Raw genomic sequence first — 72,089 nt, forward strand, 5'->3', positions numbered from 1 at the left:
TTGATTTTTTATAACTCCATTTTTATACATTTAACTAAGAGCTGTGAGCATGAAGAATTACATTTTTCATATAATCAATTCAAGTGTAATCAATATTCAAAATATTTAAGTGTATAGCATCATGATGCCCTCTAGTGGCTAACCCACAAGAAAAGTGCCTCAAAAGTGCCAAAGAAAATGGAAATTCTCCCTTCCTGCAGGTGAAATTGTGTATCAAAGTTTGCTATTATCTTTGATTTCTTTATTCAAAGCAATGGGTTCACTTGACATTGCGAATGAACACATCGAATTAATAATAATTATTGTGTGAAGTGCATTATACTCACTGAGTAAGGCCAATGGGTAGATTTGGTCCACTACAATTGATTTATCATTTCAGAGTAAAGGAATACATCCCAGAGGGACAATGAGAAAATTTTTCCAAAATTGATGGATCTGTAGTTGTTAATCTTTTATAGTCATTGAACCAGCTGTCTTGGAAGTGAACTATGATTACTGAGCAGGTAGCAGCACTATTCAAAATAGAAAAGAATAAATAGTAGACCAAATAGAAAAGAAATCAGAAAATTTATGCCACTATTTGGTACATGACTTATAGGAATTTGTTTTCTACATTCTTAAATTTCTGATAGCAACCATTATCTAGCCATAAAAACATATATGCATATATAGTCACATGTAAAATATAATATATAAAAGATGTTTCATAAAAATGAATAAGTATTTGGGGCCTCCCCGGTTGTGCAGTGGGTTGAGCACCGTGCTGTGAAGCTGTCCGCAGCCTCTGCAGCGTGGGTTTGAATCCCAGCTGGCCAGGGAACAACCCATATGGCGTGGCAGACCTCTCCTGCCTCTCCCACTTCTCCCTTCAGCAGTGTACTTCGGTCCTTCTGCCTGTTCTGCTCCCTGCTCTGTCTCTGTTGAATTCTCTCACCCTCCCGTGCCTCTGGCCTATACCCTAGTGCTTGTATAAATAAATAAATATTTTTTAAAAATGAATAAGTATTTAGTAAAATTAGCTAAGATCTTAGCAATATTTGTCCTTGTAAATTTTAGTTTCAGGTAATTAAAAACCTAAAATTGCTTATAAATGGTACATTTTCCTTTATCCTATTGAAACTAACCTTACTATTTGAATACATTTGAAGACATCTCTTTAATTATTTCTTCTGGATAACGAGTCACAAGCTTCACTTTCTTATATTCTACACTGATAAGAGTATGGTTTTTGGTGACAATAGATCCCTTGAAAAGAAAACAGTCTTTATAGCAAAGCTGTTTACATGACCTTACAGACATTGGTCTATGATAACAGTGCTTTTTGGCAAGTAATTGAGGTGTTTTCTCTATAATAAACCCTACAAATATTTTTATTAGTCTCCCTCCATGCGCCTGCTAGTCTGTATAATAAAGTTAACTAATTGTAGGCAGTTGGCACTGAGGAGAAAGAGTGAAAAGCTTATTGCAAAACAGAACTTAACAGACCTGAAGTCCTGCCATTAAGTAGCAAGAACTTTTCAACTATTTTTGCCCTTTCTCACACCAAACATTTTACCATCCTTGTAAGGAAATTTTAATAATAGTAGTAGTAATAGTAATAATAATAATAATTTTTTTAAATCCCAAACATAATTTAAATCCCAAACACAATTCCTGAAAACAATGCAAACACATAACCATACACACATGCAAAGATTTGGATCTGGCATTAGGAAAATAAAATGGGCAGAGCTGTTTGAAGGTGAATTCTCCCATCAACTGTTTCCCTAATTTATCATTTATTTCAGATGTTGGTTTCCTATTCTCTCCAGATCAATAAGATTCTGAAAACTATTTCCAGCAAGATGTCTGTTATCATAAAATAACCCTCATGATTTGTCGGTTTCGTAGGTTAGCTTGTTCTTTTTCATCTCTGATGATTTTAAAACTAATGTATTCAATGTACTCTTCCTTTAATATTTTAAAGGTAATTTGAATCCGTTCGATCCTTTGAGTATTGAATCTAGAAATAAGTGGGTCTTGCATGTGCTAGATTCAGATGACCTTAGGTTTATAGGATTCTCAGAGAATCCTAGTTACTTTCAAGTGATCCAAGGGACCAGGTCAGTCTGAGCCTACTTCAAAGTACATGTTTCACTAAATTAATGTTGCTTCTGACCCTGCCTTACCACTATTCTCCAATTGGTTAGAAGCCAAGGCTGAGCAGGAGTTCCTGGGATCCTCCAAGAGAGGAATTAATTAATCTGGCTGGAGTTTAATCGACACTGGAGATTGTAAATTTCTTCAAACTTTGCAAACATGGAATTGGGAGAGTGGGGAGCTTCAGGAATAGGGTGAAACAGGGAAGGGACTATTCTTCCTGAAAAAAAGGAAATTAAAATATATGCGAAATATTCTTGGTTGTTTCTACCAACTGAAAAAAAAAAAGTTAAAGGAAAGTACACACTCAATATAGCACAATTTTGTTTGCCCTAAACTGGTCAATGCCAGGCACTAATTTGAAAAGTGTAACATATACACAAACTAATATTTTAATTATATTGACTTTCTCTCCAAAATCCCAGGAGCCAATTTTGTAAACAAACCTCTGAAAGCAGGAAAAACAACATATTATTTACTTTTAAGTCTCTGTAGTTTTAGTTACAGTGGCGTTATAATGAATCACGTTATAAGGTATGTGAAGTGATTCTAAGTCTTGCTTGTTAAGGAGAACCAAACAAAGAACAGAAGCAGTCATCAATAATAGAAGTAAGTAATGAAATTTCCTGATCTTAATGTCTCCTGCAGTTTCAAACAGGCACTTACTTTTAGAAAAGACTGAGAAATAAAGGGTGGAGGAGAAAAAAAAAATCAGCACATATATGCTAAGTATGTCTTGTGTCCTGATACTTTTGAATAAGCACCATTAAAATTTCTTTAATTATTGCACTTTTGAGCTTGGCAGAGTTTTATATCTTTTTAAATACTGTTTCTATAAACCTATTTATGTCCCTGGATGAAATAAAAATTTATCATTCTTTGATTTCCTCTTTCTCCCTGCTCAGTTGACTTATTTGTATTATACTTTAATAATCTTTACATCATTTATGTTCTTTCAAAAATTATTCTTGGCATTTACGTTAAATTTAATAAGTACATTAAAAGCTTGTTCCTTTTATGAATCTCCTGATCAGCTGGTATATATTTTTAATTAAATATATCAAAAAGGACATGTGATTTCTGGTCTTTACCTTTATATGCCCAAGAATAGTTATTTCTGTTGTTTTTATACATCAGGAACGATAGGGATGAGTAATAGAATTTGAAGACAGATTTTATTACTGTAGGGAACAAAGATAATGATAAGGGAAACATTTTCCTTCTTAGGAAACTAGTTTTGTTTATTTCCCTACATAAGGCTTGTGGGATTTTTCTTTCCCTTTGAAATTCAAAATGTTTACCCATTTCATTAAGTAAAGTCATTTCATTAATTTTGTCTCATACTTTATAAACTTTTCAAGTCTAAGGATATAAATTCTAAACTCCCCATGGTTCAGGTCAAAGTTCTTCTGTAGGTTTTTATCATAGTTTTTTGTCCATTTGGTTTATTTCCTTCTGGAATTTTGCATATGTATTTGTTATAAATTATTATAACATAAAAATTTCCTGGACTGGTTTTCATATTTTATCTTTTATTTTATTAAAATCTGCATAATTGAGTTACATGGTAACATTTTTGAGGTTGTCTTCTTGTTTTTTGACAATTTTTCTCCTGCTGTTAGCAGTTTGTTGTTATTGGACACCAAGAAACTCAAAGGCAAGACCGTATTTCAGATCTGTGTTTTTTTCAGTTCCTAGTACAATGTTTGGCCCATAGAAGATGACGAATAAAAATTTATTGAATAATGTTGCAATAAAAATTGCTCAAGTATGAAAAGTGAAACATTATTAGGAAATGTTTTCAGTGTCAACAAAAAGTTTATCTTGGTATAAAACAACTAACTATACTAACTATAGTAACTGTACTAAACTATACTAGCTGTGAAGTCTTTCTAGAAATTATGATGTTGTGTACAAAAATTTTAACCTAGAGTCCCTAATATTATTTAGTAACTTTAAAATCAGTCACTTAGTCTCAGCCCCCAGGCACACAATTGTAGTGGGGGCAGAAAGAAATGTACAAAGTATCGTAATAATGACTAATACTTGCTGAGGTTTATTAGGTGGAAGGACTGAGCCAGGGCTCTGCCTATGTAATCTCATTTAATCTTCTGTACCAGTGTGTTAGGCCTTGTGTTTGCTGATGAAGAAACTGAAGTTTAGAAGGTCATTTGCAAAAGATCATACAGCTAGTAAGCAGCTGAATTGAGCTTTTTGAGCGCAGTTCTGGTTAATTCCAAAATCTGTGATTTAACCATTAAAGTGCACTAGATGAGTTTTCCTTTCCCAGTCCCCCTAATGCTGAGGTTCAGTGACACTTTAGTATTTCTAGACTCCATATACATAATGCTCCCCTTCACCCCCCAGAAATCTGATTTGGCTCCATAAAATTTTTAAGGTTATAGAACTTGAAAATGGGAGATTTATCCTAAGTCTATGACCAGTAAAGTCAAAGTCACGACCTTTATCCTCATCATACTTGCTTTTGTCCACATAATTAGAAGTCTGTTGTTTCAGTGGCTACAAAGGAAAAATGGGACATTGGCTTTATCCACAAGAGAGTTACAGTTTGGTGGTGGTGGTCAGGACAACACATTGACAAAGGTATGATTACCTCATATTGCTTATTTTTAAACTGTTTGTCTGTGTAATAGTTTGGTGTGGTGTTTCAAGTTGTTCTTTAAAGATCCGTAGGAGCATGAGTGTCTGATACTAGAGTGGGTGTTTCCAAGTATCTTTATTCCAACACCCTCAAAAACAAACCTTGCTTATTGCAAGGAATTTAGAACCCTACGTTGCCCTTCCCAGGTCTTCCAAATCTGGGGACTTCCAAATGGCATGTACGAGGTAAGAAACAGTCATAGTGCCATAGAGGGGAAGAGGATTGCGGTGACTCTTATGACTTCTGCCTTTATTGGTGAGTAGGGACAAATCTGCTTTAAGAATTGGCAACGATAGCAGATATTATGGAGAGGATGAGCAGGAGGATTATGGTATATTAATTAAGAAACTGGACTTTGGATTCAGAAATTCCTAGTTCTAGGATCCTTCTCCACTGACGATTAGTTCTATGATCTTGGACATATTTTACTTACATTTTACATTGAGTAAGTACTCAATAAATGATAATTATTACTTTTAATATGAACTCATAGGGTAAATTAGGCTCTTTTTGTTGTTGTTTTATTACCTAGCACTCATGTTTTTCCTTCTTTTAGCAACAGCATAGTGATTTTTCTTACCTGTCCCTTGGTATACATACCAATCAAAAATTTCTGTCCTCTTGTAGGCAAGGACTGGAGCTAAGCCAATCACCTCTTTTTTGGAGACTTTGAATCTTAAATTAATTGGCACTGCAGAGATTATCATTGATTTCTGCTGCCTCCTCTAGGCTGCCTCAATTGCTGACATCTTTCGAAGTTGGAACAATCGCTATCTCATTTCCTTCCATTAAAATCCTCTTCACAAGTTGTGAACTTATGCCTTTGAATCACATACAGTATTGTCAATCAATATTAACTAAAAAAAAAAAAAATGCCCTTCTACGAAAAGTTGGCCAGACTTGCTGTTGTTTAAACCAAAGAAATCTGCCTGCTGTATGTAGTCAATTATTTTCATTCTGATGGTTGATCTCTATCCTCGATTTACTCCAAGAAACTACTTGATCAATTGCTGTGGTTCAAAATGTTCCTCTTGAAAGCAATTTAACAACCATCCTAGGCATCTCCTATATTGTCTGAAAATTTATTGTGAAGAGTATTAATTTTCTCCAAAATGATTCAGTCCTAACCTTAGTTCTAGCTGAAAATAATGAGTCTGACTTCTCCATGATAATGTGCACCAATGCTGCTGCTGTCTGTTCTCTAGACAGAACATGCCCTGGTTTTTCATCTGATCTCCTAGGGTTTCATTTCCAAACTTTTTATTATGTTGTTGCCCTCCTCTGAACTCCTTCCAGTTAGCTGGAAAGCAGACTCTATCCAATAATATCATATCATCATGGAGCTCATGGAGGTCACATCCTGTCCAGCAGGTAACTATGTAACCCCACAGGCATGAATTTTTCTTTATACCTCAGGTAGCTGTAAATGTGCTAAGTCTCTTGCCCAGGCATACACTGAGCGTGCAACAAGTGGGAAGGGGTTAGCAGACAGGTACCCACGTGTTCTGGGAAAGAGTCATTGCTTATTCAAGTAGCACTAATCAGTTCAATTTCTCTTTGTGGCTACTTTGAACTGCAGTCTTCTTCCTAATTCTAAATACCCAAACTGGGTGATAACTAACAATTATTGAGTGCTTATGATGAGTACTAGGCACTGTGCCCAGTACTTAACACTTATGAACTCATTTAATTCTTACAATAACCCTTTACATTAGGCCATCTTCACTTTGTGGATGAGGAAACTGAGTTATCCTGGACCCAGGTTACATGGCTAGGAAGTGATGCAGCAAGAATTTGAACCCCTGGATTTTACTGTGAAGTCCGTGTCTTTAACTGTAGTCTTTAATTGTTAAAAAGATCAAGAGGAACAGGCTAGAAAATGTTGAACAAAAAATTTAGAGGGACATGTGCTTCTTTAAAAGGCAGAGTTTTGTTATTCATGTAGCATGGAAAAATGATTTGGTGGAAAAAGAAATGTCAGAAACAATTCATGCATATTTCCCTTTCTGGAGATTAAAAATGAATATTGTGTATTGGAGGCTCTAAAAAATTACTGATTTAAGAATCTGTTTAATCACATTTTCCTAAATTAATTTAACAGAAAACACCTCCACTTCACTGTGAATGCAAAATATGCATACTTTACTTGTAAAGGCACTACATTAAGCTGTACATAAAATAACTTGAACCATCATCACAATCTTGCAAGAAATACATTATTATTTTAATTTTACAACAGAGGAAGCCAACTCTCAGAGAGATTTACCTCTCCAGACATTGTTTATGTATAAATTATGGACAAGAGGTTTTATTCCAATTTGGTACACTTCTGATGTACTTCCTTTGCTTGTATGTTTAAAGTACTTCTTTCACCTTCCTAGCATTTCAGAAATGTAACTTTATTTATTTATTTTTTTTTTTTTTAGAGGCAGGTTTTTTTTTATTTATTTATTTGTTTGCTTGTTTTTTGTTTTATACATGCACTGGGTACAGTCAGAAGCGCGGGAGGGTGAGAGAATTCACCAGAGCCAGAGCAGGGAGCAGAGCAGGCAGAAGGACCGAAGTACACTGCTGAGAGGAGCAGCGGGCGAAGAACGTTCAATTATGAAAGTTGTCATTGCCTCATCTTTTTGGATGTCTTGGTCATGTGAAGGCAGTACGATAAAGAGAACACACCTTAATCTGGTATCTGTAAATCTTAGACTGGATGGATTATCACCTTTGCTGTTTATAGTTGGGCTTTATCACCTCTGCTATTTATAGCTGTGAAAGTTGCATAATCTCCCTAAACTTATTCTTCCCCCCCCCAGCTTTATTGAGATATAATATACATGTAACATTGCATATGTTTAAGGTATACAGCATGATTTGATATATGTATGTATTGTGAATTAATTATCACAATAAGTTTAAACATCCATCACCTCACATAGCTAAAATATATTTTCTTGTGGTGAGGGTTTTTTTTTTAATTAGTATTTTATTTTATATAATTCTTACATCATTTTTCATTTTTGCACAATGTATGCATTATCATTTTGGTTATATTCCCCATACAATTGCACCCCACCTTATTTTGACCTAGTCCTTCCTCTCCCATTCCCTCACTCCTCCCCACCCCCGCCCCGTAGTGTATCTCTGGTTTATAGTTGCTTGTTGATTTTGATTTTTACTTTGTATTAATTAGTCTTTTTCCTGGTCCCTTATTTAGGTTTTCTAGATTCCTGCTATGAGTGAGACCATCTGGTATTTTTCTTTTTCTTTCTGACATTTCGCTGAGCATGATCCCTTCTAGCTCCATCATGTTGCTGCAAACTGCATGTGTTTATCTTTTTTGAATGCCGAGTAATATTCCATGGTGTATATGTACCACATCTTCTTGATCCAATCATCTATTTTTGGGCATTTGGGTTGTTTCCAAAGCTTGGCTATTGTAAACAGTGCTGCTATAAACATAGGGATGTAGGTGCCCTTTGGAATTAATGTTTCTGTGTCCTTTGGGTAAATACCTAGGAGTGGAATTGCTGGATCATATGAAAGCTCTATCTTTAGTAGGTCCAGAAATCTCCGCACAGCTCTCCATCGTGGTTGGACCAGTTTGCACTCCCACCAGCAGTGCAGGAGAGTTCCTTTTTCTCCACACCCTTGCCAACATTTGTTGTTGCTAGTTTTTTTAATATGTGCCATTCTCACTGGTGTAAGATGGTATCTCATGGTAGTTTTGATTTGCATTTCCCTGATTACAAGTGATGTTGAACATTTTTTCATATGTCTGTTGGCCCTTGTGGTGAGGATTTTTAAGCTCTATTTTCTTACCAACTTTTCAAATATATGACATTTTATTATTAACTATTGTTACTATGATATACATTACATACCCAGAATTTACCTTGAAAAGTTTGTACCTTTAGACTACCTTTGTGCATTTTCCCCATCCCCAACTCACAGTTAAGTATCAATCTGATCTCTGTTTCTGAGTTTGATCTCTTGATTCTACATGTTAAGTGAGGTCATAAATTATATATTATTTGTCTTTTTCTGTCTGATTTATTTCACGTAGCATATACCATCAGAGTCTATCCATGCCACTGCAAATGGCACGATTTCCTTTTTATAATCTGGGTTTATTTTCTTTCCTAGGAAGTTGATGTTCATAATGTGAATGGCTTATTAACTATTTTCTGTTCCCCATGATATATATTTAACTTCATACATATTTTATTCTAATAAAATGAACAAAACAAGTGACTTTCTCTGAACAAAAGTGAGTTCCTCAGTCAGATCATGATTTTCAAGTTTTACAAAATATCAGAGGTATATATTTGGAGCTTGCTTTTTTATTTTACCTGACAATCCTAACCTTTTAGTCAGGCTACTTATACCATAAAATTTAATGTATTTGTCAATATAATTGAATTAAAATTCAATATATTGCTATTTCTTTTCCATTTGTCCTATCTGCTTCTTGTTCTATCTTTTCCTTCTTTCTCTGATTTCTTTTGGTTGTAGTTTTTACTTAAATTCCATTTTACCTCCTTTGTTGGCTTGTTAGCTATATCATTTTGTATAATTCTTTTAGTGGTTATTCTAGGGTTTAAGACATAAAATTTAAACATATTATTGTCTTTCTTCAGTTTTACAGTATAGACTCAGGGCAGAATGTTTCCATTTCCCCACCTTTGTGTTATGCTAACACTTTATAAACACGACAATACATTGTTATTAATTTTAATTTAGATGGATAATTATATTCAAAAGAAATTTCAAACTAAGAAATGTGTTTTTTTAAATAATAAATTTTATTTTTATATTCCCCATACAATTGTAACTCCCCCATTCTGACCCCAATCCCTCCCCTCCCGCCCCCCACCCCCAAAAAAGTGTCTCTGCTTCATAGTTTTTTGTTGATTTTGATTTTCACTTTCTTACAGTTATTCATTTTCCTGGTCCCTTATTTAAGTTTTCTAGATTCCTGCTATGAGTGAGACCATCCTGTATTTTTCGTTTTCTTTCTGGCTTATTTCGCTGAGCATGAGACCTTCCAGTGCCATCCATGTTGCTGCAAATTGCATGTGTTTATCTTTTTTGAATGCTGAGTAATATTCCATGGTATATATGTACCACATCTTCTTGATCCAGTCATCTATTTTTGGGCATTTCGGCTGTTTCCAAAGCTTAGCTATTGTAAATAGTGCTGCTATAAACATAGGGGTGCAGGTGTTCTTTGGAATTGATGTTTCTGTGTCCTTTGGGTAAATACCTAGGAGTGGAATTGCTGGATCATATGGAAGCTCTATGTTTACTAGGTCCAGAAATCTCCACACAGCTCTCTATAGTGGTTGGACCAGTTTGCATTCCCACCAACAGTGCAGAAGAGTTCCTTTTTCTCCACACCCTTGCCAACATTTGTTGTTGCTAGTTTTTTTAATATGTGCCATTCTCACTGGTATCAGATGATATCTCATGGTAGTTTTGATTTGCATTTCCCTGATTACAAGTGATGTTGAACATTTTTTCATATGCCTGTTGGCCATTTGCATTTCCTCTTCAGAGAAGTTTCTTTTTTGCTCTTCTGCCCATTTTTTGACTGGATTATTTTCTTTGTTGTTGTTGAGTCTTATCAGCTCTTTGCAGATTTTTGTGATCAGTCCTTTATCATTAGTGTTGTGTGCAAAAATGTTCTCCCAGTCGGTGGGGTTTCCTCTTTGTTTTTGTTATTGTCTCTTTTGCTGTGCAGAAGCTCTTTAATTTGATGTAGTCCCAGCTGTTGATCTTTGCCTTCACTATCACTGCTTTGGGTGATGTGTCTGTAAAGATGTCTTTGAGGTGCATGTCATGCAGTGTTTTGCCTATATTTTCTTCTATGTATTTTATGGTTTCAGGTCTTATGTCTAGTTCTTTAATCCATTTTGAGTTGATTTTTGTGTATGGTGTGAGGTAGTGGTCAAGCTTCATTCTTTTGCATGTAGCGACCCAGTTTTCCCAGCACCATTTATTGAACAAACTTTCTTTGCTCCAATGCATAGTCTTTGCTCCTTTGTCAAAGATTAGTTGACCATAAATCTGTGGGTTTATTTCTGGATTTTCTATTCGATTCCATTGGTCTATATGTCTGTTCTTGTTCCAATACCATGCAGTTTTGATGATTATGGCTTTGTAGCATAGTTTGAAGTCTGGGAGTTTGATGCCTCCATTCCCTTCTTTTTTTTTTTCAGGAGAGCTTTGGCTATTTGTTTTTTTTGGTGATTCCATATGAATTTCATCAATAATTGTTCTATTTCTTTCAAGAATGACATTGAAATTTTGATTGGAATAGCATTGAATTTGTATATTGCTTTTGGTAGGATGGCCATTTTAATAATGTTTATTCTTCCAATCCATGAGCAGGGGATGTCTTTCCATTTCTTTGTGTCTTCTTCTATTTCTTTTAACAGTGTTTTATAGTTTTCTTTGTATAGGTCCTTTACCGCTTTTGTTAGATTTATTCCCAAATATTTGATTTTTTTTGTTTCGATAATAAAAGGGATGGTTTTTTGATTACTTCTTCTTCAGATTTATTGTTTTTGTATAGGAAGGCTACTGACTTTTGTGTGTTGATTTTGTATCCTGCCACTTTACTGAACTGATTGATGAGTTGAATTAGTTTTTCTGTGGAGTTTTTGGGGTTCTCTATGTATATTATCATATCATCTGCAAATAGTGATAGTTTGACTTCTTCTTTTACTATTTTGATTCCTTGTATGTCTTTCTCTTGTCTTATTGCTCTGGCTAGGACTTCCAGTATTATATTGAAAAGCAGTGGTGAGAGTGGACATCCTTGTTTCAGATCTTAATGGAATTGCTTTCAGCTTTTCACCATTGAGAATGATACTGGCTGTTGGCTTGTCATATATGGCCTTTATGATGTTGAGGTACGTTCCTTGTATCCCAAGAATTTCAAGGGCTTTTATCATGAATGGGTGTTGCACTTTGTCGAAAGCTTTATCAGCATCTATTGATATTATCATATGGTTTTTATATTTCTTTTTGTTGATGTGTTGGATAACGTTGATTGATTTTTGGATGTTAAACCATCCTTGTGTCCCTGGAATGAATCCTACTTGGTCGTGGTGAATTATCTTATGGATGCATTGTTGGATTCTGATAGCTAAAATTTTATTGAGGGTTTTTGCATCAGTGTTCATTAGGGGGATTGGCCTATAGTTTTCCTTTTTTGTGTTGTCCTTATTCGGTTTTGGTATTAGTGTAATATTGGCTTCATAGAACGTGTTTGGTATTGTCCCTTCCTTCTCAATTTTTTGGAAGAGTTTGTGAAGGATAGGCACTAATTCATCTCTGAATGTTTGGTGGAATTCATTTGTAAATCCATCAGATCCTGGGCTTTTGTTTTTGGTGAGGTTTTTGATTACCATTTCAATTTCGCTGCTTGTAATTAGTCTGTTTAGGTGTTCTATTTCTTCTTTATCTAGCTTTGGGTGATTGTAGAGTTGTAGGAATTTGTCCATTTCTTCTAGATTCTTGAGCTTGTTTGCATATAACTGTTCATAGTAGTTTCTCATTACTAATTTGATTTCTACTGTGTTGTGATTTCTCCTCTTTTTACCCCCTTTGTTGGCTTGTTAGCTATATCACTTTGTATAATTCTTTTAGTGGTTATTCTAGGGTTTAAGACATAAAATTTAAACATATTATTGTCTTTCTTCAGTTTTACAGTATAGACTCAGGGCAGAATGTTTCCATTTCCCCACCTTTGTGTTATGCTAACACTTTATAAACACGACAATACATTGTTATTAATTTTAATTTAGATGGATAATTATATTCAAAAGAAATTTCAAACTAAGAAATGTGTTTTTCATATGTTCATGTCTAGAGACCTTCATTTATTTGTATAGCTCCAAATTACCATCTGATATAATTTCCTTTTGCCAGAAGAAATTTCTTTAACGTAACTGTAGAGCAGTTTTGCTAGTAACATTCTCTCATACCTTTTTTAAAAATCTGAATTTTTGTTTTACTTTTTGAAGAATAATTTTGCTGTATATAGAATTGTAACTTGGTATTTTTTATTTTTCATTGTTTCTGTGAACTAATATATATTTTGATTGTATTCTGGCTTGCAAAAATTTAAAAGCAGTCTGTGTATTAATTATTTTTGTTCCTCTGCTTATAATATGTTCCCCCTACCACACCCCAGGATTCATTTTAGTTTTTCCCTTTATCGCTGGTTTGCACTGTTTATATCATTGTGTGCCTTAGTGTGTTTTTACTCATGCTTAGTAAGCTTGGAGTTGATAGAAATCCTTGGATTTGTTGCAATATAGTTTTTGTTAAATTTGGAAATTTTTCAGTCAGTTGAAAAATTTTTATTTTTTTTTCTCTTTACCTCCTGGAACTCCATTAACACCTACATTAGATTTGTTGATATTGCCCTTTAGTCATTGACTTCTTAATTTTTTTTTTTACATTTTAAAAATACAGGTTTATTAAGAAAAGGAGAAAGAAAAAGAGAGACACCTGCATAGTCATAAGTGTGCAGAAGAGCTGCTGATTTCTTCATTATTTTCAGTGTTTATTTTTTTCCTTTTTGTCCCTCATTTTGCATAGTTTGCATTATTATATCTTCAAGTTTGTTTACTTTTTTCTGCTACTTTGTCAAATTATTCTTTAATTCCATCTGGTGGGCTTTTAATTTAGCTAAAATATTGTATTTTTCATCTCATGCAATACCATTTGTGTCTTTCTAAAACATCTTCCATGATCATATTTCTCCTGAATGACCCCTGAATACATGGGTCATGTTACAATAGCTGTTTAATATTTCATTGACTAATTCAGTCTACTCTGTCATTTCTGGACCAGTTTATGTTGTTTAACTTTTTTTTCTGATAGGAGACGTATTTTCCTGCTTTCTGCATGTCTGGCAATTTTTATTGAATGCCTGTTTTTATTATTGTTGACTTCTGGATTTTGTTGTATTACTTTAAAAAGTAAAAGAGTATTAGAATTTTTCTTTATTAATGAGGCAGAGTAACAAGAAATATTTATGTCCATAAAAATATCTTTTGTTTTGTTTTATTAAGAAGATAATTATTTATTCAAGCCTGTATATATAATGCTATTTACAAATACAAGCCTGTATTTGTATATTTGAAAAGATACACATACATAGGGCAACATTTAAAGACATGCATATTTAGATATATTACATATTTTACTCAGTATATTAATTATTTCTTATATCTCTTTGTTTTTTTTTTCACTAAGTTTTCATTTATCTTTCTTTTCTTGTGCAAGGGAGAGGGGAAAATTTTTTTAAATCAATAACTAATCCAATCATGACTGACTCTTATAGGAATGGCATACATTTTATTGGAAAAGGTCATTTTTTTTAAGCCAATCCTGTTAATGGGTCTTTTAGAATATAAAAGCTAAAGTCCTAACTATAAGTTTGGTAAGGAAAGAGTGACATAAACGGTTTCTTTTCCTCATTCATACATGTATTCAATAAATATCTAGAGAATGCTTTTGTGTATCAGGTACTGTTTCTATATGTTTAAGACTTGAGATAGCCCAGTAAAGCAGACAGCAAACTCCCCACCTTCATGACGCTTTGATTTTAGTAAGGGAGGGGCATACAACAAACAAATAAATCTTTAAATAAGTAACATGATTGCCAATGGTGATAATTGTGGAGTAAATAAAGGAGCATAATACACCATTATGTGGATAATTTGGCAAGGACCTCTTTGAAAAGGTGACATTTGAGCAAGTCTTGAATAAAAGAAAGTACTATATATTACAAGAAGAGGGTACTGTATTACACAAACATCAGGATAAAGTCCAAAAGTAGAATGAGCTTAATGTGTTTAAGGAATAACAGGGTGGATGGAACATAGTGAGCAAGATTGGAGAATGGAAGACCATGAGGTCTTTGATGAAAACAAAGGCCAGAGCATGTAATACCTGGTTGGCAAGGGAGTTTATATTTTAATCTAAGTGTAAAGGGATACTATTGAAACTGTTCAAAGGTTTTGAGTAGGAGAGTGACATAATCAGATTGACATTTTAAGAAAATTACTCTGGCTCTTGTATGATAAATAGAACCTATGCTAAAAAGACTGAAAGCTGGCAGAGAGAAGGCTTTATAATAGATTAACCCCACAAAATTAAAATTCCTTGGTTATAAAGTTAACAGGAATTTGAAAGAGGAGAGGAAGAGCAGATGGGTCAAGGAAGGAAAATTTGACTAATCAGAAAACTGAAACTCTTAGAGAAAAATATCTAATGAGAAATAATGACAGTGTTCTTGTGCCGAGAAACATTTTGAAAAAAGGCTGTCTACTGATCAACCTTAAGTTGTGTGTGGCTCAGTAATATACTCTCCTTCTACAATTCCAAGCCTTCATGAAAATTTTCTGCACATACTGTCCTGCATTGATGCTATATTGAGGGTAGAAAGGAAACAGGATGGTGTTCAGTACAAGACCATACAGTAGAGGTAGAGGAGATAAAGCAGAATCTAGCAAGGGGATTTACAAGATGAATTAATCCAAGGGACTTGGAAGTACGAAGCTATCACTGATGAAACAAAAAAAAAAAAAAAAAAAGAAAAAAAAAAGAGAGAGAGAGATTCTGCCAAGATTCTCTGAAGGGATTGGGATAAACATTGATTTCCCAGGCCATAGGTGATAGTGATTTGAGCCAACTAATTTGAAGCCTGAAGGGCAGGGTGACCTAGCTGATTGCAGTTACACATGCAACTAAAATACAAAAAAACAGTACACTTTTATGGTGTGGCTAGGTCAGTAGCATAAATCTTTAGGCTCATCTTTCCCAATCAAATGCTTTTCCCAGAAGTTACTTCCATTAATAATTATTTATATATTCATTTGACAAATATGTGTTAAGAACTTACTGTATTTTAGGCATTGTCTTAGCAGCTGAGGATACTGCACTAAATAGCATAGCAAACATAGCATAGCTATGAGCCTTGGATTAACTCAGTGCCACTGAAGACTTCAGAATGGCTAGGCCTTTGGCTCAATTTGGTCCAAGAAAATACATGGTCACTTCTTGTTTGTTTTTTAGGGAAAGAAGCAACTTTTTTTTTCATATGTCATGTGGTTCATTTTATTTATGTTTTTATTTTTATATTCTCCATACAATTGCACCCCACTTATTTTGGCCCCAATCCCTTCTTCCCCCCCTCCATAGTGTGTCTCTGGTTTATAGTTGTCTGTTGATTTTGATTTTTTCTTTCTTACAGTTATTCTTTTTCCTGGTCCCTTATTTAGGTTTTCTAGATTCCTGCTATGAGTGAGACCATCCAGAATTTTCTTTTTCTTTCTGGATTATTTCGCTGAGCATGATCCCTTCCAGCTCCATCCATGTTGCTGCAAATTGCACGAGTTTATCTTTTTGAATGCTGAGTAATATTCCATGGTGTATATGTACCACATCTTCTTGATCCAGTCATCTCTTTTGGGCATTTGGGTTGTTTCCAAAGCTTAACTATTGTTATATAGTGCTGCTATAAACATAGGGGTACAGGTGCCCTTTGGAATTAATGTTTCTGTGTCCTTTGGGTAAATACCTAGGAGTAGAATAGCTGGATCATATGGAAGCTCTATCTTTAGTAGGTTGAGGAATCTCCACACAGCTTTCCATAGTGGTTGGACCAGTTTGCAGCAGTGCAGGATAGTTCCTTTTCTCCATATCCTCACCAACATTTGTTGTTGCTAGTTTTTTTAATATGTGCCATTCTCACTGGTGTGAGATGGTATCTCATTGTAGTTTTGATTTGCATTTCCCTGATCACAAGTGATGTTGAACATTTTTTCATATGACTGTTGGCCATTTCATTTTCTCTTTGGAGAAGTTTCTTTTTAGCTCTTCTGCCCATTTTTTGACTGGAATATTTTCTTTGTTTTTGTTGAGTCTCAACAGCTCTTTGTAGAATTTTGTGATCAGTCCTTTATCATTAATGTTATGTGCAAAAATGTTCTCCTAGTCAGTGGGTTTTCTCCTTGTTTTGGTTATTGTCTCTTTTGCTGTGCAGCTCTTTAATTTGATGTAGTCCCAGCTGTTGATCTTTGCCTTCACTATCACTGCTTTGGGAGATGTGTCTGTAAAGATGTCTTGGAGGTGCATGTCATGTAGTGTTTCGCCTATATTTCCTTCTATATATTTTATGGTTTCAGGTCTATATCTAGTTCTTTTATCCATTTTGAGTTGGTTTTTGTGCATGGTGTGAGGTAGTGGTCAAGTTTCATTCTTTTGCATGTGAGGCTACATTTTTTTTTGGTGGGAACTTCTATGCTCCTTCATGAGGGGAGCTAGAAGTTGGTAAAAAAAAAATCTTAGCTATTATCATTATTACTGTATATTCTTTATCTTTTTTTTTTTTTTTCTGCAGTGGCTGCCGCTAGCTTCATAGTGCTGAGACTAACCCCTTGCACTGCCAGGGAGGCCCCTATATATAAAATGCCTTCTTTCTTAAGGTAAAGTGTACCTTTTCCTTTTATTTATTTATTTATTTTTTTTAAGCTTAGAATGTTCCCTTTATTTTGGACTTAATTACAAAAATAATTTAATTCAATTGCTCCCAGATCTCCAATTCCTGGTGATAAAACCCAAAGGTTTGGGGGTGCGTTATCTTTATTTATTTTTTATTTTCAAAGTTTATTCATTTTATTTTTTTTTTTTTATAAATTTTTTTGTTATATTCCCCATACAATTGCAGCCCCCCCATTCTGACCCCAATCCCTCCCCTCCCGCCCCCGCCCCCCTAAAAGTGTCTCTGGTTCAGAGTTTTTTGTTGATTTTGATTTTCACTTTCTTATAGTTATTCATTTTCCTAGTCCCTTATTTAAGTTTTCTAGATTCCTGCTATGAGTGAGACCATCCGGTATTTTTCTTTTTCTTTTTGGCTTATTTCGCTGAGCATGATCCCTTCCAGCGCCATCCATGTTGCTGCAAATTGCATGTGTTTATCTTTTTTGAATGCTGAGTAATATTCCATGGTATATATGTACCACATCTTCTTGATCCAGTCATCTATTTTTGGGCATTTGGGTTGTTTCCAAAGCTTAGCTATTGTAAACAGTGCTGCTATAAACATAGGGGTGCAGGTGTTCTTTGGAATTGATGTTTCTGTGTCCTTTGGGTAAATACCTGGGAGTGGAATTGCTAGATCATATGGAAGCTCCATGTTTAGTAGGTCCAGAAATCTCCACACAGCTTTCCACAGTGGTTGGACCAGTTTGCACTCCCACCAACAGTGCAGAAGAGTTCCTTTTTCTCCACACCCTCGCCAACATTTGTTGTTGCTAGTTTTTTTAATTTGTGCCATTCTCACTGGTGTAAGATGGTATCTCATGGTAGTTTTGATTTGCATTTCCCTGATGACAAGTGATGTTGAACATTTTTTCATATGCCTGTTGGCCATTTGCATTTCCTCTTCAGAGAAGTTTCTTTTAAGCTCTTCTGCCCATTTTTTGACCGGATTATTTTCTTTGTTGTTGTTGAGTCTCATCAGCTCTTTGCAGATTTTTGTGATCAGTCCTTTATCATTAGTGTTGGGTGCAAAAATGTTCTCCCAGTTGGTGGGGTTTCTCTTTGTTTTTGTTATTGTCTCTTTTGCTGTGCAAAAGCTCTTTAATTTGATGTAGTCCCAGCTGTTTATCTTTGCCTTCACTATCACTGCTTTGGGTGATGTGTCTGTAAAGATGTCTTTGAGGTGCAAATCACGTAGTGTTTCGCCTATATTTCCTTCTATATATTTTATGGTTTCAGGTCTTATGTCTAGTTCTTTAATCCATTTTGAGTTGATTTTTGTGTATGGTGTGAGGTGGTGGTCAAGCTTCATTCTTTTGCATGTAGCGACCCAGTTTTCCCAGCACCATTTATTGAACAAACTTTCTTTGCTCCAGTGCATATTCTTTGCACCTTTGTCAAAGATTAGTTGACCATAAATCTGTGGGTTTATTTCTGGATTTTCTATTCGATTCCATTGGTCTGTATGTCTGTTCTTGTTCCAATACCATGCAGTTTTGATGATTATGGCTTTGTAGTATAGTTTGAAGTCTGGGAGTGTGATGCCTCCATTCCCTTCTTTTTTTTTCAGGAGAGCTTTGGCTATTCGGGGTTTTTTGTGATTCCATATGAATTTCATCAATAATTGTTCTATTTCTTTGAAGAATGACATTGAAATTTTGATTGGAATAGCATTGAATCTGTATATTGCTTTTGGAAGGATGGCCATTTTAATAATGTTTATTCTTCCAATCCATGAGCAGGGGATGTCTCTCCATTTCTTTGTGTCTTCTTCTATTTCTTTTAACAGTGTTTTATAGTTTTCTTTGTATAGGTCCTTTACCTCTTTTGTTAGATTTATTCCCAAATATTTGATTTTTTTTGTTTCAATAACAAAAGGGATGGTCTTTTTGATTTCTTCTTCTTCTTCCTCAGACTTATTGTTTGTGTATAGGAAGGCTACTTACTTTTGCGTGTTGATTTTGTATCCTGCCACTTTACTGAACTGATTGATGAGTTGAATTAGCTTTTCTGTGGAGTTTTTGGGGTTCTCTATGTATAATATCATATCGTCTGCAAATAGTGATAGTTTGACTTCTTTTCCTATTTGGATTCCTTGGATGTCTTTCTCTTGTCTTATTGCCCTGGCTAGGACTTCCAGTATTATATTGAAAAGCAATGGTGAGAGTGGACATCCTTGTCTTGTTCCAGATCTTAATGGAATTGCTTTCAGCTTTTCACCATTGAGAATGATACTGGCTGTTGGCTTGTCATAGATGGCCTTTATGATGTTGAGGTATGTTCCTTGTATCCCAAGAATTTCAAGGGCTTTTATCATGAATGGGTGTTGCACTTTGTCGAAAGCTTTCTCAGCATCTATTGATATTATCATATGGTTTTTATATTTCTTTTTGTTGATGTGTTGGATAACGTTGATTGATTTTTGGATGTTAAACCATCCTTGTGCCCCTGGAATGAATCCAACTTGGTCGTGGTGAATTATCTTATGGATGCATTGTTGGATTCTGATAGCTAAAATTTTATTGAGGATTTTTGCATCAGTGTTCATTAGGGAGATTGGCCTGTAGTTTTCCTTTTTTGTGTTGTCCTTGTTCGGTTTTGGTATTAGTGTAATGTTGGCTTCATAAAACGTGTTTGGTATTGTCCCTTCCTTCTCAATTTTTTGGAAGAGTTTGTGAAGGATAGGCACTAATTCGTCTCTGAATGTTTGGTAGAATTCATTTGTAAATCCATCAGGTCCTGGGCTTTTGTTTTTGGGGAGGTTTTTGATTACCATTTCAATTTCGCTAATTGTAATTGGTCTGTTTAGGTGTTCTATTTCTTCTTTATCTAGCTTTGGGTGATTGTAGAGTTGTAGGAATTTGTCCATCTCCTCTAGATTGTTAAACTTGTTTCCATATAACTGTTCATAGTAGTTACTGATTATTCTTTTGATTTCTGCTGCTGTGTCCGTTGTGATTTCTCCTCTTTCATTGATGATCCTGTTTATTTGTGCTTTCTCCCTTTTTTCCTTTGTGAGCCTGGCTAGGGGTTTGTCTATTTTATTGATTTTTTCAAAGAACCAGCTCTTGGCTTCATTGATCTTTTGGATTGTTTTTTTAGTTTCAATTTCATTTATTTCTGCTTTGGTTTTTATTATTTCTTTTCTTCTACTGGTTTTGGGGTTTTTTTGTTGTTCTTTTTCTAGATCTTTGAGCTTCGAGATTAGGTTGTTTCTTTGAGTTCTTTCTTGTTTCTTGATGTGAGCTTCTATTGCTATATATTTTCCTCTTATTACTGCTTTTGCTGCATCCCATACATTTAGGATATTGGTGTCCTCCTTGTCGTTCAATTCAAAAAATTTTTTAATTTCTTCTTTGATCTCCTCATTAGTCCAATGGTCTTCCAGTAGTGTGGTTTTTAATCTCCATGAGGTAGGAAAGTTCCTTGCCTTCTTTTTATGGTTTATTTCTAGTTTGATGCCTTCATGGTCAGAAAAGATGGTTGATATGATTTCAATCTTGGTGTATCTGTTGATGTTTGTCTTGTGCCCCAGTATGTGATCGATCCTGGAGAATGATCCGTGTGCGCTTGAGAAAAATGTGTACTCCGTTTTTTTGGGGTTTAGTGTTCTATAGATGTCTGTTAAGCCCAATTGCTCTAGGTCCTTATTTAGAGCTTTGGTTTCTTTACTTATTTTTTGTCTTGTTGATCTATCCATTGTTGATAGTGGTGTGTTGAAGTCTCCCACTACGTATGTGTTTTCTCTGATGTCTGTTTTCAGAGAGGACAACAGTTGTCTGATATATTTTGGTGCTCCTTCGTTTGGTGAGTATATGTTAATGAGTGTTATTTCTTCTTGAAGTATTGTCCCCTTGATCATAATGTAGTGACCATTGGGGTCTCTTTTTATCTTTTTGAGTTTGAAATCTGTTTTATCTGATATAAGTATAGCTGTTCCTGCTTTCTTTTTTGGTCCATTTGCTTGTAGGATTGTTTTCCATCCTTTAACTTTGAGCCTATTTTTATCTTTTGTAGCTAAATGTGTTTCCTGGAGACAGCAAAAGGTTGGGTTTTGTTTCTTAATCCAGGCTGCAACTCTGTGTCTTTTTATTGAAGAGTTTAGTCCATTTACATTTAGAGTTAATATTGATATGTTAACATCTGTATTTGCCATTGTGTTTGTCTTTCCTTTGATTTTATTTATTTATTCTTTTAATAACTTTTTTTTTTTTTTGGCCTTCTTTCATTGTTATTCGTCCCTCTGAGGTTCTGGCTTTAGGACTCCTTGTAGTATTTTTTGGAGTGGGGGTTTAGTTGCAATGAAATTCCGGAGTTTCTGTTTGTCTGGGAAGGTCCATATTCTTTCTTCAAAGAGGAAGGAGAGCTTTGCGGGATAGAGTATTCTTGGTTGGCATCTGTTTTCTTGGAGTCTGTTGACTATGTCCCTCCACTCTCTCCTTGCCCGTAGTGTTTCTTCGGAGAAGTCTGATGTCAGCCTGATTGGTTTTCCTTTGAATGTTATCTGTTTCTTCCCTCTTGCCAGCTTCATTATTTTTTCCTTGTCCTGGATTCTTGGGAGCTTTACTATTATGTGTCTTGCTGTATTTTTTCTTTCGTCGTGGATGTTTGGTGTTCTTCTTGCTTCTTGTATATCAATTTTCAGCTCCTTCTTCACATTTGGGAAGTTCTCTTCAATTATCTCTTTGAATATTTTCTCTGTTCCTACATCTCTCTCCTCTCCTTCTGGTATTCCTATAACTCTTATATTTCCTTTCCTCATGGAGTCAGATAGTTCCCGAAGTCTTTCTTCGTTCTTTTTCCTTCGTACTTCTCTTTCCTTTTCTGTTTTGGTTCTTTTTATTTCTGTGTCTTCAAGATTACTTATTCGTTCTTCCATTTCATCTATTCTGCTTTCATTGCTTTTCCCAGAATTCTTTAGTTCTTCCATTAATTCTTTGATCTCCTGCATTTCTTTTACTTCCCTCTTTAGGGACTCAATTTCTTTCTTCTGACCATTGTTTTCCCTCTCTAGGGACTCAATTGCATTCTTCTGATCGTTGATTATTTTTCCCTTATCATTGTTTTCCTTTATGACTTCTGTCAGTTTTTTAATCACGGCAATTTTAAATTCTCTTTCTGGAAGGCTCAGAAATTCTTCCAAGTTATTGTCGTTGCAATCTGGGGGCTGGCTTTCTTTTTGTGGTGTGCTTTTTCTCTGGAGAGTTGCTAGGTTGCGTGTGGTTCTTCTCCTCCCTACTGTCTGTTTTCTAATTTGCCGTATGCGTTGGGACACTGTGTTGTTGGGACTGGCCGGCATCTTGGGTGGGCTTCTCTGTTCCCCTCTGGTTCCTCCAGGAGTCATCTGTCAGTTTCAAGCAGTCTTTACTGGAGAAAGGTCCCTTTCTAAAATGCCGATGTGGGGACACACTCCCCTGTGCGCCTGGTCTGCCCCGGCGGTGGGTTCCTGCTCCCCTCTGGGCTTGGACTGCAGGCCAGAGGGGGTCTGGCGTGGGCGAACTTCCCCCGCTCACCTCTGGCTCCTGAGGAAGCCTTCTGCAGGTAGTCTTTACTGAAGAAATGTCCCTGTTCTAAAATGGTGATGTGGGACACACTCCCTGCGCGTCTGGTCTCAGGCACACTCTTCTGCGCGCCTGGTCTGCCCCGGCTGTGGGTGCTCGCTCTCCCTGTGGGCTCAGACTACTTGTTCAGAAGGGGCCCGGTGTGGGCTAACTCCCCAGCTGGCCACTAGCTCCTTTAGGAGCCTGTGCTGGCTTCAAGTCGCTAGGTGGCGCCAGAGATCTCTCCTAGAGCCCTTGGGGAGCTTATTTTCCACCCCGTGGGACAGGGAGCAGAGCGGGGATGGTAGGGTACACCTCAACGGCTTTGGGGTGCTGTGTCTGCCTTGTGCCCCACCGTCGTGGGGAAGCCACGCCCCTAATTTCGTGCCCCGGGTCTCAGTTCCAAAGCCCTCAGTTCCAGGACGCGGGCTGTAGCCCAGATCAGTGGCGCGGGAATGGCGCCTTTTGAATCCCGCTCCCCTGCCTGGGCGCCTAGTTCCTGCTCACTCAGGGAGGGCCTCCGCCCGGGTCTCAGTTCCAAAGCCCTCAGTTCCAGGACGCGGGCTGTAGCCCAGATCAGTGGCGCGGGAATGGTGCCTTTTGAATCCCGCTCCCCTGCCTGGGCGCCTTGTTCCTGCTCACTCAGGGAGGGCCTCAGCCGTCTCCCAGCAAGCCTAGGTCGCAGGCGCGGGGACCTGGGCAGCTGTGATCTGGTCTGGATCCTTGCCACTTTCCGTGCAAGCTTACCGGGCGGCCAGGGCTGTGTGCTGGTGCTGGTCTCCTCCTGGGGGGCGGGGCTCTCTTTAATGGCGCCTGGAGCTCACCTCCATGGCGAATCCTGCAGGGTTCTCCACAGCTCCCGTTCACGGGGTGTGGTGGCTGAAATAGTTCCTTTCCACTCACAGACCCGCTTGCTGCGTCCTTTGTTCTTGTTGGCTGTTTTGGTTTGTTGTTTTCCTCCTCTCTGTGGGCGGGGGAGGGGAGCAGGGTTCTGCGCTTCCCTCCCTTCTCGTCCTCTTTTATGGCAACTTTCTTCTTTGGGCAGTTTGCTGGAGTCGTCCGTTTATCTTCCGTGTCCCAGTTCTCACTGGGACCTGCCGCTTTTCCTCCCTATTAACTTTTTTTAATGGGAGATCTTACTCGCAGCGTCTCCTCGCCGCCATGTTGCTCCGCCCTCCTCCTACCTTTTCCTTTTAGAAATAACAATTCACTATAATGAGTTTAATTTCACTTCTGGTACTAAGCATTTAAACATCCATTTAGGGGGCCTCCCCGGTGGCGCAGCGGTTGAGTGCTGGGTTGCGAAGCTGCCCGCGGCCTCGGCGGCGCCGGCTTGATCCCCGGCTGCTCCCCGGCCACCGGAGGAGGGTCTGTATATTCTTTATCTTTTTCTTAACTTTATGATTTCCCTTATGTCTCCGGTAAACTAAATTTTTAAAGTATTCCCCTTATATTGTCAGAATCTTGTGTGATTCATTCTGATACACAGCTTACAATGACAAAATTTTTGGTATATGATCACATTATTTCCTGAAAAGGTCAAAATCAGTTTTAGAGCACAGTGTTTTTTAAACATTTAAACAGAAAAATGAAATCAATGTAATACTCACTTTGGAAAATTGTTTGACAATACTTGTTATAGTTGAATAGACATATAATCTATAACCCAGGAATTCTACTCTCAGCACCTCCCTACATGTGGATGGATGGATAGATGGATGGATGATAGATAGGTATAAAAACACTGCAAGAATATGCACAGCAGTGTTACCCCTACTAGCTAAAAGTTAGGAATAACCCAAATATCTATCAGGAGTAAAATGGATAAATGAATTGTAGTATATTCAAACAATTCAAATACATCCAGCAGTGAAAAGGAATGGAGTACATAATTCACTATTTTGAAATGCTCTGGATTTTTTTTTAAAGATTTATTTATTTATGCATACAAGAACTGGGGTACAGGCCAGAGGTGTGGGGGCTGAGAGGATTCACCAGAGACACAGTGGGAACAGAATAGGCAGATTGACTGAAATACGCTGCTGACAGGAGCAGTGTCAAGTCAGGAGAGGTCTGCTGCACCATGTGGGTCACCTCCCTGGCTGGGGACTGACTCATACTGCAGTAGCAGTGGATCGCTTCGTAGTGCTGCATCTTAACCCCTTGTGCCACGAGGGAGGCCTTGCTCTGGATTCTTAATGAATATTTGGTGATAATGAAATTATGATTAAAATTTTACTTTGATTAAAGTTTTACTTTTATCATTTCCTTTGGGTGATCATTTTCCAGCAAATTTAGGTTGGCAGATCTTTGAGGAAAAAAACTAACCAAATAAAATCATGTCTAAGTAAGCATGCCATTTAAATATTATTTCCAAAAAGGATGAAAAAGGATGTGTATAACTGAACTCTCAAGCAGAATGAATTTATTAATTATATTTCATTAGGCATTTTTTAATTTTTTCAAAATTAGAAGACCAAGCTTATATCCACCAATGTAACTCCTTTTTGTCAGAGTTTATAACTCCTTTTTGTCAGAAAAATCCAATTAACTCTATTTTAAAAATATTATTTTAAAAATATAATCAGAATCTGTTCACTTAATGTTACTATCACCTCACTCAAAATAACTATCATCTCTTGCCTAGATTATTGCAAAGGCCACCTAACTAATCTCCTTGCTGCTATACTTATCTCCCTTTAGTCTACACTTGTAGCACCAGAACAATTTAAAAAAACAAAAGCATAAATCAGAGATGGCACGTCTATGCCTCAAATTCTCAATGGCTCCCACTTTATCTCAGAGAAAACCCTTGTGCAGAACTGTAAGACCTCTGCCACCCCCTATTATCTCTTTGACCTTCCCTCTTGCTCAGACACTCCATTCTAGGCACATTGGCTTCATTGGCATTCTGTGGACCTACAGGGCACATTTATAACTTAGTTATTTTCCACTGTCTTTTCCTTCTGTCTGGAATGACTTCCCTGGATATACATAAACCTCATCTGTCACTTCCTTCCAGTGTTTTGGTCACAAATCCCCTTCTCTATAAGACTTACCTGAACAGACTCTGACTGACTCTGCAGATACGTTGAATGATGAAGGAAAGAAACTGGAAGAAGAGAAGAAAAAACATAGTTTCTCTCTTCAGTGAATTCAAATCTACTGAGCATTGCAGACTGTAGATATGCAATTACAATGCTGTGTAATACAATGCTATGATAGAATTTAAAAATATAATTCTAAATTTGGGGATAAAAGCAAGAGTAGGGACATGTAGATTTGAGAGTAAATTGGACATAGGTGGGAATTTATGGGAATGTAGAGAATGGGAAGAGAAGAAAACACAAACACAAGAGAATAGGAAAAAAAAAGTGATCATTGAAAGTTCAGACAAGAATCTTACCCTGAGATCATTGTATATAGAAATTAATGAGGAAGATGGATAAAGTGAATAAAGAACATTAAAACTGATGATTAGGTCATTAGTGGCCTTGATAAGTGCAATTTCAAGTGGGCATTAAAGAAATTAAGTAGTTGGCAATTATTTGGGGCCTGAATGAGGGTTGTAGAAATGAAATCAGTGGGTGTAACCTAGATATATAGATATATAGATATATAGATATATTATTCTTTCAATATAAATATATATATTATTCTTTCAAGAAGTTTGTCAAGAAAGAAAGCAGGAATTTGGGATTAAAAAAGGGAAATTTAATCTTTTTACAAGGCAAAAAGACAAAGAGAGGGAAAAAATAAAGTTTGAGAAAACTGAACTTCTATGTGATTGAAGAGGAAGCTGCCAGCCTTAAAGGATGTACCCTGGAGTAGGGTGACAGGGTACTTGGATAGCTGGAGAAAAAGTGGAAAATGAGAAGGTTGGTAGGTGTGCCCCAGGAAAGTTAAACTAGTTTGGTTGAGTAGGAAAGTATGACCGTGCCCATCTGCCATCTTGAATTATACAAAAGAAAAGATAAGACTAAAGAATGGCTATATTTAGGGAACCAAGAAGTATTTTCATAGTATGCCTTATGATTGATATAATATTAATAACTGACTAACATTTCTTTTTGACATGGCAGTATTTGGGGTTGAGGGGTAGTCAGGCTTAAGTTCCATTATCCAGAATGGTTACAATCACTGTTTATTATTTTAGAGGCTTTAATCATATTGCCTATTTGACTTTATCTGCCAAATATGAGATTTCTTATTCTTTTAATGTATCTTAATTTAGAGACCACTACATTGCCATAATTTAAATTCCACTTCTTGGGGTGTCCCTGGTGGCGCAAGGGGTTAAGACGCAACCTATGAAGCTATCTGCAGCCACTGTAACACGAGATAGATCCCCGGCCAGGGAGCTACCCACATGGTGCAGCAGACCTCTCCTGTCTTACCTGCTGCTCCCCTCAGGAGTGTATTTCAGTCAATCTGCCTGTTCTGCTCCCCACTCTGTCTCTGGTGAATCCTCTTACCCCCCACACCTCTGGCCTGTATCCCAGTTCTTGTATGCATAAATAAATAAATAAATCTTTAAAAAATAGCCTTTAAAAATTTTAAGAAATAAATTCCACTACTTTGGATTTTCTCTCATACTGTTTTATCTATTATTAGGTATGGAGGTGATATCCCTTCTTTAGTACAAGGCTTGATTATATTTCCTATTCCATTTAAATATGCCATTTAAGCATATCTTGCACTTATGAGTCTTTTTGGCCACAGCAGCACTGATCCCTCTGAGAATAATTGACAAGGCTTCTGAACCTCCTTCCAGGTAGAAATTGATACACCAGAATCATTACCACAGTGGTGAAGTAATTCTTAAATTCAACTGATTTCAGATACTTTCTTCGCCCCAAGCTTCCTGACCTTTAAAACTTGTTTTAACTTGATGTGAACTAGAGGTAAAATTTGGTTTAATTTGCAGAGCTAGCCAAATTTGTGTTCAAAGTATGTGCAATAATATTATTGGAAGAGGAGAAGCAAATTACACTTAAACTTCCTTTGAGTTTTCCAGCTTTGACCTTCGAAATCATGGAGAAAACCATAATACTGAATATTACTTGTCATTATATATTATTACGTGTTATTATAGGCCATTTATTGTTTTATATGATGTGCAATGATTAATCAGGTTTCCCCCTATAAAATTAGAAAGCAGTCCTGCATTTTTGGTAATTCCATCCTTATGTTTTCATACCTTGGATTTAGTGAGTACATTGAAAATTTGGAATCAAGTTAGGAATTACAAGGTGGACTGTAAAATGTTTTATTTAACCCCTAACAACTAAAGCTATGCACAGAACCAGGAAAAGAAAGCCCTTATAGCTGAAGATTCATGTAGCAAAAATATCTTTGTCTTGCATGTTACATATTCCAGGAATGGATTTTAGCACTGCCCCACTGTTGATGACTCTGCTAGCGCCACTCTCCTGTTCTCCCACAGTTATGACTGAAGAACTTCCCATTTCCATTGCCACTGCATACCACATCACCAGGGTCAAACTGACCTGAGATGGTGGCTGAAGGGGTTGTAGATTAATACAAGAGGATTCTCTGCCTAGAGAAGTTGGATGAGGCAGCTCCAAGTGTCAGCACACATGGGCATGATTCCTGCTGGGTACCCCACTGTCTCATTGGGTAAAGTGATACTGTCACTGGGCGATGATGACAGTGACAGGTATTATGGCCCAGGGAATGGAAGAGAGGAGTTGAGTTTTGTGGGGATGCTGCCTAGGTTCCTATGTGGCTCCAGGGTGCTAGTGATGGAGGACTAATCAGGAAGCCAGGTATTGTTGCGGTGCTTATATAAAGGATCCCTTCATGAAAATCCCCATATTCCCACTTGTTAGGGGTTAAATTGTACTCCCCACAAAAACATATGTTGAAGTCATAGACCTCGATACCTCAGAATTTGACCTATTTGGATAAAGGGTCTTTACAGAGGATGTCAAGTTAAAGTGAAGTCATTGGTGTAAGCCCTGATCCAGTATAGCTGTCACCTTGAAAAAAGGGGAAATTTTGACAGAGGGACACTTACAGAGGGAAGGCAGTGTGAAGGCATGGGAAGTAGGCCATCTAAGGGCCAACGAGAAGGCCTGGACAATTTTCTCTCCCAGTCCATACAAGGAAGCCATCCTCCTGACACTTTGATTTCTCAATTTTGACCTCAGAAACTGTGAGACAGTACATTTATGTTGTTTATACCAATTTGTAGCAATGTGTTATGGCAGCTAATACACAGCCCTCCTGACAATTCCCCCTCTGTCACCACCCTCCACCCCCCAGGTTTGCCCATCAAGTTTCTCTTCACAAGCCATTTCTGATTTCATGCTTATTAGAAGACTTGCTCTTCCTTTCCAGGCTTCATCTCAGAGAGTTTCTGTTCCCTAAAGTTGACATTTCTGTCAGTATCCAGAAGTGGATTTTCTTTTTCCTCTGCTATTTGTGCTCATATCTCTTTTTTGAGCAGTGGATGTGAGCCAATCTAGGAGACTAAATGAAAGGACTCAGGGCAAAGATGTAATGGAAAATAACAGGAAAAAAGTCCCTTAATTAATGTTTCAGTAACTTAATTGTGCTGCATATCTGCAGTTACAGATTCATCAGTACAGTTGTCCCAGAATGGGTTTCTGTGTTCTTTGCCCACCCTACCCCCACCATACCATTGTCTCTTTAACCTTGGCAAAGTAAAGTAAACAAAAAGTAGAAGGATTAAAATTTAATGAAATGCTCAAGCTAGAAAGATTAGGATATTTAGATACAAACAGTTCATTTTGGCTACGCAGTTACTAGCAGGTGAAAACTTTCACTATCTCACACCACACTGACTGGTGGTCCACACTACAGGTGGTTTCACATTTATGCATCTAGGAGTGAAGTGTGTATATGATCTGGTAGGAAATGCCAAAAATGAGTCTCTCTTAACCTCCTGAAAGAACAGGCACAAATGGAAATCAAGTGACTCAGGAATCAGTTGTAAAGCATTTAATACAGTGGCCCGTGGCAGGTACTCAAGAAATGTCAATTGGTATTATTATTGCCGTATTTCATTAACTCTGAGACGCACTTTGCAATTTTTTTTTGGGTACTTGAAAACAATAACAGGCCAATATTATTTCACTCAATACCAAAATCATTTCACATGAAAATACTTTCAAGTCTGCATTTCTAAGTCATACTCATTTTGAACATTAACCACTCGTGGAGATTTTTATTATTTCAATTTTCTTAGTCATAAAAGAATTTCCAGACTCCCTGAACCACATCTGCCTGTATACCGATCATCTGCCCCAGATACCCAGCTTCCTGCCTACTCTTCTCACCAAACTCACTGCGCTCCAACTCAAATCTAATCCTTTTCTTTTGTTCTACTTTTCATATCCTCTTACCCATTCAAAGGATATCACTTGAGAAATTCTCCATTTTCCCTTTTATATCATTCAATATTTCCCTTCCACTGAATCATTTCATCAGTATACAGGCATGTTTTTCTTTCTTGAAATTTTAAACATTCTCTTGGCATCATTTATCCTTCCAACCTGGCTAATTTTCTCCTACTTTTACAGCAAACTGGGTTGGAAGATTTATAAGATTTATATTTTTAACAGCTTTGAAATTAAAGTAGACATAAAATGCATATTCACACTTATATGAGTCTCTCAAGGATTAGTGAAGAGCAGAATAAACTGCAGCAGCTTTTCTCCTGATCTTGCTGTGAGTTTTGGGGAAGCTCCACTTGAACCACTCTGATTCATATGACAGGCTCTGGGGCCTAAGTGGCTTCAAGTTCTGGGTCCTCTCATTATTAGTTGTGTGATCATGGACACGATTTTTTTTTAACGATCTAAGTCTCCATTTACTTAAGTATAAAATACTTTATATAAATTATGAAATTTATATTCAAGTATAAAATTGTAAAAGGCAAAGTCTTTTTATGGTCTTCGCAATCTATTGAAAATTAAAATGCAATTAAGTGTAGTAAAACAATAGTTTGCATCTTTTAATTACTGTTCTTTTTTTGACAGAATGTTTTAATTATTGTTTTCTTTCCTCTTCTCTTCTGTTTCTATTGATTTGTTGCCAGTTTAATTGTGCCACTAGGACCTCCCAGTTCTCAATGAGTTGGCCTCAGGGGATTCTGTCTGCTTCATTGTTTTAAAGTAAACCAGATCTCCAAATACCTACAAAACAAAATCAGAATTTGAAAGGATATTTTTTCAAATGAGGAAAAACTAGGAGGAATAAATAATAGATTCAAGGTACAAAAGGAAGTTTAACAGAGAGAGAGAAACAGTTACAAACTTTAGATCTGAAGGAATGATTATTATTAATTATGTGCTATAGGCACTTAAAGCATTAATTCAGAGCTGCAATAAAATAACTGATTTTGAGAACTTTTGTTTAGTTTCACAAATCAAATTATTTTTTCCAATTGTATTAGAAGAGCTGAATTTGGATGAGTATAGTGTACAGATTGTGTACTTCACTGTGAAGTACATTAGTCGTGTCTGTCCACCTATAAATTAGGCGTTCTCTATAAATTCTTAATTTACTGAAATTTACTGTTGCCTTTAGGGTACAAATTTCATGGAAATAATTTTACAGATGGCAGTAAAAGATGAAGAAAACATCAATTAATGTTGTTTTGATGATCAGTTGGCCCAGAAAGAAAACAGTTGTTCACATAGTAAGGTGTATTCTAAATAGCATCATGAATGATGACAATGTTGTCTCAAACTATACTGTTGGGTGTTTGCTCCACCACCATATGGACCTTGAAAAAGTTGTTTAACCTTCTGAATCTCAGTTTTGCTGTCTGAAAATGGGAGTAATTTAGAAACAGCTTTATAGGCTTGATGTAAAAACTTAAAGGAGATAATGCCATAAAGCATACAGTTAGTGCTCAGCCCATGTTAGCTATTGCTGTAATAGTATTGTGAAGCCAAAATCCAGTGCAGTAGACACCTCAATATGTAGACACTTAACTGCCTCTCCTCCAAGGAAAGCAAAAACTGGCCAGGATATTGCAAAGTGATCTGGCTGGGAGCATTGGCTGCAATTTGATGTCTTTGTTAGAGCATGTGCTCTTGTTCCAATCCATGGAGCCATTGCCATGGCTGATTGTTGGGTCATGACCATGGGGTGGTCCCAGTGATCTTCAGTTGTTTTTTGAGGAATATAATTTGTTGAAGATCTTGAAACAATGGTACAATATACTATTTTTCAAATGTTTTTCCATAGTGACCTGTAGTAAGACATCATGATTTGATACAAACATCTAAAACAAAAGTTTTGTAAAATAATACTTTCTCTTATGAGGTCCCTTCTGATATTTCTTCTTTCCTCCTTTTACCTCCCTTCCCCTCCCCCCTTCCCTTTCTTTTGACTTTCTGTCTTACATATTTTTTTAAAGTATTTGATGTCACCAAATTGATTTCATTCCCCTTCTAAAATGCTCCCAACCTACAGTTGAAAAAGTCACCATAAATAGCACTCTTCACCAGTTTCCTCAGATCACCTTTGCTTTTTTCATTTTTCAGCATCTTTATAATTTCATTTTTAAGTAAATTACAAAATAGGAAAATCTTAAAGGCAGAAATGACTTTCTAAGCTGAGTGAAAATTTTTGTTCTGTGTAGGTTTATATGAAGATATTGAAATGCAACCTCAGAAGCACAGAATTTGAAAGCTGTGATGGTTCTTTTAGAGTTGAGGGTCAGGCCAAAACACCGTGCTTCTTCCCCAGAGGGTTTTGAAATAACTAGGACGCCTACTTGTGCTTCCACTTCCTGAGCATAGTCACTGACATGAAACACCTTTAGATGACTGATCTGGGGCTTTTCATTGACTCCTTGCAGTCCCTTTGAGTCTGGATAGCCTCTATTACTGCTCCTTGTGGTGTTCTATAAAGGTTACTTGATGAAGAGGAGGAGGAGGGGCTGGAATCTGCTCATTATCAGCAGCACCTCATGGCCAGAGTTGTTGAAACATGCAAGGCAAGCAAGTCTGAATTCTCCCCAAAGCTGAGAAGTATGATACTAACAAGTCAGTTGAGAAGCTGGCATCAGGGCATAAATCTTAGTGCACCTTACTTGTTTAGACAATCAGATCTCTAAGAAACACCTGCCTCTTCTAACTAGTCATTCTAAGCAGAGAAAAGATGAATTATATTGTTTCATTTTTGTGCATCATATCTCTTCATTTAAACCATAAGCTCCTGTGCAAATAAAACAGAATTAGTTGGTTTTTTTTTTTTCAGAGTAATAGTGATGTTGAGGTTGTTCTGATGAATAGAATGTGGAGAACTTATAAGAAGTCCAACAATTTATAAACCTCTAAATATCTTGGAATTTTCATTTTCAAAATTACAGCTAGGTTGAGAGAAAGTTATGATGAATTGGGAAAATTGTTAATAGTGAAGTAACTGCAATAAAAGAATGGATTAGGGTGTAAGTTGATGACTTTGTCTCACTTCTTTTTAATATTTGAATGTTATTCAAAAAGAACCAGTTTACAAATGTAGTTTGGAGGGAAGTAAAGTTGCCTGTGAGCTAAAACTTTATATGCTGTGGTGCAATAAAGATCACATTTTATGATAGAGTTAACATAAATACATGAGCCACAGGGGTTCTTGTGAAAGCTCCAGGGGTCGAAGATGTGGCTGCTGAAACAGGTCTTCATGTTTTATTTTCCTCATTTGGTTGAGTCCACTTATCTCTAATGATTCTTTAAATAAAAGGGAAGTCCCCTTTCATTTAGTTTCCTCTGAGCTAAAGAGAAAAATGTAAAGCTTTGAAAAAGACTTCTAGTCCTCAGGCTTCATTAAAAGCAAAACAAAAGCAGACACCAACTGTAATTTCATAAGGATGGCAGTAGCCATACCACCCAGTCACACAGACACTACAACATCACTAGAAATGGTTACCCAACTCAGGCCCACCACAGGTGAAGAGTGGAATCTGATGTACAACACAGATGCCTTGTGCTTTGAAGAGTGATTCAGAAGAACTTAGATAAAAGCCATAGTGACCATCTGAAGACAGCAATCGAGAAGCCTGGGGCTTTCCAGACATTTTAGGGGATCTGTAAGAATGTTTGTATGAATAATGGGATACCTCTAATGGGGATGTTATATTATACCGTATCATTATATGAATTATATTTTAGTATATTATATACATTCTATTGATAGGAATATGCGGAAACCCAGATCCTTACTGAATTCTTATATTCTTTAAGTTTGAGGAATTCTTCCCCAGCTCTTTTGCCACAGCTCCCTCATTCTCCTGCATCATTTCACCCCAGCTCTGCTCACCACCTGTGAATTTGAACTCATGCTTCAGTTTTTAGCTTAAATGCAACTCCAAAGAAAAATCTTTTTCCTGCCCTGTCCATAAATTTGGCTGGATTCCTCTTGTACAACATGTCATCCCTTTTCTTTCCAGCACTTACCACAACCACAAATGAATAACTACATGTAATTATTTGTTTAAAGTCTGCCTGTTTCACTGGGCAGAAAGCTCCATGAAGGCAAAGATAGACCTGCCCTATTCGCTGTGTTCTAAACAGTGCTAGTTTCTGAGCAGGAGTAAGGCATTTAGAAGACCTACAACCCCACAACTGTTTCACAGAGGCAAAAAAATATACATTTGTGAGCAAATTAAAAGAACTACTTTTGGAATGTTAGATTTTCTGATTGTAAAATTCTGGACACATAACTGTACTGATGGACACCTAGCAGAAACTAGTCTAACAAGTAATGTGACCAACCTTTCACTGGTATTTTGTCCAAATTCATGTAATTGATCAGTGAGAGAGCTGGGATTCCAACTCAAATCTGATTTCCGAGAGTGACATCTTCCATCACCCCAGCCAAGAGCAGGAGGGGAAGGAGAGAAATAGGACAGGAGGCAGCTGAGACAGAGTTACTGCCTTAAGGGATTGGTTGTGTGTCTAATGTTAAACCATAAATGTATATACCATGAAGTTTGGCTTCTTTGCAATTATTCTTTTATTCGCTCATTCATATAATTGATATTTGTTGAGTGCCTATTATGTGATGAGTGTTGGGAATACAGAGGTAGATAAACTCTGACTCATGACCTTGAACAGCTCAGTGTCAAGTGGGGAATGTATGCAAGACATTTCTCACATGGACATCCACCATGGTCACTGCTGTGATAGAAGTAAAAACAAAGTCCTGAAGCAACATAGTCCTAGTAATCCGGGTCTCCACAGATAATACACTTATTGTAGAGTAATAACTACTTTAGAGCAATTATAGGTTCCTTTTGGGGGAAAAATGATGTGTAACATTATTGATTATTATTGTAGCATTAAGGGCAAATACCTATACTGCATGTTACATTGAAATCTCTATACTAGTGGAAAAGCACTCATTATAAAATCCTTTTGCACCAAAGAGAAGCATTTAAACATTGCAGTAAGCTAAGGACTTTTCTCTTCTCTCCCAATATTATATTTACATGTGAAAATTTTGCCATAGCTTTGATTTAAAACATAATGCCATACACACAAATAAATTTTCTCCTCTACTTGCTCAGGAGTTACTTTATTTTATTTTCAGGAGTTATTTTAAATGCATTCTCTGATCTACCTTCCCAATCCTGCTTCCTCTACTGCAATTCCCATCTCAATTGATACCACCCCCATCTTTCTCATTGCTTAGAGATCTTTAACTCTTCTTTCTGAGGCCTTTCTTTCATATGATAGAAAATTCTATTCATTATGCCCAAATATAACCGCATCTGATCACTTTTTAGTACATTGGTAGGCACCATCATCCCTAGCTTGGCTCCTAACATAGCCCCCTAATTGGTGTCCCTGCTTCTACCTTTGCTCCCTCACTCACACAGCAGCCAAATTGATCCTTTTTAACTCTCTAGTGGTTTCCCATTTCACAGAGAGTAAAAGACAGAGATCTACACTGGCCTATGAAGCCCTAAAGGATCCGCTTTTTCACCTCCCTGACCTCAGCCTCAATTCCCCTTGCACTTCTTTTCTCCACCCTAGCCATACCTTGACTTCTGGCAAGCTCCTGCCGGACCAGTGATTCTCAATTATGACTTTTCCCCTCAGGTGATTTTTTGGGAAAATGTCTGGAGACACTTTCAGTTGTCATAACTGGGTTTAGGGTGTGTGCTACTGGCATCTAGGGGTAGAGGACAAGAAAGCTGCTAAAAATTCCACAATGCCAGAGACACTCCCATCACAAAGAATTATCTAGCTCATAATGTCAGTGGTACTCAGGTTGGGAAACTGGATTATCCACATATCTAACTCCCTCACCAACTTCAGGTCTGGCCGCAAATATCACTTTCTCAAATAGGCTGCCCTCTACCACTCTGTTTAAATATACAACCAGCACAGTCCCAGTCTCCCATATCCTACTGTACATTCACGCATTAATATACCATGTGATATAGTTATTTTTATTGTTTAACTTTTATCTGCCCAGCTAGATTCATAAGTTTCATAAGAGCTAGCCTATCTGTCTGCCTTATTAAGTTTGCACCATCTACTGAGGGGTAGTTGAAATTCTGAGCTTGGGGTTAAGAGACCTTTTCTTCTGTATTTTATAATCCTGTTTCCTTTGTAATAATTATAATAAAAAGAAATTCTGTGTTATTTTTCTCTAAGCATAAATAAAAGATATACATTCCATTTGCTTTCTTTGTAATCAGTGTGAAAGATAATATTTGTTTAAATTTCAAAATCTGTAGCCTTTCTTTGACTAAATGATGCTAACATGTGGCAAATAGAAAATATTTATTATTTTTTAGATGGCAAAATAAAGAGCAGGTCAGTTCCTTTATCTACCCGGCTACTTCCTAGACCATTATTACAGATTTTAATGTTTTGTCCACCTCAGCTTGAAATGTCTTTAGGCAGAATGAATTGGTTATTTCCTCTCAAAGTTCAACAGCCATGATTCCCAGTAGATCTTTATAATGGTTTGCATTTGAATTTTCCCTATTTTCACTTCATGGTGAGTTTGCTTTTATTGAAAGATGATTTTTACTAAGTAGGTAGATGATTTTTACTAAGTAGGTAGATGATTTTTTTTTTTTTACTAAGTAGTTAGATGATTTTTACTAAGTAGGTAGATGATTTTTACTAAGTAGGTAGATGATTTTTACTAAGTAGTACATTTTTACTGTACATTTACCGTCAAATGTAATTTTTTTGGCACTTGGTAATCTCTCTGGTCTGCTCTTTCTGTAAGAGCAGAATTTGTCTCTCTGGATGAGAAAAAACTAGTTTGAAAAGGCTCAAAAATACTGCTTATTCTTACGATTTTGCCAGTGTTTGCCTTCAGATCTCATAATTCCTTTTCCCCCAACCTGTTTCCATTTACACCTAAGCACAAGGAGTTTGGAAGTCCAGTACAAGGAAACTGCACATTTTCAAGTAAATTATAGGTTTTGAGATGATAGAAACTTGTCTGAAAATACACTCTGGTTTTCCTCCTTCCAAACATGTATTGTTGATTTGCTGTTTAAAGGAAGTTCACTATGTGTGTTCTCTTAAACCTAGTGAAACAAAAATATGGGAATCATTGTTTTCTTTGTTTTGATGAACAGTAAGGTTGGTTGTAACACAAATGAGGAAAACTGGCAAATGGCTTTTTACTTTTAAGCACAGCTTTAAAAATAAATCTTCAGGCAAATGCTTTGGAGACATCTCAACAAATGCTCTGTGATCTTCAGTTGGACTGTCAAGTTACCTTTTTTCTTCCTTTCTCTCCCTCCTTCTCTTTTAATCATCAATAACTTTACTGCTTTTCTGTAAAACAAACAGCCAAATTTGAGGGGATTCAGTAATTACAGATGATTTCCATTATGATTCTCTTTACTGCATTAAACAAAGTAACAGACACCATGGCAAAATCTATTCTTACTTTAATAAAATTTAAGTGTGTGTAAATGTATTGTTAATGACTTTATATGGACCTCCAAAAGTTCCAAAAGATAAATGTGAACAATTTGTATCTTATTATTTTCTTAATGTCTTGATTTTTACCCTTTTTCATTTATAAAATAACTTTCCTTGACCAGGATTGGGAAAAATGCAGGTTTTTCTCAAACATTGAAATGATTAAAAAATTGCATTTTCCTAAAATCACAGATCTGGGAAAGGAGCCTCAGGCTTCCCATGGCTGACTCTATTTGCAGAATAAATGTAACTAGAGTATTACATGGATAATGAAGAATTGGATTATTAGGGTATATGTATTATACAGACTTATATTAGTGTCTCACTTGAGCTGCTGAGAGCCACTATTTTTTTTAAATTGTCTCTTGGAAGACAAAATTTTCATTTGGTACATCACTAAAGTATTTTTCACATCTTTTATGTAATAGATTAACATGAATATATTAATATATTTATAATCTAGTCCCCCTTACACAGGGAATTAGACTAATTCTTGAGAGTTCCTGCATGTTTAGTTTTTCATTATCATTAAATTTTATCATTCATGCATTTTCATGAAATTTATCATGATATATTCTATATTTAAATTACCATTCAACAACAGCAGAAAGACTTAAAACATATCACATCATTGTTCCAGAAGGATTCAAGCATACCAGTATAAACTGCCAGTCACTAAGCACACAGTGGCAATTTTATAATTAAGAGTAGACATTGGCTAAAATACTTTGGAGAAAGATTTTGCTAGGCCCAAGAAGACAATGATCAAGTGGATGGCACTCAGCTATTTGTCATAACCAGTGACCTTAATGGAAAAAAGTGACTGTAGATTTTTTTTTCCCCAAATGGTATGCTATCTTGGTGATTCAGAAGGGGGAAGTACAAGTTTTAAAAATGGCTTATGCTCAGGAACAAAAATCAAGTCTTTTTTCTGTTCTATAGTGATATATGCCAGAAAATAAGAGTTGGTTCTCAGTCTGATCTGTCCACAGATGCATGGTTTCTTTCTTCAACCAGCTGTAGCTAATTGCATCAGGGCCGCCTCTTGTGCTGAACATGAAAAGGAAACCTGTAATTTATTGCAACAGACCGTACCATTTCAGCTGTACAACTGCCTTTTCTGTCATGTCAATGAGTAGATTTCTCATGGTACATTGGCAGCTCAGAGACTGGAAAACAGCATTAACTGGAGAACAAGAGAGCGAGAGAGTAAGAGAGAGATTCAGACTCATTTCATGTACTTTACAAAAAGCTCAATAAAAGAATAAACTGGAAACAGAATTTCCCTTTGCAATATGCCAGGGGGATTTTTTTTTTTTTGCTATTGTTTACACATAGCTCTTTGACTGACTGCACTCACTTACTAAAATACAAGTATGGATTATGTGTGTGACATGCAGCACTGGACTAGTTTCTGTTGAGCAATCATCTTCACATGCTCATAGAAATGACTGAGGAGACCTCCCACTAAAAATAGAGTAGGACCCACCTATGTGCCGCACCCACCATGCTCCCCACAGACTTTTTACTATCTCACGGGGCTCAAGAGTTCAGTCAGCTACAAACTGGGCACAAAATAACCGGACCTGATTCTTGTGAACCAGATCATCCCATCAAGGTGTTTGTTAGAAGTTTAGCTCCTAATGAACTAGACTCCTCCTCCTCCCTGCCTTAAGGTACACTTGTAAATGCTTGTCAAGAGGTACACTTCTTTTGTTCAGTGGAATCCAAATGAAAAGACATGCTATTTTGCAGCAATGGAAAGAAACAAGTTGAGAAAGTGCCATGTGTGTTTTCCAGTTGACTCATGGCCCCTCAATAGTCCTTTTGTGTGAGGTTGATAGGTTTTCTCTTGATGTTCTAACAAATGTGAAGAAGGAGCCCTTGGACACTGATTCCCAGAAGGCAAAATAGAAATGCCACAGGGGTCTCCAAACTGAATTGTTCTCCTTATATTGGGCATACATGGCACCTGAAGCCACACAAGTTAGGAAGTTAGGTGATTGTCTTTTTTAAATCCCTGAATGTATGCCTCCCACTCTCCACAACATAGCAGTAATTTGGGGAAGATTTTAATCAAAGCATAGAATTCCGAAAGCCACTCATCTGCCCACCTATGACTATTCAGCTAGACTCTCTGGATGCTCCCTGAGATTATGTCCTGTCACTTCTCCTCACCACACTTTGAGTCAATTAAAAATACTCCAGTTTTGCTTGTATGGCTTTAAGAAGGAAATCCTGTTTCTATTTTGTTCCTTCATATTACTATTACCAAAGTCAAGAAATGATCTCTATTTTGGTAACTAAAAATAAGTGAAAAACATAATAATAAAAAGAAAAATGCCTACAGAAACATGCACATATATGAATCAAATATACATTTGCATATACCTGTGTGTGCATATACACAAATACATACATATTTTAATAGTCAGTGGCATCTAATCAGATTAATATTTACAAATTGGAAAAATATGGTATGGTTGTGTTCATGATAATTCACATGATATCTGTTGTTCATCCTTTCTGGAAATGAGGCTGGAGAAGGGACTTTTTAAAAACCTCAAAAAGTGAATAGTGACCAGTTTTCCAACCACAGGATTCACAAATAATTTCTGATTTTTAATTACTTATACTACTTTTCCATAGGGAAGTTATTCCTTCCTGTCCACAGAAAAAAAATGTATTCATAATGCAAAACCCAACAACTATCTTTGTCTGTGACAATATATTCCTTTAAGTTATAGAAAGTCTATTGAATAGAATTATTATCATATTTCTAACTTCTCTTTATTTTCAACTATTTTGGCAAGAAATGCAATGATTTTGCACTGGGAAATTTAAATATAGAGAGAATGCACAATACTACATAGTTCTTAAACTTTACCCTATAAGTAGTCTTTGAATAAATCAGATATAAATGTGTTCCTCAAGACTTTTAGTTATCAGAAAGGTACATTTTATTGCTTCTCATATATAAGTATGTAAAATATTCATTTAATTTTTACTAACCTTTTGAAAATTAACACCATGCATTTTGCTTTCAAAAGTTTTCAGGAAAGCTTTCAAGAATTGCATTTAGCTTGAGACTTTAAGAATTTTAATTGTATTTAATTAAATTGTGCTTAATTCAAGAATGTTTTTGTTTGAGATTGCAAGTGGAATTTGTTTTCAGATTTTGTGGGAATACTCCACATTATTGTTTTCTTTAGATTCGGGGATCTTGAAATGCTTGTTTAATCTAGGTCTAAACATCAATTTGTTCTCCAAGGCTGAAACAAGGGAAATATTCTGTCTTGACATTAAGAAGTTTCAGTTTTATTTGGAAGCTAGTCGCCCAAAATAGGGGAGGATATAGGATGAAGTGCTGTGTTATGAAGTACAAGATTTAGTGTTGTGGGTCAGCCACAGTGGAAAAGATTAAAGAGAATTATTGTAACCAAGGAGAATGTCGTAGAAAAAAATAAATGAATTTCTTCTTGATCACCTGGAGGATTAGAGCCTCTATCATCATCTGAAGGTCAGAAGACCTGTGGGTCAAGTTGGTTTTCCTAACTCAATAATTTATACACTTCCCATCAACTGTAGCTTTGTGAAAACTTGTGAAAGGACTAATGGCTTTACACAAATGACAGGGAGAAGCAGGAGCATGAAAGAGACATTTGTTGAGTCCTTGTATGATAGACACCAGGCTGGGAGCTTTGCTTCTAAGTATTATAATCTTAAAATTCACAGTGACCCAGTAAGCCAGTTTATTATCCTCATTCTTCAGATGAAGACACCAAGATCCATGGGGCTTAATGATTTTATTCATGGTCAAATAGCTAATAACGGTTTGAGTCAAGATTGGAAACTAAATAGGCCTCCCTCATTCCAAATCCCACGCTTCGTTCTTTATAGCATACTACTCTAGGCAAGTTCAACTCTGAGGCTGCTACAAATTTTTATCCTCTGCAGTAGAGAAGAATTATTAAATACATACCTGAATGCAATTTGCTTTCTGTATCTTAGTCCAATTTTATGCATAAATTGATTCATAAAATCCTTAGGCTAGAATCCTTTTTTAAGCTGTTTTGATTTTAGGTTCTGAAGAGTGGTATATTTCCTATTTAAACATTTTCACTAAGCAGGAGATAATGAGACTGTGTATGAAGAGATGGGGTCTAATGAGAGATGTATGTGAGGAGAACTTCCTGCTGAGAGAGGGGACTTGGCATCCAGGCTCAGCCTATCCGCTTTGAGAAACCTGTACTGCATACAGTGGCAGAGGCTCAGTCTTCTTATCTCTTTTAGTGTCATCGCACCTTGCCCCTTGCCTGTGTTCTGCAACTGTGTGCAGAAGGGCTCAGATAGGCTCAATCTGCCTGCATATTCATGAGGAACTATCATCAAATAGTAATAAAGTAGTTTATAATCTCATTAAACTATTATTTTGATAGATGTTACCTTTGACTGACTGAGATTAATCTCAACTGCAGATTTTGCTTTGAATTATAACATAAACCCATTGAGTTTTTCCTGTGCTCTAATTTATGGGACAGAACTAAATATTCTCTGAACTTTCATTTGATGTAGGGCAGGAAGAATACCTCTAAAATTATCATTGTAACTTCAGTTGGTGATGCCAGACACTTGTTGGGGCATGATATTGATCCGGACACCAGTTTGCCAGTGTTCCTATTACAGCGATAGTTAAAGGTAAGGCATTGTATTATGCATGTAAATACGGTACCAGGCACATTTATAGATTGAGCTTAATTTATTAGACTGAGTGAATATATTCAAATTCTCCCCAAAATGTTTATTTTGGGGTGCTTTTCCGGTGACATTTCAGGTGCAGCACATGTGAATGTATATTTACACAATTTAGGTTTGGCATACATACCTTGCCACCTGCAAGTAAATCAACCTGGACAGATAAGGATCAGTGGCCAGTGACGGTCATAGATGGTGAAGTGTACTATGATGCTGGCATTCATAGCACCAGGCAGCATTGCCCACATCAAAGTCATGAGAGTACTTTGATTTCAGAGTCCTTTCCATTGGCCTTTTATGTTACTGTGACAGAGGTTTCTGTGGTTAAAATCAGCTAGTGTACTGCCACTCAGCCATTCAGGATAAGGTGCCCAGAACATTTAACAAGTAGAGAAGTAGACTGAGCTGTGAGCTGCTTCTGTTTTTTTGTTTTTTGATTTTTTGTTTTTTTTTTGATGGTCCATACCAGTGACTTTCACCAAGATATTGTCTGAAAAAGCTTTTAAGAGCCCTGCAGGTTTTAGGTTGGAGAGTCATAGTCATTTTTCCAACTATTTCTTCTTTCTTCTTTCTTATTTCTCTTTATTTATTTCTCTTTATTTCTCTTATTTCTCTTTATTTCTTCCCTCCCACACTCTGTGTGATACTCTGTTTTCCTTTTTGCTGCCTGATGTATACCTGTGGCATGCTGGCAGTGTGTTGTCATGGGATGTAGGAGCTCCAATATTCTAAGCTGGTCCTTCCTTGTGATTTTAACACCTTTGTGAAATATGTTGTTCTTGTCAGAGTTACAACAAAGCAACAAATGGCAAAGGAACATAGGCATTGGGTCAGAATAAACACATTTCTTGCTTCAACTTGGGGTACAAATTGAACCCTATGGCTTACCCACCAGTTCCCCAGAGAGGAAGACAAAGTTCTCAGCTCTGGTGACAAGTTTTTCCTATTATTGTGGTGGGGAAAAATAATGCTGCATTCTAATTATAACAAATCCTAAAAACAAATCTAATGAATTGGAAAACCCCAGTAATTGAAGTGATTCTCAAGCTTTTTTGAACCTTTTATTTTACCACATGATACAAAACTTTTGGATTTCTATCATGATAAAGACAAAAAGCTCACTTTCCCAAGAGCGATATTTATAGTATATTATTATGTTGGTCATTTATGGTGAATTTTAAGGGTCTTAAACTTGGGGGAATAAGATTTATAGTGTACATCTTTTCACAGAAAAAAATGGAAATTTAAAAGAAACATCTAATGTTCAAGGTTATTGTGCCATTTCAAAAGTTCTCATCTGAAGAGAGCAAGTTGCTGGCCGTTTGCCGACTTTGAAACCAAATTGCTGTATCCTTCATCTTTCATGCTGTTGTTTTAAAGAATTTTCCTTAATACCTACCATTAAAAGTATTTGAAATTTTGCTTTTTTGCGGGGTGGGGGGCTTTCCTTTTCTGTGTTTCCATGTGAAAAATATAGAAAGTTTGATTAAATGATGACTTTACTCAAAGACACCTAAAATTAACTCTAAATATAAAAAAGTTTCTTTAAATGAAGTAATTCTGTATGTCAGGAAATGTTTTTCTTCCATTTAGTCCTCCCCAACAATATCTCTAGTTGTCTGGCTTACTTTATTTTGTGACATGTCATTTCTCATCTGACATGTATTTGTTTTGTTTATTTATATATTGTATATCCCTCCCACTCAACCCACTAGAATGTAATCTCTGTAAGAGCAATAAATGTGTTTTGATCTGCTCTGTTAAAATAGTGCTGGCATATGCTATGTGAGCTGTAACTACTTGTTGAATAGTTGAACAATTCAACAAAGAATAAATATGGAATTTATTTGCTTTCCCTAAGAGAAAGGCAAAGAATGCCACCTTTGGTGGGATGTAGAGCATTACTTTTATCTTTCCAATAATTTTGAGGATTTTAAAAAAAATACTACGTAGCTATATAAATCTGAATTTCCAGAAATCTAAACAAATGTCTTTATCTAAATAACTGTATCAAAATAATTATTATCCTTTATGGTGGTACTGTTAAGAGAATATGAATCTAGGGCCTCCCCTGGTGGCTCAGCGGTTGAGCGCTGGGCTGCAAAGCTGCCCTCAGACTCTGCAGCGCCGATTCGATCCCCGGCCGCCAGCGAGGGTCCCACATGACGTGCAGACCTTTTCACAACTTAATAAAACTATAAACCCATAGGTCTAAGAATTCCTACATGAAAGAAATATGAATAAAACCACAAAGCCCACCATAATCAAACTGTTTAAAGCCAGTGACAGAAAGGAAACCCTAAAAGCAGTGAGAGGAAAAAAGGCAATCGTCTTGTAAGAAACAATGCAAATCAGAAGACAGTAAAACATCTTTCAAGTATGAAGAGAAAGTTGTGAAAAGTTCAGCCATTAATTACTGAAATTATTTTCCTACCTTCCTACTCATCTCCCCCTGGGACTCCATTATATGTATGTGTGGCTGATGCTCTGCCATTTTTCTAAAGGGTTTTTCACTCTGTATTTCATTTTGGATAATTTTTATATTTAAGTCTTCAAGTCTTTTCCTTCTGGTGTGTCTAATTGCCTGTTAATTCCATCAAGTATATTTTTACAAAATGTTTAGAAACCTTAGTTTCTTCATATTAATCTGCTAATAATTGCCCCGGTGAAGACTTTACAAGACCATTCTGCAAATATCCAGAGTAGTGATGTTCTTGCCTTCTCTCCTTTCTCTCTCTCTCTCTCTCTCTCCCCCTCTCTCTCACACACACACACAAATAATATAACATTACTGAAAATAAGACCAACTGATTAGACTGACTGCTTCTCTCTACAAGCTCCCATCCTGGTTCTGTGGGACATCTACTTTTACCAACTTCACAGCTCAGTGTTTGCTGTTAGAGCTTTCAATTTTCTATCAGTGGATTCTTTCCATCAGTATTGTCTACTTTGATTGTATATTTTGATTCTGGTAAGAAAATTTTGTATTTCTTCCATTTTTCCTGATTTCTTGACAAACTCTCTTTTGGGGTTTGGGATTCAGAAGAATGTCTAAATTTTCTAAGAAATGCCAGGATGGGTTTCCAGCATTACTTCACAGTTTCTCTTGTAGTTAAACTTGACTACTTCAGTAAGTATATGAATGGAAGAAAATTGTGCTACTTTATTTTTAAAGATGAAGCTGTGTGCTCTGGCCTTTTGTTCCCCTTCTTGGGCAGGACATACAGGGTTGATAATCCAGCATATATAATGTTGGTAAGGATAGCATCCTACGAATGTCCAGGCCACAAGGCAGACAGAACTTTTAAGTCTCTGGATAATATTATGAAACAGAATTTCCCTGTAATTCTTGAATGTTTGTTTCTGGAAAATTTTACATGAGAAAATCTTACTTTATTTAATCTACTATGTTTTGGGGTTTCTTTCATATAGTACCTTAGATTTAAACTAACACAAGTAAGTCTGTTAAGTCTATTTAGTTAACATCATAAGAGTTAATTTGATCTTACTTCTGGCTTTCTGTTTCATATGTTTTATTTTTATAATTAAGAAAAATTAAGTATTTACTTTGTTTTCTGTGCTTTATGTATGTATGTAAAGCTTTCTGAAAGGTTTTTTTCTTTCCACTGATTGTAATGTTTTCCGGTATTTCCTTTCCTCTTGTATTTTTTGGCATCATTTCTATTTTTTAAAGTATTTACATTCTATTATGTGCGTGGAAGCCATATTAAATGTTTACTTCAGTCCAAATGTCAGTTTTCCTTTTTATTGACTATTGTTCATCTCTAATATTATCCTCATAAGACTCCTGGGAAAAATGTTCCTTGAGTTCTGATCTCTTGAAAGTTGTTTGTTTGCATCTATTATACTTGCTTGTGAGATTTTGGGATCACATTTCATTACCTGAGATCTGTAGTTATTATATTAATATGTTATCTTCTACATAAAATATTGATATAGTGAGTGTAGGATAAATGATTTTTAGGCTTTTTTTGTCCTTCCACCATTAGGATTGGCCTACCTGATGGGGCACCTGCAGTTGTTACATTGTTGTAAGCTGTGTTGTTTACTTCTGTGGGCCATGGCTCAGTATTGAGATATTTGCAGGAGAAGCAGAAGCAGAAGAGGCAAGAGAGAGAGAAGGGGATAGAAGCCAAGAATGAAGACTTGCAGAGGGGGGAGGTGGTTTGGAGGCCTGCAAGACTGCCAGCCTCCTGCCAAACCCCCTACCCACCCCCCACTGCCTGCTGTGTACCTGGTTGCTGCACTACATGTAAAAGCTCAAATAAAAGCCTGGGAAAGCCACTGAGAGCTCAGGACTCTCCTTTACCCCATCTGCTAGGATCATAGAAAACCTGCTCTGTGGCCATCCTGCCCCTACAGTGAGCTCAAACTTTTTTGACCCAAAATATTATTACAGTTTAGATTCACTTTCTCAAGTGTTATAATGTAGCATACTGGTTTACAAAATGAAAATTAAAAAGGGCCAGAAGATCATATTTTTTTATTTATCTTTCAGGGTTCTATATGTTTTATCTTTGAAGATTATATAAGGACAGAACACTGCCTAAGGGGGGTGAAAAATATAGATAATAGGAATGGAGTGTACACATGTAATTCTTGTGTATATATATCTTTAAAGATAAAAGAGAAAATATTTATAACATCATTAAGCTAGCAAAGGATATAATTTAAAACCCTCACACCTTTGTTGCTCAAGTGAATCTATTTATTATTATTTTTTTAAAAGATTTATTTATTTATTTATTTATTTATACAAGCACTGGGTACAGTCAGAAACGCGGGAGGGGGAGAGAATTCACCAGAGCCAGAGCGGGGAACAGAACAGGCAGATGGACTGAAATACACTGCTGAGGGGAGCAGTGGGGGGCAGGAGAGGTCTGCGCTCCATGTGGGACCCTCTCTGGTGGCTGGGGATTGAATGGGCACTGCAGAGGCTGCTGGCAGCTTCGCAGCCCAGCGCTCAACCGCTGCGTCACCGGGGAGGCCCGAATCTATTTATTATTATAGCAGTGGTCCAAGAGGTTATGTGGACAGAGAGTAAGCTCTGTGCCATGTTTCTTAAGTTTATAAAGTAGAAAATGGTTGACTTCACATATCACTTCAACTTGCCTGTAAATCAGTTGAGGTAAACCAATTTAAGTAGTTTTGCTTCTGAAATATTTGATGTTTATATACTTATAATTTCCCATGGATAATTAAGGATATTTACATGAATGGCATTTACTATAGAGTGAGAAAGACTGACATGACCAGAGACAAAGTCATTTCATCACATGTGACAGAAATTTCTACTAGTCTTTGTACAAACTTATGTTTTTCATCTGGATTTCAGGTTCATCATTACCTATTTAAATATTTTATGTTCTCTGAGAGCATTTTTATATCCAGTCCTTTACTATCCCCTTGCTTATCTATTTGACAATTAAAAAAAAGATTTATTTATTCCTCCATACAAGAACCGGGGTACAGGCCAGATGTACGGGAGGGTGAGAGGATCCACCAGAGACAGCTTGGGGAACAGAACAGTCAGACTGACTGACTGAAATACACTGCTGAGGGAAGCAGTGGGTGAAAAAGGAGAGGTCTGCCTCGCCATGTGGGTATCTTACCAGCCAGCCGGGATTGAACCTGCGCTGCAGAGGCTGCGGGCAGCTTCACAGCACTGCATTCAACCCACTGCACCACCAGGGAGGCCCCTATTTGACAAATATTTATTGAGTGCCCACAATGTGTCAAGCAGACACTCAAACCAAAATCAGACAAATTCCTGATTTGTCTGGGGTCCTGGAGTTATTTTCTAGTGTGAGAGATAGAAAGACGTACAGGCAAGCAATTAACCAACCTGTTAGATGTCAGATCCCTATTAAGAACAACACGTTTGGATAGGGATAGAACTCTAGGACAGGGCAATGCCTCAGATAAGGTTTATTTGAGGGAATGAGCAGAATTCTACATGGAAATGGCTAAGAAAATGTGTTCTGGAGAAGCCTAACAGTAAATGTATTCAAATGGGAACATGGTTAAGTATTTTGAGAATAGGCAGTAGGCTGCACAAACTAAAGAAGCAATTAAAGTTGGAGAGTTGGTAGAAGAATATGTATGGATCATATCAATGTTGTAGACCATGACAAGTGCCATGAACTCATTCTATGAATGTAATGAATCTATATCTGTGGAAGGAAACTGAGAGCTTCAGAGTAGAAGTGTTATGTGACATAATTTGCATTTAAAAGGATCTCTGATTGCTGAGTAGATCATAAGCTTTAGCGAGCAGATAGAGAGCCTGGAGACTGGTTTAGAGTATATTGCAATAATCTGGGAAAGAGATGAAAGTGGTTTGGTCTAGGATGGTAGTAGAGAGGTAGTGAGCACTGTTTAGATATAGGCATATTTTGAAGGTTAGAGCCAATAACACATGCTATTAGATTGAATGTTGTTATCTGAGAAAACAAGAATAGTCCAGGACAATCCCGGTTTTCTACCTAAGTACAGAGCTGAATGATGGAGCCATTTACTAACAATGGCAACATGGAAAAAATTGTTGGATAACAGTCTTGAGTGAACTCATTTATGACATGTTAAGCTAGATGCCATGGTAAAGAGGTTGAGTAGATAGTTTGATATACAAGACAGGAATTCAGTGGAGGGTTCAAAGCTAGAGAAAATAATCTGGGGATTTCTTCATATACACATATAATTAAAGCTATAGGACTAGGGATGTGAATTTAGGTAAAAAAAGAAAAGAGGTACAAGGAATAAGTCTTAGTATGCACCAATATTTAGAAATAGGGAAGAGGAAGAGCTTGAGAAGAGAAGGAAAACCAAGGGCATATGTAATAAATGTCAAGTGAGCAAAGAGTTTAAAGAAGGTAGAAGCAGATTTTTTTTTTTAAGTTTTAAGAATATTTGCAGTATGGTTATGAAATGTATTATTATTGGAGGGAGTTGGATGAATGATCACAAGAACTCTCTGAACTGTTTTTGCAACCTCTGTGTGAATCTAAATTATTTGAATGTGGACATCTAAAACATAGTTAAAAGAAGTTCCAAGAGGAGGAGCAAACAAATGCTGCTAAGAAGTCAGTTAAGAAGGGGACTTGGAGTTGCGTATTTAATTTGACAAAATTGATTTCATTAATGACTTTGTTCAGAGCAATTTCATGGAGTGGTGAAAGAGAAATTTAATGCGTTTTCAAGAGAGAAAGGAAAGAGAATGCCAAGACAGTGACATTCCTAGAAATTTCTAGAATATAAACAATTATTTGGAGAAATTTTATTAGAATGTGGAAAGCAGAGCAATAACCCTAATACGTGGACATGTATTAAGGCTAGTGGAGCACTTTTTAAAAATTGAAGTAACATTGTACCATAACATTATGTTTCAGGTGTGCATCATTGAGATTAAATATGTGTATATACTACATTAAGTTCACCCCTAAAAGTCCAATTCCATCCTTCACCATAATACCATTGTATTTCTCGAATCTGTGCTTTGCCCACCCCCTCTTTCTCCTTTCCCAAACCAGAGACAAAACTGTGTGATTCCACTCATAAGTAGCATACAGAGAAAACAAACGAACAGATAAATTAAACAGAAAAACATTTTAAAAACACAGTTAAAGGCTGAATTTCCTTGTGCTTTAATCATGCATTTCATCAGCCACTATTTCTTATTGTGATATCTTAAATCACTTAGTTCTGTAGTTTTGCTTCTTCTCTTGCTAATCATTACTGTGTTGTTTTAATTACAGTTACCATTTAAAATGCATTTCTTTGGTTTAATTGTCACCTATCACTTTGTAATAGTTTATGTTGTTCCAACTGTTTGCCAGGTACTATCTTCCATAGACTATTTTCTACCATCAAAAATATTTAATTCTCGGCAGTTTTAGAATTCCAAGAACATTATAATCTTTGTGCAGACATGAGATTCAGATTTATGTACATGTGTGTGCTCGCATGTGCACATACGTGTATTTGTGTAGTCGTGAATCAACAATATTCATTTAGGAAACTTTGTGGAAGAAATATGGCCCTGGGTGTTGTAAGGATACAGAAGGAAAAGGGCATGTTAAGGTCTGTATGGTCTTTGGCCATGGAAGCCGGAACACTCTGGCGAGTGTGGCTATAGCCTCATTTAATAAGCTGACTCATTTCTGTGACTGCTTTATAATTTTGTATCTCAAAGGACCACACATCCTAAATACCTCTTGTCTCCTTGCACATCTCCTGCCAACACTCGTAACTGAAGTCAAATAGGTATTAGCAGGGCGGTGCTTTTGAACTGACACTGCATACAACGTTTTGCCTAAGTGTAATGCAGGAAAATGCACAGAGACTTCTCCTTCTCCCAATTGCTTGTCAGAAAGAAATTCAGCAACAACAAAAGGCAAACACTGTGTTTCACAAAGCACATTAAACAGGGCAAACAGGCCTCTAATTCAATGGTTTAATTACAGTATAGAGTATTCATTGTGGCAAACCATGCTTTGCCATTCAAACCACTCCATGTGTTTCTCAATAAAAAAGGAAAGCTCACCCAAAAACCCCACAAAGCTTTTCACTCCCTTCAAAACCAATAGTGTCATAGGATAGTGTTCTGTTTGTTTTGTTCTCAGGTTTTCCCCATCCCAATTTAATAAGAATTGAATATGAGAAATTCTTTCATACTTTCCCCCATCTTCTATCTAGTCTGTCCTCTCATCTGCATGCCTTGCCATGCCCACCCCTTTATACAGGATTTTTGTTGGGGAGGGTGGAAGTGAGGGGTGATTTAGGTGCAGATTTCTGAGCTAGTCATCTCACTAGTCCAAGACCAATTAGTTCAATCAAGATCTCTGCAAATCATGATTTTTTGATTTCTCTCCATAGACAGTAACTCCAGAGCACTTACATGTCTTTGGCTACGCATACAGACTTTAAGAATATTTTGTAAATGCTCGTGTTTTAAATCTGCATAAATGATTCTGTGCTATCAATTTCATTCTTTAATTTACTTTTAAAATTCATCATTAGATTTTTAAGATCTTTCCATATATATACTCATCTAGTAAAGTTCATTGTTTCTAACTGCTTCCTGGTATGTCCATAGTAATCATCCATCATATTTGATTTCTTCATTCCCTAGTAGTAAACTTCTAGGTTGCCTCCATCTCTTAATATAGCAACTGTCCTTACCTATATCTCCTTATGACATCCATTCAGAAATGGAGCTGCTGAGTCCTATAGTAAATATATACTTACCTTTATAAAGTATTGCTAGTTTATAAACCCACCGGAAGTGCATGAGGAACTTATTTCCCTGCCTTTTTTTTTTTTAAAGAAGGTTTTTAATTTTTATTTTTTTTAAAGATTTTTATTTATGTATTTAATACAAGAACCGGGGTACAGACCAGATGTGCGGGAGGGTGAGAAGATTCACCAGAGATAGAGCTGGGAACAGAACAGGCAGACTGACGAAATACACTGCTGAGGGGAGCAGCAGGCGAGACAGGAGAGGTCTGCCCCACTATGAGGGACCCTCGCCGGCCGGCCGGCCAGGATCAAACCAGCGCTGCAGATGCTGTGGACAGCTTCACAGCGTGGCGCTCAACTGCCTGCACCACCAGGGGAGGCCCTTATTTTCCTGCTTTCTAATGAACACAATGTTTTCTGACTTTGTGACTTTTTCCAAATTGGATGGATGCAAAGTATTATCTATTTTACGTTTCTTATTACTATTTTGGTTGCGCATTCTTCATATATTCACTATTAACTCAGTGCTACTTTCTGTGAACTGTCGATTCTTCCCTTTCCTCTTGGATTTCCCGTATCTTCTTACTGATTTATAGGAGTTATGTGGGTGTTCTAGTCATTAATATTTTGTTGGTTTTAGGTAAGGTGGCCACATGCCAGATACATATGTTTCTTGTGTAGGTGACACCCTTTATTCTCTGGAAGCTTTTCGAAGGTTTTTCTTCCTTTGATGTTCTTAAATATTACTATTTATCTTTCTAAGTGTGGAATTTTTTATCTGTACTTGAATATGAATTCCATGATAATTTGCAATTTCAAATATTAAGTTTTTCTTTAATTTTAGTAAATTCTGGGTCATTATTTCTTCCAATATTTCATTAATTTTATCTGTTTTTTTCCTTTGGGGATTTTAATTCTAAGAATGTTGACAGTTCAACTTTTTTTCTCCATATTTTCTTACTTTTTTCTTTTTCCTTTTCATCTTTAGATTTTCCTCTAATGCCTGGTAGGTCCTTCACTTTAAATTTCTGCATCCCTGACTCACACTTCAGTACCACTGAACTATACATCTACTTCATCAAGGACATATTTTAATCAATGTATTTTCATATCTTGCCTCTACAACAGATTCTTCTGTACAACTAATTTCTCCCTATTCATTTTTTTAGTAGATTTCTTTAACAATATGTATTTTGACTTTAAATTTTGTATTTTTGCTGTACTATGATATTGCATTAACAATAAATGTATGGTTCTATTTCTGATCTCTGATTTGAAACCTGAGACATAAAAGCTAAACAGAAAGCAGCAGCCTAGAGCTTATTGCACAGATATGAAGATATAGAGAAAAGTTGGCAATCAAAGCAATCAAAGTTGTCAGGAATTGAGGGGCCAAATCCCAGGCAGAAAGGAGCTACTCTGAGGCTAAAAGCATTCTCAGTGATTTTCGTGATTTCAAAACAAAGGACAAAAATGTCAGAGTTCAGAATTCCTTTTGCTCACCTTTGGGAGAAGGGTAAATACTCAGAGTTTCATTAAGATCCTTGACAGACAGCACTAGGTAAGGAAAAAACAGAAATAAAGCACCCTTATTTCAATCTCAGCAAGGTTACCTGGCTGCCAGAAAATGTATTACATCCCCTCAGGAGAACAGTATCATCCAGAATCTCTGTAATTTTCAGAAACAAAAGCTACACTTAATAAAATTACTAGACATGCCAGGAAAAATGAGCAAAAACAAAGAACAGAGCTAGCCCATAGAAACACCTCCTAGTAGATACAAATATCTGGGTTCTTTGGCATGAAATTTAAAATAATTATAGTTAAACATACTCAGAAAACAAGGTTATGAGATGTAGAATTTCAGATATTTCAGATGAGAACTAGGATTGAAAAATTCAGTGGAAATTCTAGAACTAAAAATTACATTAAACAAAATGAGTATGTCTGAAAAAATTTGTTTTCACCCTCTGGGGCTTTTAGTAATTATATTTTATTTTAAAAATTATTTCAAAAGAGGGTGGTCTTCCCGGATCTCCAGGGAGAAGTGACTTTCCAGAATTTCATGATTCCTCTCTCATTCCACACTTTCACATTCCTATTCCAGAGCAGTAGCTAAATTCCACCTCCCCTTTTTTTTGAGTGGAGGAGTCCCAAAGAGTACTCCTAAGGTCTCTGTTTTCTCTTACAAGAGGAATCATTTTTAGTTCCATTCTCTTGTGTTTGCTTCAAAAAGGAGTGCCTTATTGCATGAGTCTTTCTTTTTATTACTGGTTCTCTCTGCATAAGCACACAGTATAGACCATACGAGGTACACATAAAATGATTGTTGAATAAAAACATGAGTAAATATATTAAATTTATTACAAAGCTACAGTAATGAAGTCAGTGTATTTTCTGGAATAAGGATAAACGTATCAATGAAATAGAACTGAGAGTTCAGAAATAATCCCATACATTTATGGTCACTTGGTTTCAAACAAGTATGTAAAAACCATTCAATGGGAGAATAGATTTTTCCTAAAAATTTTTCTTGGACACACACATATCCACATACAAAAGGTATGAGGTTGGACCCCTACCTCATACCATATATAATATTTCGTTTAAAAAAAGAAACAAAGGCCTAAATTTAACACTGCAAATTCTTTAAAAAGAGACAACTGCCAATTTTCATGATCTTGGATTTGACAGTGGTTTCTTAGATGTAACACCCAAAGCACAAAAGACCAAAGAAAAAATAAATTGAATTTCATCACAAGTAAATGTTTTATGCTTCAAAGGACACCACAAGTAAAGTGAAAAGGCAGCCCATAGAGATGCTGAAAATATTTATGAATCATACATGATAAATATTTATTATTCAGAATATATAAAGAGCTTTTATAATTCAACAATAAAAACGATAGATAACCCAACTTTAAAATGAGCAAAAAACGTAAATAGATACCAAATAATTACATGAAATGGCACTTAACATCATTAGTCATTAAGGAAATGCAAATCAATGCCACAAGAGACCACTTTATAGCTATAATCAAAGAAATGGCAAGTAATATGTGTTGGAGGGATTTGAAGAAATTATAATTGCTGATGACATTGAAAAATGGTGGAGCTATTCTGGTAGAGTTTGACATGTCTTTCAAAAAGTTAAATTGGGGCCTCACTGATGGCTCAGGGGTTAAAGTTTCAGCACTTTCAAGCTATCTTCAGCCTCTGGGGCCTGAGATCCATCCACAGCCAGGGAGCTAACCCACATAGCAGGGAGCTAACCCACATGTGACACAGCATACCTCTCCTATCTTGCCTGCTGCTCCCCTCAGCAGTATATTTCAGTCAATCTGCCTGTTTTGCTCCCCACTGGTGAATCCTCTCACCCCCCACACCTCTGGCCTGTACCCCATTTCTTGTATGGATAAATAGATAAAAGTTAGGAAACTTAAATAAGGGACCAGGAAAAAACCAAATTATAATAAAGTAAACATCAAGATCAACAAGCAACTACAAACCAGAGATATACTGTGGGAGGTGGGTGGGGGAGGAGGGAGTAGGATCAAAACAAGGGGGGTTGGAATTGTATGGGGACTATAACCAAGATGAAAATGCATGTAGAAAATTATGTAAAAAATGTATAAAATAAAAAAGTCAAATTGTAGAGTTACCATGTGACCCAACAATTTCATTCATAGCTAAGAAAATTTAAAACATATAATCACACAAAAGCTTATGTAACAATTTTCATAGTGGCTTTATTTAATAGCCAAAAAGAGAAAATAACCCAGCTGTCCAGCATTGAACATATAAACGAACTGTGATAATGCCATACATCAAGTACTAAACAGCCATAAAGAGGAATGAGTTTTGATACATGTCACATTATGGATGAACCTTAAAACATGCCAAATGATTAGAGCCAGTCACAAATGCCACATATTGTATGATTCTGTGTATATGTAATGTCCAGAATAGGTGTAGCCATAGTGACAGAAAGTTGATTAATAATTGCCAAGGACTTGAGATTTCTGGACCTACTAAACATAGAGCTTCCATATAAATCCAGCAAGTCTACTCCTAGGTATTTACCCAAAGGACACAGAAACATCAATTCCAAAGAGCACCTGCACCCCTATGTTTATAGCAGCACTGTTTACAATAGCTAAGCTTTGGAAACAACCCAAATGCCCAAAAATAGATGACTGGATCAAGAAGATGTGGTACATATACACCACGGAATATTACTCAGCATTCAAAAAAGATAAACACATGCAATTTGTAGCAACATGGATGGCGCTGGAAGGGATCATGCTCAGTGAAATAAGCCAGAAAGAAAAAGAAAATACTGGATGGTCTCACTCATAGCAGGAATCTAGAAAACTTAAATAAGGGACCAGGAAAATGAATAACTATAAGAAAGTGAAAATCAAAATCAACAAACAACTATGAACCAGAGACACTCTATGAGGATTGGGGGGCGGGGAGGGGAGGGATTGGGGTCAAAATAAGGGGGTTGCAATTGTATGGGGAATATAAAAATAAAATTTATTTAAAAAATAATTGCCAAGGACTGATGAAATTGGGGGATAGGAGGTGATTGCCAATAGGTATGAGATTCTTTGTGGGGTGATGAAAATGTGTGGAATCAGTTTATGGTGGTGGCTACATAAAAAAAAAAAACCTCACTCAATTGTGCATTTTATTTTCTTTATTTTTTATTTTTTTAAAGATTTATTTTTTTATTTATACAAGAACTGGGGTACAGGGCAGAGGCACAGGAGGGTGAGAGGATTCACCAGAGGCAGAGTGGGGAGCAGAACAGGCAGATGACCGAAATACACTGCTGAGGGGAACAGCAGGCGAGACAGGAGAGGTCTGCCACGCCGTGTGGGAATCTCCCTAGCTGGCCAGCAATCGAACCAGTGCTGCAGAGGCTGTGGACAGCTTCACAGCGCTGCACTTAACATCAGGGAGGCCCCAATTGTGCATTTTAAATGGGGACATTTTATTATATGATAATAGGATTTGAATTATATATCAATTTTAAAAATATAGTACCTTATATGTGGCTGTGCGGGAGGAAGCCAGGGAGTCACTACAGTCCCAGCCCACTGAGCAGATGCTTATCTTTTGTTTTGACTTCTAGAAAGCACAATCTCCACAATGGATAACCCGGTGTATCTAGGTTATTTTAAGTGTCTATTGGTGTAGTCACACAATAAGTCTTAGTAAGCTCATCCTAGGAAACATGAGTAGAAGCTGGCCTTATGATGCTCTTTTCTAGTGCTCCCATTATTAATCAGGTTACGCTGGGCCTGGTATGTCAAAGAAATATCCTCAGAGACAAAAACCTCCAGTCCATGCAAGTTCTTACACCCCCAAAAGCCCCCACTTCTCAGTGGTATTGTGGGTCACCCCTGCGCCTCTCTACTTAAGTGTGTGGTCAGCCACTATGTAGCAACTCCTTTGCCCATCTGGTGCCAGTTTCTGGGAGAGCTTGTCCTGAGTGGTGACTATAAGGAAAGAGACCATTCCCAGAGGAATGTGTTGATCTCATTTCTGTGGGGCAGAATGGAACCCCACTTAGCTTGGGTCCCTGACTGTCCTGGAGGGAACTGAGTGCTGTAGTCTCTCCTGTTTCTCTGCACAGACACTAGAATGGTATCTCTCTGGCCTAAATGCTGCCACTCACCTCAGTGAGACCAAGGCTTTCTCCCAGCTGTCCCACATGGATCTGGACCAGGGGAATCTTCTGTTACTGATGGGAATGTTTTGTATCAACAGGTATGGCTGTGTGGGAAGAAGCCAGGGAGTCATTCTGTGTCCTGGCCCACTGTGCAGATGCTTATCTTTTGTTTTGACTTCTAGAAAGCACAGTTTCCACAATGGATAACCCTGTGTATCTAGGTATTTTAAGTGTCTAAGAATAGAAGAGAAAAGATTCTCTTTCTGTTTGGGAGTAATATATATCCCGAGTTCTTCTAAAGTCTTTACCTTTAAGAACCAACCTAAATTGCGAATCAGAATCAAAGATTCAGCATAACACTAGAACATATAGATTTTTATATATACCAAATGAAACAAATCATTCTCATTTTCCTTGTTTTATTATCCTGTCTTTTCTTAGATAGCTCTTCAACTTTTCTCAATTCTGCCTATTCAATTTCTTTTACTTCCTTCTCATTTCTAAACAAAGGAGAACCAGAAGGGTTAAATGTTTTACTTGGTGCTGTTGTTGACCTCTGACTTCTTCACTTTGTCAGCATTGTGTTTTTGAAGAGTGAATCAGTGGAGTTAACTTTAGTCTCACTGACTAATAATACTTACCATCAAAGATGATGTGAGAATTAATACCTAATGAGTAATGCTCACAGGAAGAAAAGTAAGTTACCTAGATAATTAAATAATCACTTAGGTCACATACAGTTACTCAAAATGCCCACATATATATCAAACTATTTAAGTGTATTATGCTCTCTTGGAAAGAACATCCTTCACAAGTTTCCCCTAACATTTATAAGGCATAGCTTTTCAGAATATCTGTCTTGGCTTAAGCAAGACTCTACAACTCACTCTTATGGTAAGTGAGTAAACAACTGAATTAGAAGTTGTGGTCATGAAGATGTTTTCTCATTCAAACTAATTAAAATGTATAAACTATGATTAAGTTGCCTTTAGAATCTATTTCAGTGAAAGAGGTCTGTTCCATCCATTTATTTTTACTTCTAGAAAAGCACTTTGGGTCATTGACCTCTCTTTTCTTTAGTCAAGTTGCTTGAAAGCCAGCAGAGGTAAAATCTGGTTTGCACAGCCAGGGAATGAGTTTGGGGGTCTAAATCATTGCTTCCCTTCTGTAGTAGTTCTCATTTCTTACTGTATTTTTCTTTTTTTTTTTAATTTTTTTTAATAGAGGCATGTTTATTTATTTGTTTGTTTGTTTGTTTTGTTTATACAAGCACTGGGTACAGTCAGAAGCACGGGAGGGTGAGAGAATTCACCAGAGCCAGAGCGGGGAGCAGAGCAGGCAGAAGGACCGAAGTACACTGCCGAGGGGAGCAGCGGGCGGCAGGAGAGGTCTGCGCGCCATGTGGGATCCTCCTCCGGTGGCCGGAGAGCAGCTGGGGATAGAACCAGCGCCGCAGAGGCTGCGGGCAGCTTCGCAACCCAGCGCTCAACCGCTGCGCCACCGGGGAGGCCCTCTTACTGTATTTTTCAAGAGTAGTTTCTTCCTTGTCTCACAAATGAAAACATGGTTTTCACCTGCTGATTTGTTCTTTCTGAAAATTTCCCACATTCTCTACTCATGACAGAGCAATTTCCTATAGTTAATATTCAGTGTGGTCTAGTCACTAAAAAATGAATCCGTATTTCTGTACATTTAGCTTGGATAGTTGGCTTGTCAGGTACCACATTGTCATTAAAATGTGTATCTATTTGGACACCTTTTATACTTCATTATAATGCAACATTTTGAAATTTGAAATGACAATTCAATTTGAAAGAAAAGTTTTTGCTAGATATTTTCAAACCATCAGCTTTCACTCTACATTGGAATTATATCCCAACTCATCTCACTTTCACAACCCTTTGTACACAACAAGATTTTATCTTTGTGAGTTGCTTAAAGGTCTGATTTACAAGGTCTCCATCCCGTAAAAAATATCACATCAGCTAGGGAGTAATGAGTCATCATAGTTAACAAGTGTTAATGCTAGAGTTGATTTTATCCTGAGGTTAGTTCTAGGCAGAACGGTATCAACAAAATGACAGAATTGTCAGTTGAAGGGTTCAGAAAGAAGTAAACCATTTAGTTATATTATCTGAATTTTTTTTCATTTTATAAATTAAATGCTTTGATTGGGTCTTATTCTTTCATCATCAGGTCTCATTCATTCTAATCATTTTATTAAATATTTTTGGTCAATAATGACAGTTTGAGATGGTGACATGTTATCCTTGCTAATCAAGAATGGCTGTACTACTAGACTGATATATTAGTAAAAGTGAGGGGAAAAAAGTTATAAAGTTTTCAGATGTCACCAAGTGAGACTAGTGAGTTTAATCACAGTGTCTTGCCCCCTCCTATTTTGCTTTTCCAAGTCAAGTTCATTTTACTCTTGTCGCCACAACATCCTCTTTCTTCCATTTATTTTATGCTTTGTACATAATAGTAGCATTCCATGTGTGGCTTTTGCAAATAGGTGAAAAAATTTTTAGCTCTAGAGGTGAATATAACAATGCAGAAGCAAAGGTTGAGATAACAGTGATTATAATGGTCCATGAGATCTGCAGATGTTGACATTGTAACAAAATAATATAAATTGTTATTGAGAATTCCTGTAGTCTCAGAGTTAGGTTTAAAGAAATCTCAATCTCTTTCTTATGAACCCAGTGTGTTTTTTTTTTTTTAAATTCTCAAAAGCAGACCTGTCCCTTAGTTATTTTTAAAAATTGAAAGCTAGAGTACCTGAATATTTATCCAGGAGTAGCTCAAGAAAGAGCTGGTTTTTATTTTGTGGAGAATTAGAAATGGAGTTCTAACTACAGAAAAATAGAAATTTTCAATATTCTTGAAAAAAATCATTGGTATATTAGAAGACCGTATTTGAGAAATGGTAGGAAATCAAGTATTAATAATGGGAAAATAAAAAACAATAATGTTATTTAATGTATGTATGTGTATAGATGTACACCTACATATACCTCAAAGTTCATAAAGTATTTTTTATATTCAGTCCATTCTTACACCTCTTTGTGGGACAGTTGGGGCAAAAACCTGTGTTTTACGTATGAGAAAATTAATAATGGGAGAAATTAAATTACTTACCCAAGTTGCTTGATTGTTAGGACTTAAGCATCTTTTGATTTGGGGGAGTGATTGTTCTATCCTTTAGAAAGGAAGATAGAACTTAAGATAATTGTCCTCAGTTTTCAGGGATGCCAGGAGATAAGAAAGAAAGATACTATTTCTGACAGTTTGCTTCAAGATGAATTGCTGTCTTTGTATCTTAAGGTTGATATCCTGGGCACTTGGTCAATGAAATCATATTGGGTCACATGTTTGGTCTGGCTTTTCCAGTCACCTGGCTCTTTTGCATTAATTCAGGCAAGTTGAAGACCTAACTTAGGAAGGCAGAGGACTCTACTTTTAGAGCTTCATTGGGTGCCCTATATCACCTTTGAGACATCATTCCTGTCACAACTTACCTTCTTTCTTGTGGAGATCTCTTTTTCTTCTCTTATGGACACAATTCTCTCATTATACTTCATTCTCAGTAAGAAATGGGGACAGAAAGTGTGGATAGTGTTGGGCATTGAGATAATAAGAGAGTAAGCTCAGGGCACATCTGAACTCAATGGGAAGATGAAGAGCTGTGTATTCCTTCCTAAAACTCTGCCTCTTTACAACATTGAGTGTAAGAACAAAGAACTGGTGGATTGAAAATGGAGAAGTGGTCCTGGGAGGGACAGAGTTGGGATGTTTACCTATTAGTTTATTTGTCCACAAAATCAGCACTCACACAGGCTGAAAGAGTGGAAGCCCATTTGCATTTACTGTCTATGACTTTCCTCTAGATGAGTGAATTTAATAATATAAATGATAATAAGTGACAGTTCTGAAGTTGTGGAAGTTTTTTTTTTTTTTCCACTTAGCTCAGGTCATTGATGGATGGGTGACCAATGGAAGGGGTAAAGAAGCAGATCAAATTGAAAATAAAAGGTAATCTGAATAGTTATCCTAGGGGAGATGCCCCTTTCTATTAAAGCCTCTCAGGAGGTTGGTATAGTTTAAAAAAAAGAAAAAGGAATATGCTAAAATTTTTCATAACACAAAGTATAGAAAAGGAAGTTTTACCAGATCTTTTTAGCTGAAGGAGAGCTTCAAAAACCAGGAGAAATCATCTGAGTGGGGATCTTCAGTTAAAAAATTTCAGAAACCCTAGATAGGAAGGAACCAGCAATTCCTAGAAGAAAAAACAATTAAGTAGGAAGCAGGATTATCCCAATTCAAATGCTAATGAAAACTGATAGTACCAGTGACTTCTGTTTGACAAGGAGAATGTTACTGTTGGCCAGGATGACTGGCAGGGTGGAAAATGAGGGGGATAAAGCTTTGCCAAAAGACTTCAGAGGAAATGTGACACCTATGAAACCACAGGTGTGAAGAAGGTAAGTGAAACTGATAAGTAAAAGTTGGTGTTGTTTTTTGGGGCTGACATTCTACATACTTTTAGTTCAAAAGCTAGAAGTTTGAGTCGATCATGTGAGAGAAGTTGGGATATAGGAGGCTAGGAATGAAGGGGTCAGAAGATCTTTTCGGTCCCTGAAGAGACATTTTAGACTTTGTCCTTAAGCATATTCTACAGTTCTCACTAGAGCTCTAGGACAGGTTAGCTTCTTTCCTATCACTCCACCCTGTTTCGAATTCCAGGCTGCAATCAGTTTTACAACCTAGCTTTCAGTGATCATTTATTGGATCATTTATCTGATATGTCCAAATACTGAACTTGGACATGGAATGTATGGAAATATAAGAAATGTTTTAATACTTGGTCCTTTCCCTCAAAGATTATCTGTAATCAAGGAAAAAAAGGGGGTGGGGGGGAGCACAATGAGTTCAGCCTGAAGATGAGTTATTCTCAAATAGGATAGAAAAAATAAAGCATAAGTGCCAAGTAGAGAGTATAAATATTCAACTTCATAAGAATTTGGAAGGGGGAGCTACAGTGGCTGAAGAAGTCTTTTGTGGAGAGGTGGAGGTTGTGTTAAGCCACTAAGGAGAATTCAGACGACTTGGGTGGAGATAGTAGAGATGAGGGAGTGTTAAAAAAGGGAGGAAAGAAATGGGAGAGACACCTTTCGAAAATGCACAGAAGATACCAGAACAAAGAGGTAGATGAGTAAACTTAATAGCCCTTAGATGCACCCTCTGAGAAAGCCAACAGTGGGATTTATAACATTATTTTTGTTTGACTCTTGCAGCTAAGCATCTGGGTTTGCTGAGGATATAAACAGTTGTGTTTTAAAGGGAAGGAACTGTCCTGAAGTGGGTAACAGAATGGTCTTGGGGCCACCCAACCTAGAGCTGAACCTGACTTTACCACTCATTAGTACCATGGTCTTTTACTCTTCATGCTTCAGGCTTCTACTTTGTAATCAGGAATACTAGTATCTAATTCATAGGATAGTTGTAAGAGTTGAAAGAGAAACATATTTAATATGCTTATATAGTACTTAGCACAATAAATCTTAACTGTTGTTTTTATATTAAAACAACTATGAACAATATTAACAACAATAATGATAATGAAATCTCAAAACTAAGCAACACTGTGAAATTCCTAATGTGCACCTGAACACAGAGGGATCAGCTGTACCTTCAGAACATACTATTGTTTTCTGATTTCCAAGAAAGATACGAAAAGGAAATAATAGCTGTTTCTCCTCTGACCTGCCTCCCCCCCCCCCCCCAAGGTCCTGGAGTCCTTTGAGCTATCATGAGGGTGACACCATGGACCACTGCTTTTCTCTCCTGGACTGAGGAGGGTGTAGTGTCCTCCAAGGGGTATGGATCCTGGCTGGAGCAAAGATGGAGCAGAGGCTGTTCTGCATTTCCGTTATGCAATGGGCAGGCTTAATAGCCTGCACCCTCTATTTATAATGAACATTAAGCCGTTTCTTTCTTTCTTCTCATTTTAGCAGGGTAAGCAAGTGAGGCGGGCCACTTTCTAGTAGATTGTGAGAAGATAGATCTCAGCATTAGCTTGACTTGTGGGTCTGATGTGGAGAGAAGAGAGTCAAAAGGAAATATTCTTGTGGCTTTCTATATGACTGAAAAGTAGCGAGGCTGATGTTTGCTAGAGCAGCCTGTAAAGAAGAGTGACATTCTGGCCACCAAATGTTAATAGGCCCAAGTGGAAGTGCGGTGACCAAAGTTGAGTCATAACTTGAGAGGAAACAAGTCTTACCCATGTTTTTTTGTTCTTTAGTGGAGACCCTTAGTAAGCTCTTCGAGGACAGTGGCTTTCTTCAGAGGCGAGCGATAGTAACCGTTGGCCGCAGCAAATAGTTCTTCTCACTCTTGTGTCGGAACAAGAACCAATTATGAGAAGCCTGGGTTTGGCTTGCTTTTGGTGTGGTTAATGTTGGTGGGAAGGTTACTTACGGGTCTCTTCATTTTTTAATGTCTTTAGTCTAAGGACGCCTTCAGAACCTTCTATTCTTAGGATTTTATTAGTCTGGCTAGCTCCTTCCAGGTTGCTGACTAGATTAGAAGTGCCTCTGGACACCTGAAAGTCTCATAAAGCCCCTCTCTGTCTGGCTTGGGGTCCTGGCCTGGCCCTTTGGTTGTGAAAGCTGAGTGACCTTACACCATTCCTGAAGAGTGACCTAAGTCTTGGGGGGTTTGTGATTTCTCCAGGTCACTTTCCAGTCAACAGGTGTACAGTGGGCCTCTCTGCATAATAGAAACTGCAGCTTTGTGCCAGGTTTATTTTGGGGTACTACTGGTAATGTGAACTCTGCAAATCTGGGGTAAGTCCAGAGTCTCTGGATGAGAAAATATGCAGTTTGGACCAATTCTATGAGTGAGGAAATTGAGTTTTACAAAACTGACATAAACAATTTCTAATAGTCCTCCATCCCAAAGTAAAGAGTGATCATATTCTCATGGTAGCACCAGCCTGGCCTCCTTGTTCATGTCACACTAACTGGTTTATCTTATTTATCTCATTTGCACATAGTCTTAGATCAAAATTTTGCCATGCCAGTTATCTTTCTCATGCAAACAAATCTGTTTTAGTAAATTTACAACACCTGCTGTCACTTTCCTTTTGGGAACTTAGCTAGAAGTCAGATTCAGGTTATAGTCTGAGACCAAAATAATTCTTCTCTGGGTAGCTCCCTGCTGTTTCAGCCCAGAAAGTCGCTTCGCATAGGGACATTCTGCTAGTATAGAAGCACAAGTAAGCACACGCGAAGATTGTTATTTCTAGGAATATTTGTGCAGCTCTCCTCTTGCCACCCAGCAAACTAATTTCTCAAAGAGAAATGCTGGAGCAAATACCATCCTGTAAGCCTTTGTGTTTTCTGCTGTCAGAGGCTACCCATAAGCCAGCCTCAGGGCCTTTACTTGGTGCTCCATTTATTCTAGGTGGCAGCAGATTGATCCTTCTTTACACAATTTAGATATTTCATTTTAGCAACTAACGTTTATTATCACCAACAAAATCCAACTGGTGTTGTGCTACACTATTTGAAGATCTCTATACACTTAAGAAAATTCTGTGTGAGTGATGGGTTGGGTTTCACAGTTAAAAAAAATTAAAACAGACAAATGAAAAACCAGGTGGATTTGCTCATTCTATTATCTAAATCAGCTCAGAACTGACAAGAGGGCCAGCAGAGAAGCCTACAGATTTTGCAAGGGGCAGCTATGTGCATTATAGGTTCTGTGAGAAAGGGTGGCAGGAAGTACCTCCCTGACCATGTATTTCACAAGTCCAGGGAATGATGAATGCACTTTTACTGCTGTCTTTGCTCATAAATAAGACCTCCGTGGTAAATCATTTCCCAAGTAGAGTTTGCTTTTCTTCCTTCAGTAAAAATAGTCTTAAAAAAAATATCCTCCCTCAGAGTGGTAAACAACTCTGAAGCAAAAGTCATCAAGATAACCTATAAAAGACCTTCTCTAGTTGATTCCACTTTGGTCCTGACATAATAATGCATTGAAGTTAGCTAGAAAAATCTTGACTCAAGTTTTACCAATTTCTTAGCCAGAGAAGCTGAACCATGGGAGTGGGGTGAATGGAAAAGTAGTACAAATTCAAATATAAAAGCAATCATAAGGATCTCAGAATTTTTCATGTTCTTTCATTTACTTTTTAAATGCATGAAACTGTTGTTTCTCATTATTTAGCACTTGTCTTTCAGTGTCAAACCCATCATTCTACACTTACCTTGTGATACTGGTTCTCTACAAAACAGTTATTTCATAGTTGCTACTAGTGCCTGTTAGGCTCTGCGTATTGGGAAGATGGAGGGTGACTGTAGGCCTGGAGAAGAAGAAGAAAGTTTCTTTTCCTTCCTGCAACCTCTGATTGCAGGTTTTTGTTTTTTGTGGGTTTTTTTTTGGGGGGGGGGGCTGTTCTTTTGGCATCACCCAAACAGTGCCAGTTGATATAGGTCTGAAATTTTTCCAAAACTTGCATTGCCTGTTCCAAGATGCCCCCTCAGAGATATTGTCAGTTCACAGTGTCCCCTCTTTAGAGGTCCAGGTAAATCCCAGGGCCCCCTGCACTAGCCTTAGATACACCAGCACCAACCAGTAGCCACCTCTCCCTGGGAGGTCTGAGTCTACCCTCCACAGGACCCATCCTCCAAAGTCTGAGGTCCTAGCATCCTCAGAGTGGTGCTTCATCCTCAGACATCTGAGTGTCAGACCCATTGGGGTCCTTTCTCCATGCTGCTAGCTTTATTAATTCTTATTTCTTCTTTTTATTGTCCAGCCCTAAAGGTGGTAACTGTATCTGATTTCCATGAAAATCTACTATTTTCCTTGATGTGTGTTCAATAATTCAGTGCTAGTTAAGTAATTCTTTGTGTTCTCTACATTAATGCTCTCTACTGGTGTAATTTTGCTCTTCACTGGACTCAGACTGATAAGCTAGGAGTCCTTTCCTTTACCTCATAGCTGTCTCACTGACTAGATCTTGCAAGGCAAACTTGGAGCCAATCTGAGAACAGGACTCTGTAGGTGGGCATATCTTTTTGCTATTTATTCCCTGGGTCTAAAATACTGGAGTTTATCATGTGTTCTTACCCAGAGCCCTAAGAAGATGTGAGAGGTCTATTTGTAAGCTAAGTTAGTCTTTGCATAAGACGTAATAAAGAAAGGCTTTTCATTTTTAATTGATAAGACTTGTGATGGCTCCATTTTCTCATCCTAAGTCTCTGGAAAACTAATGTCAGAGAGGTTCTTTTCACTCCAGGCATCAGATGTTACAGAAATACGAGATCTGAAAGATTTATAACATTAGGCAAGGGAAAAAAGGTTGATGGGTTTAAGTGACATAATTGAAGTTCTCAATGTTAGAAATCCCTTTTATAAGCTGGGACACCTAAAGGCTTGGCAAATATCCATACCTGTTAGCCATCTGCATCACTACCGACTGTGTGTGTATACTGATGGATTTAATGAATCATAGACATATGATCACTGCATGGGAAAAAAATTGTTTTGCGCCCAGCACTCATTTTTCCATAAAGAAAGCATCATTGGGAAATGCAAACATGTGGAAACAGGCCACAAAAATGCAACAAATTAGTTCTTATTATCCACTCATCCATCCAGGAAAGTTTTAAAAGGTAATAAAAGTCCTTGGTTCTTAAAATTGACACATTAACCTCACTGCTTTTAGCATAAAGTATATAGTGCTAGATAGCCATTGTGCATCTAAATATTTAGTTTAGCTTTCAAATACCTTTCAATCCAAGAGACATTTCAAATCATGCTGTCACCTGTTCCCAAGTTTTCCACTGCAGGTTACCATCCTAAACTACCTCATTAAAATAAATGAAAACAAATAGGATTATCCAAGTGAAATGTCACTAACACTATTATAAAGTAAGAATGTTTTGGCACCATTCAATAAAGCTCCAATTCTAAGCTGTAAATGTAACATGTGGAAATTCAGATGACATCTCAACTCATTAGTTCTTCTGTTCCATATTTGTTTTTGTGCTTGGAATAAATGATAATATAGTTCTGTGCATTCACAGCATCATAAGGGTCATTGTTTTCTTTAATGAACAGTGATGCAATTCTATGATTCCATTGTTTGTCAGATATCCTATTTATTATAATTTCTGAGCACAATGGATAATTCTGTAGTTTAATACAGTATACACACCAAAAATTCAAAACCTGTATACCTTTCAAAATAGTTTTTCTAAAGTTGCCTTCTAATTTTCCAGTAAGGGATTGTGCTGAAATCCTTGTTGAACCATATGTATATGCATTATTTTCTAAAATTTTAAATGATTAACACACCTCTTATGAGAGTTTGAGAGAAAAAGAGAAGATAAGCTGTCTAAAATAGAACAGGACTTATCTGCCTGGCTCAGTAGCACCCCAAATCCAACATGGGGGAGGTGATAGAGAATGTGCTGCTATTTCAAAGTCTGGTATGGAATGCAGCATGTTCAGCCTGCTCCAGCCACTGTGAGCTGTGGCTTGGTGTGCAACTGTATCACCCCCAGCTTTCCATCCAGCCATTCTTCAGCCAGATGTACAGGAAACTGAGAATCAAAGCGACCAATGTGGTCACATGTAAACAGCACATCTGACACAAAGGGAACTTTGGCTTTTTAAGCACAGGACTCACTGCCAGGGTGACAGAGAATCTAAAGAGTGAACAAAAAATTTATATCTGAGAACTCAAAACATATGCTGAAGGCATGGAAGAGAAAATTTGTTGTCAGTGTAGAAGACTCCCATTTAGGTCCCATAGTCATCTGAAAAATGGAGTTAAATTTTGTGAGTCTTTCTTAATTGTAGTCCAGGGGAAAAGCTAAATGGCAGTCCAGGGGAAAAGCTAAATTTTATGTGTCTTTATTTAAATAGTTTCTTTTAAATTATCTTCTGGTGGTGTTTCTGCCTTCATAGGCTTGGGAGATTTGTAGTACCTTCCTCTTCATTCAATGAGCTGCCATTGGCTGTGTCTTCTACTAAAGTTTCCATCATTATCACTTGAGACATTGAGGAAGATGAAGCCAATAGTGAAATAAAGTAACTCAGGTGAAAGTGGGAAAGCATAGGATAACAAATCTTCCTTCAGCTCACTTTCACTAGTCATAAAAGGCAAATTATCTTCTGTCTTTGAGGCTTAATATTTCCATCTTAAAAATGAGTATAAAACACCTACTCCATAGGTGTGTCTTCAATGATTGACATGCAATAATTTTTATAATGCATCAAACCTAGCACCTGGCATGTTCTAGGTGCTCAGGAAATGTTCATTCTCCACTCACTCCCTTCCCATCATCATTGTGCTTCCAGGCATCTGACCATCTTTGAAACATCTTGGCCTGAAAATGACAGAACCATGTAGCATATGTAGAAATTTTAATTTATAACTACTTGTTTGGCTACAGTAGTTCGTGTTCTGGTGGGATGGGTTGGTTTTGGAAAATACTGGCTTTCCATTCATTTGGGGAAGACTACAAGGAGTTAGAGTTCATCTTTAATAGTTAATAATACTATTTTGAATATTTGAATATTGCTAAGAGAACAAATATTAAAAAGTTCTCATTATTGTAACTGTGTGATGATGGATGTTAACTACACATCGTGGTGACCATTTTGTAATATATACAAATGTTAAATTATTTATGTTGCACACTTGATACTAATATGTTATACATCAATAATATTTAAATTAAAAAAATTTATCTTTCTATTTGAGATATGTACTTTAGTTCCTGCTTTCTATAGATCAGAATGCAAAATTGAAAGAACTTAAAGATGGCGAGGCATGGTGTGAAGGAAAAGAATGATGTGATTCTTGAGTAAATCGTTCCACATTCTCTGGGCCAAGGCAGATTGGGCACAGGTTCACCCTAAGCCAAGTCTGTATCCCTGGAGGCAACATTAGAAATTATAGGCTCCCAAGGTCTTTACAATTAGCATGAAGTCCCTAGCATTTTATGGCCATGGATAGTGTGACTTTATGTACTTGTCTTCTTAATGGGCCTGAATTATGTGTGTTGTCATAACATTATTATTAATAATACCCTGTTTGCTCTTCAGAGTGCTATAGCTTGTGTGATATATTTTATGGTTTATCATTGCCATGAGGTACTTGGAAGATTCGAATCCTCCAACTATAATTTATCAATCAGAGATTCTCTATGGTCCTCAGTACACTGCTATTGTTATTGGTACTCCTGATATTTCTTCTAATAAACACACATACTTAGGAAGCTCAGCTCAGCCTTGAATAACATGAGAGCCAGAAAGGATTATTGGGAAGAGCTACATCAATGAAGGGTTTTAGATTTTTGATAATCCTCATTTTGGGGGACCATAATTTGTAAAACTCTTTCATTTTGCTTTTTCTCAAACTATATATATTCTCTATTTCCTTCCGAGCTCTCTATTCAATTGATTTCTTTTTGTCCTCAAGCACTTACATGCATTTAATTACCATAACTTTATAATATGTCTTGATATCTGATATGATATGTTTTCCCCTCACTCAGTTCTATTCCTATTTGTTAAAATTTCTTGTCCATACTTGCAAATGTATGTGTAATCTGTTCTTTACTAGAATATCAAGTGACAGATTCTTATTTACAGTTTGCAAAGTAGGAATATCAAAGCTCTATAAAATTTCCTTTTACCAGTCTAACCTGTTCCATCTTAGGAGCTCAGGTTTAACTGTACACCTGCATTTGATTTTTCATATGTTTATACATGTTATGGATGGGTGGTGAAATGTGCTTGTCTTTGGTGACAAGTGTTATGAAATAAAATTTCCTCCTAATTCAGAGCAGACTATTAACATGATGGTACAATCAAGACATTCATGGAAACTTAATGACAAAAACATTCCAAGAACTGCAGAAGGGCACTTCCCTCATCTTTTCATTCCACACCCATTAAAATGAAAACTCCTTTTGGCATGAGCTAGGGAGAATCAAGGTAGAATGATTAGTTGGATTGTACCAGGCTATAGAGAGCCTTTGCTCCTTTAATGTAATAGAGACTGGGTTATTAAATACATGTGAAAATTAATAGCATTTACAGCCATTGTGTCCATGATATCTGTACCACATTAATAGGAAGAGTGTGTTTATGTTTAACAAGCCCCTGTTGATGGTTTTCCAACATCTTTGAGATGATGCAAAAATTGGTAAAACCTTAAAATTTCTATAATGTCTGAGATAAACTGTCAGTGGGATTGTTGGGGTATTGAGTTGTTGCCAGAATCCGATTTTCTCCTAAACCCCTAGAAGTTTTCATGCTACCCTTCCCAAGTTGAGTTTATTATGTATGATGGTACTCTTTAAGAAGAGATGTACCTCTTTGTCAATTTCCCTATGAAATCTGCAGATCTCAGTATAAATAAATGGGCTTGGATGGACTACAGATGTGGTCTAAGAGTCTGCAGATGCAGGTTGAATGTACACATGATGTTAATCAATGCACACATGTAAATTTCTCTTCCTTTATCACCATGGGTGCAATGATATCAAAGACATAGATTTTTGTACAATGAAGATGGATGTTCTTCACTGAGTTCAAAACAAAATATATTCATGATCCAACTTGGGTGCTCCAAACCTGCTCCAAATCTACGTATTTCCACCAAAACAAGAATTTTATCACTCCACTCATAGACCATGAAATTTATCCTTCAAAAATAAATCTGAAAATAGAGTGAGTTGAGAACTTTCTCCTCTAGCTCTTGACCTCATTGCCAGAGGGAGAATAAGATACTGTTCTGACAGGCTACAGTTTCTACTCAAGAAATCTATTTATACACAGACCTTTATTTTTATATCATTTTCCCTACCACATTCCCATGTTTCTTACCCTAAAGTTTCTCCAGAGTAGGCCTGCATACACACAAGCAGAGAGCACTCTTGGTGAGTCATCTTCCAATATCTTCTTTGCTAAGTGAGAGCTAGAAGCCCTTAAAGGCTTTCATGGGCTCTCTTTTTCTGTGTCCTGCTTATGGTACACATTTTAAAAGTCAACCCCAAGATATTAAGCATTTATTATGTTCCATCCCTGAACAACACAAAAACCTGCCATTATGAGGCTAACCCTGGGAGTGCCCCACCCCATGAGAATACCTTAAGGAAAGCTGAACTCCAAGTTAGCAAACCCCTAATAAAGGAAGGCGGGTTTCCATATCTTAGTCCAAAACCTTAATTGAGGAATAGTTGGAATTCAGGCATATTGATATAGTAACTAAAATTATATTCCCTTCATTTTAAGGAAAATGACATGAGTCTGTTTTCAGTTATTATATCATAGTTATATGTGCTACTTCCCTTTGGTGGTTTGGACATTAGTCATCATTGCAAAGACCATTTCTTCTGTACTTTTATCAGTAGTTGTTTTAGCTGATACAAAACTGGGGTTTTAATCCCTTTGCAAGAATTGCAGCTGGACAGATATTATCAGATTATTCACAGTTTCAATTGATATAAAAGGAA

This window comes from Talpa europaea, assembly GCF_964194135.1.
Source record: "Talpa europaea genome assembly, chromosome: 2".
Lineage (NCBI taxonomy): Eukaryota > Metazoa > Chordata > Mammalia > Eulipotyphla > Talpidae > Talpa > Talpa europaea.